The following is a 72,089-nucleotide window of genomic DNA, read 5'->3' on the forward strand; positions in this document are numbered from 1 at the left end:
GATACGCATTTTTTGCATGTCCTAAAAATAATGTCAGCTTTCCAAAATTTGAAGAATAGAGGACACACATTTGTTCGAGCCCTAAAATTAGTGTCCAACAAAAAAAAATTAGAAACACGGAGGGCGCTTATCTTAAATGCATGTCATGTAACGGTGTCGTTTTTTTTTTCAAGAATGCGGGTTATAGCTGAAGGGGGAAATGAAATCCAAAAAATTAAAAACACCGCCTTGTTCTATCTCCCTTTTTCCTGTATGGAAGCAATCCCTCTACCCTCTACCAATGCCTCCACCTTCTTCGCAAAATCGACAAGGCCTTTAATCTTCCCCCACTTCCAACCCTCACAAACCCTAGAAACATTAACATCAGACATTCAAACAAGTTTTCCAGCCTTAACAATGGCTACATCCCTTCTATTTCTACGGTCTCGAATCTCCCTTATACTTCCTTTATAGCGGATGCCCAATTTTATAGCATTAAACTCAACAATTTCACGTTTAACTTTCACCACTGCTTCTGCTTCACCACCTAAGCGAATCGGAACTCATAACGATACCTTCCACTGCGACGAAGCCCTAGGATGCTTTATGATTGGCCTCACGTCAAAGTTCCACGGAGCCCAAATAATTCGAACTAGAAAGTAGAAACCTTCAGGTACTATCACTACAAGATATGTCAACTCTCGAATGAAGATCTCACCTCGCCTCCCCTTGCTGGCAACATCAGGTCCGGCGACCTTAGGCTTAATTCTTCTATTGCTCAAATTTACAAGCCCTATGTCTTATTAAGGTGTGTTCGGTTGATTTTCTCTTCCCAATGTTTTCGTTCTTCTACCAGAATCCTATCTTGCTAAATCCTTTTTTCTTCCCAGCTTAATTTTGTTGGATTAAAGTGTCTAAGCCCATAACTATAATTTGTATGTACTTGATTTGATAGTAACATGGTCCTTTTGAGTTGCCTTCACTCATGCAACTTGACATGATGAATTTTGGAGAGAAAGGTTGAATTTATTATTTGGAATAATAAATTGGTACATAAAATGATTTATTAATATATTATAAGAATAATATCTTAATTAGGAATCATATTATTAATTAGTATTTAATCAGAAATTAAATCTTTTTGGTTTTGTAATCCTAATTATTCATATGTTGATTGTACTATCATTTAAAACAATTATATATGTATGGTTTCTTTAAAGTGAAATGTGAAATATATAATATGCTATGTTATTTTTAACATGGTTTGGGTGGTTTACTCTGCAAAATTTTATCCTTAAACTAGTGAACCGAACATTATATTTAAGTATCATTTTGTATCAAACACCACTAAATGTTTGGGCCACAATGACCAATTTTAAAGGTAAAATTATTTGGCATCTTGATGTTTGAGGGTAAAAAGTAGGGAAAATGACTTATATAGGTAACTATGTTTCAAAATCGTTCAAAAAATACCATTCAAGTTTGGTGTGTCCAAAAAACACCATCCAAGTAAAACATTTGTATAAAAAACACCAACGAAGTACATTTTTTGTTCAAATTTGACCTTTGGTAACCGGCAATTACCGGTAAAAAATAAGTAAAGGAAAAAAAACAATAGGAAATGACTCAAAGAGGTAACTATGTTTCAAAATCGTTCAAAAAACACCATCCAAGTTTGGTATGTTCAAAAAACACCATCCAAGTAAACTTTTTGTACAAAAAACACCAACAAACTATATGTTTTGTTCAAATATTACCCACCGGTAATTGGTTCTTACAGGTTAAATGATAACTTGGCTTAACTATTATGACATGGCATAATAATGATTGACAAAATAATAAATGATATATTCCTCCATTAAAAACTGATTTAGGGTTTCTTTATGAACGAATGACTTCTTTTTCTCCTATGATTGCTCTTCTTCTTCTAAAGTGATGATCTCGAACTCAAGTCTAAAACCCTAACTGTTAACTTAAGGCAAAAAGGGCTCCTTTACCCCTGCCTCAATGGGCCTCCCTCCCCCTAAGGCCCAAATCCATAAAAAACCCAAAAAGGCATCCAAGCCCAACTACGAGGCATCTAAGGCCTAATATGGTCCAAGAACCCCCAACATGGCCTTAAGCCCAAAAAATGACCTGCTACAATCAGGTGGGCCCGATGCCTAACTTAAACAAGTCCATTCATACGCCCAATATATGTTGAAGCCTCTGCGATCTGGATTTTATGCAAGTACGCCCGGTGTACTCCTACGTATGCCCATCGTACTCGGCTAGGCTCAAGAACCGCCAATCTTCCGAAGGCCATAACCCTCGGTATGGCTGTCTGATGCCTAAATTAGCTCCCGTAGATATAAAGAATGACGAAATCACACTTAGAATGAAGAATTTATGGCCTTCGGAAGATTGGCGGTTCTTGACCCTAGCCGAGTACGTTGGGCGTACGCTAGGAGTACGCCGGGCGTACTGGCTCGACATCCGGATATGATGGGACTATGCACAGACTTGTTTAAGTTAGGCCTCAGGCCCACCTGATTGTAGCAGGTCATTTTTTGGCTAAGGCCATGTTGGGGGTTCTTGGGCCATATTAGGCCTTAGATGTCTTGTAGTTGGGCTTGGATGCCTTTTTGGGCTTTTTATGGATTTGGGCCTTAGGGGGAGGGAGGTCCATTGAGGCAGGGGTAAAGGAGCCCTTTTTGCCTTAAGTTAAGAATTAGGGTTTTGGACTTGAGTTCGAGATCATCACTTTACAAGAAGACGAGCAATCATAGGAGAAGAATAAGTCATTCGTTCATGAAGAAACCCTAAATCGGTTTTTAAAGGAGGAATATATCATTTATTGTTTTGTCAATCATTATTATGCCATGTCATAATAGTTAAACCAAATTATCATTTAACCTATACGAACCAGTTACCGGTGGGTAATATTTGAACAAAACATATAGTTTGTTGGTGTTTTTTGTACAAAAAGTTTATTTGGATAGTGTTTTTTGAACATACTAAACTTAGATGATGTTTTTTGAACTATTTTGAAACATAGTTACCTCTTTGAGTCATTTTCCTATTGTTTTTTTTCCTTTACTTATTTTTTACCGGTAATTGCCGGTTACCAAATATCAAATTTGAACAAAAAATGTACTTCGTTGGTGTTTTTTGTACAAATGCTTTACTTGGATGATGTTTTTTGGACACACCAAACTTGAATGGTATTTTTTGAACGATTTTGAAACATAGTTACCCATATAAGTCATTTTCCCTAAAAAGTAACATACAGTGAGGTTTGTATCAAATAGGAAAATGACATATTTTCCTATTCTAATTAAAAGGAAAAAAAAATATACAAATATTCTATAAGGTTTTTTTTTTTTTGAACAACAAGAAGTTTTATAAATAAAAAAGGCCAATATGGAGCTGAAAAGGGAACTATAAAATTTCCCATTATGCTTAATCCAAGAGAAAGGACAGTTTGATGTCATCCACCATGTTATTGTGATTAAACTTGGCTTTCTTAAAAACAGTTTCATTTCTAGCATTTCATTTTATCCACCATATGGTACCAAACAGTGCATCAGTGAGTTTTTTTATTCGACCATCTTGTGTAAAGAATGCATTTCAAGCTTCCAACAAACTTTTAAAGGTGACTTTGGGCCAAAACCCAAGCCAAACCATTTGATAGCCCCTAATCAAATTGCATATAGTACATTGCAAATACTATAGCATATATTTTTCTTTGAACTTAAAGAAAATTATAACCTACTAGCACAAAATCACATAACCTAACAACAGGCTTCAAGGAGAACACACTACTAGAGCAGGGCCGGTCCAAAAAAATTTGAGGCTTGGGGCAAAATAAAAAAATGGGACCCTTCGAAAATTTTATGTATTCGTATATTACATTGTTTTACATATAATATCAATACATTTAAATTTGTATACCATAGAATTGGAAAAACTAAAAGTACAATGCTATTAGAAGTACAAAATTAATAAAGTCCCATCTCCTTTGTTTCTTCATTAACTTTTAGAGTCCAGTTCTGTTGTTCTGATTCTGTACACAAGTTGTTGCCCTCCAACTGAAGTAGATTTATCATCGACAAAAAGTTGTTAGGTGAATTGCTTAAATCGAGAATACCTGTTGTTGGTTGTTAATAACCTCGAAGTAGTTGAAAAATCTATACAGAAATTCTCCATGCACCTTTATGAGGAAAGATGAAACGACCCCCAACAAAATTCTGAATGAAGTCTACACATGCAGCGGAACTGGTTCCAACTTTTTGTACACTAAAACCCACATGGCCACACACGTTCTAACCCAGTTTAGGGCCCAATTTTAAAACTATCTTTATTTATATATTATTCAAAATATTAAATAGCAAAATGAAGATTGTTGTAGATTACATGGTAATAGCATTTTTCAAGGTTGCATTTACCCCACCTTCGCTTAACTCCTGTTGCATTTTTTTTTCCTAATTATATTCCCGTATCAAATCCTCCATTTGTTCGTATCACAAAATTCAAAATTCAAATCAATATTTACATCTTTTGTCCTTGAAGTTTCCACTTGTTTCCATATTCTACTCCATCTATTTTCTTTACTTATGTTACACTTCCCGAAAATGCACATTTACCCCCTTTGTTCTCACTTTTCATTTAATCCAATTTTGTTGAATTCCTTTTCAATTCACTTTTGTTTTTATGACATTTAACCCCTTTAATTTCCAATTTTGCATTTGTTTTTCAAAATTTAGTTTAAATTTGTCGAATTATTTTATATATAATTTTGTTTTCACATAACAATAATAAATGTTTAATACAGTTTGTTAAAAAACTTAGGTATTTGATTCATATTTGAACTATAAACTTTTTATCAAATTTAACTAAAATTTAGTTGTCATCCAAATATCTAGTAATTGTAGGGCCTCCGTTTTATTTTAGCCTCGACCCAAATATGTTTGGGACGACCCTGCTTGAGAATGATCTATACCGTTAGTCTCCATGTATTTTGTAATTTCGGGTCATCTTACATTACATGTGAACGTGACAAAATATTACTGATTACCATAAACTCTACAAATAGCTAAGGCTTCCAAATAGTGCTTATACATATACCTTGGACCCCCAACAAACGACACATAGAAAAAACATGTTTCTATATACAATTTCCATGAGTCACCTCTTGAGATTGCATCACAAAGAGTACTTCTGTTTAAATATCAAACAAATACTTAAGCTAAGCAGAACATATTAGAAAACAATTTAAAACAAGATATAAAGAGTACTTCCGTTTAGATTCGATTCACCTATCTACTATGGTTGATTTCGCTAATAATGCAATGGATTCAATTTTGATGTATACCAATTCCTAATATGACTAGTATCATGATCCGACTACTAACCCTTTGATTTTAACATATTATTTAAGTGATCAAGTGAACTAATATTCCTAAAATCATTGTTCAGTTTGAATTATGAAAGACTTGACTATTAAATTATCATCAATGATAATGATTACAATTTGTTTATACATGAATGATCATTACATATATTCTCACACAATAAAGCTATCTACTTTTCTATTTAACCCTAGGTTTTGGTCTAATTATAGTCAAACAATTCTAATGATCATAAAATCATATTTGATTATTATATTTTATAAATTATGTTACCGTATTTCAAGTCTTTAGTATATATATTTAATTTTTTTATATGAATTCGATAAATAAATATTAAACTCTATATTTACAATTAATTAATATAAATTAGTATATAACATGATATTACAAATATTAAATATTACATTTAAATTAGAATTAGTAGACAAAATTAAACTAAAAATGTTATAATAAAAATGAGAGGGACTAAAATTGGCAACCGAAACTTCAACTCCATTTTTGGAGATATGAATAGTATAACCCCAAATATGGGGGAATACTATTCATATCTTCAAAAATGGAGATGGAAATGGGGTAGGATTGGTGGAGAATGTGGGAAGAAATGGGGGAAAAAATGGAGTTTGGGGATGGGTTGGAGATGCCCTAATACTCATCAATAAACATAAGAGATTAATACTTTATCACATGAGGATCCTTATCATGCAAATATCATAAATAAACGACTAGATTAAATCCGAAATTATTGAAATCAACACATAAGTTCAAGGTTTATCTACTCTAAACGAAAGTAAAGGGTTTTTAGCCCTGAAGCAGAAAAACAATTAGAAACGAAGTAAACTCTTTTAAACATGATTAAAACAAAGCAAACCGAATGATAATCGTGTTTTATCTCTCGATCTCTTCAAATCTCGCTCCAAAATCGATCTTTGGCCTTCAAAGGGTTTCTGAAGGTTCTCTGGTCATCAACGTTCGAGGAAAACTCATCAAAGAATATGGTATTTATAATGTTTCCAAAATTACACCACGACATCGTAATGTATGTCTAACCTCGTCGTGGTGAAGCCTCCTATGAGTATCCCCAAGTAATATGGTTATACTATCAGTATATCTCTTTGACCAGGACATGTTACTGCAGCGTGGTGAAGGTGTTACTTTGCCGTGGTGACCTTATTTTTTCAGTTTTTCCACTTTGATGCTTGTTTCCATTTCTTCAGCTTTCAGCACATCATTTCAACTAGGGATGAAAGTGGGTCCAAACTCGGACCGGATGGACCCGAAATACCCGGAACCGGTTAACGGGATTTTCTAGAACCGAAAACCGGACCGGTATATAGAAACCGGTTCCGGTTCGGTTCCGGGTACGGTACCGGGTAAAGTGGGTCTAGAACCGGAAAACCCGGAAACATCAAAGTGGGTAGGTTGGAACCGGATAAAGTGGGTTTAGAACCTGAAAACCCGAAAAACCCGGAATTTTTTGGTAATTACTTACTACTTAGTGGGTTGAACTTTAAAAATTTTCAAATTAATATCTCGACTTCGAGGGACTATAAGTTATTGAATATGAAATCAAAATTGACAAACTTATAGTCTAAAATCATATACAAACTCTAAAATACACTATGGAAAAAACCATATGCCAATCTTACTTTAAACAAATGAGATATGCATGCGTTACCATTTTCAAAGAATTCAAAGTACAAAAATAAATAGCTGACAAGTTGAAAATTTTCAGCTTTGATACCCCGACTTTGGGGGGCTGTAAGTCATTGAATATTAAACCAAAAATGACAAAGTTATAGTCTAAAATCATGTACAAACTCTAAACTATAAGTTGAAAAAAACTTCATATCAATCCGACTTCAAACGAATTAGATATGCATGTTTTAAAACTTTCACAGAATACAAAAAAGCTGAAAAACTAAAAACTTCCAGCTTTGATATCTCAATTTTGGGGGGCTGTAAGTCATTGAGTATTAAACCAAAAATGACAAAATTATAGTCTGAAATCATGTACAAACTCCAAACTATAAGTTGGAAAAAACCTCATGTCAATCCAACTTTAAACGAATTAGATATGCATGTTTTAAAACTTTCACAGAATACAAAAGAGCTGAAAAACTAAAACTTCCAACTTTGATATCTCGACTTTGGGGGACTGTAAGTCAATAAATATAAAACTAAAAATGACAAAATCATAGTCTAAATTCATGTACAAACTCTAAACTACACGTTGGAAAAAACCGTATGTCAAACCGACTTAAAACAAATGAGATATGCATGTTTTAAATGTTTCACAAAAACCGATTCCGGCCCCTAAAAGTGGTTCCGGTTCTTAACATTGATTCCGGTTCTTAGACCCGGTTTGCCCGGACCCGATGGACCCAAACCCGGATTACCTGGAACCCGGATAAAGCCAATTTTTAAACCTGGAACCGGAACCGTTTCTATATATTCCGGTTCTAACGGTTCCGGTTCCGGTTCCGGTTTTCTGGTTTTAAATCTCATCCCTAATTTCAGCTCATTTTCTCCTGAGCATGTCTTCGCTGCTACAAAACAAAATTTAAACATTATAAGTATCAAATATATTTAATTAAGACTCAAATGTAGTTAAAAATACTAATAGTCATGCAAAATAAAGTCGGATGAAACATTGATTGTATTGTTAGAATCCATGAATGAGAGTAGAAAAGAATAACAGAGAATAGAGAATAGAAGGTTAACTAAATGACGATATCTTTGATTAGTCGATGGTGAATGCAATAATCACTATGTGAATTTGATGTCTAATATGAGCCAATGCACAGTCTAAAGTAAAATGGAGAACCCTTCATGGCCCAAGATCCTTTATAATCAGTATAATATCTTCAAGATGATAATGGCAAGATGATGCATCATAAGAAACATACATTGAAGAACTTTTCAATAAATAGTGATTATGCCAACCAACATGCTCTCTAATGCGAAATCAAGGATAGAGTTATTTACAAATCTATCAAGACTACTATTTTACCAGCATTACTTGTTACCAAAAAGTTTGCAATTATATGATTAAGAGGACTATATTAAAAAACATAAATTTTTTACAAACAAGAACCAGTTTAGGTTTGAGGTCATACTGTACAATGTTTTTGGAATGGAAAGAGCAGATGACAAGTGTTAGATATCAAACTGATGATGACTTCGTTCCTAAGGAAGAAATTAATGAACAAGAAAGATACAAGGGAGAACAGAAGAATAAAAGAAAAAATGAGAGAACTTTGAGGATTTTTTTTTTAAAATCCTATTAAAACTAACGGGTACAGCCCCTTATTTATACTAAAACTAATAGACTTTTACTCTAATACAAACTCTTGAAAGAAACTTAAAATACTAATAAAAAAGGAAACTTTTCTATTGCTTTTCAAACAACCGATTAACCCAACAATCACCCCCTTAATCGGTTTGGTCATACGAGCCACTCGTCCAAAACAATGCCGGTTCCTCTTCAATTAGACCCGCTTCTTCCTTTTCCCATTTAGGACACTCGTTTTTATAGTGACCAAGTTCATCACATTTGTAACATCTAACGTGACTTTTATCCCGGACACGTTCATTACCATCTCGACTCCTCCCGCACTCCCGACCTCTTCCCCGGCCACGTCCAAAGTCATCCCGATTTGAACGTCCATTACCACAATGCTTACAAACATGTGACTTTTCCTCACTAGCCAACAACAACCCACCTTGAGTGTCCTCCACTTTCTCGGTTCCTCTTATACGCTCCTCGTATGCCTTCAATCTACCAACCGCTTCATCAAATAACATTGAATCCAACTCGAAACATTGCTCTATTGAAGCCACGATTTGAAGAAACGACTTAGGCATCGAATCAAGTAACCTTTTTACCAAATCACCTTCTTCAAGCTCATATCCAAGTCTCCTTACTTTTGACGCTAAACCGGATAATTTCATCACAAAATCATGAACCGTTTCGCCCTCCTTCATACGTAAACTTTCAAGCTCCCTTTTTAAGGTTGCAAGTCGAGCCGTTCTCACCCGATCCACTCCCAAATACCGTGTTTTTAGCCCATCCCACACTTGCTTTGGGTCGGTGTAACTCGCCATTTGCAACACCATGTCTTCGGGTATCGCTTGAAACAAAAAAGTAAGAGCTTGTTTTGATTTCTTTTGATCTGGTGCTTTATCTAACGTCTTCAGTTCGACCGTCTCCCATATGCCATGTGCATCCATAATCGACTTGACTTTGACTGCCCACACCGGATAATTCGTTGGAGTTAAAACTGGAACTTGATATGCCAACGAACCTTCTTCTTTAACCAACGGCATCCTTTTCTCCTTAACCCCGACTTCTTTAATCAAGCTTGTTCCGAGAGCACTCTTCCACCGGACAACAAGACAAGGTCACGACCACCTTTACCGTCTTTCGTCACCCTCAAAACGAACCGAATCAAAGCCACCCGCTTTGACGTCTTCCCGTCCGTTTATTCCGCGCCTCCGGTTAGTCTCTCACAAGCCCGATTAAAAGAAACCGGGGTTGCTTGTAATCAACTTCGAATCACACCCCCTTCAACGAAACCTCTCTGATACCAAGTGTTAGATATCAAACTGATGATGACTTCGTTCCTAAGGAAGAAATTAATGAACAAGAAAGATACAAGGGAGCACAGAAGAATAAAAGAAAAAACGAGAGAACTTTGAGGATTTTTTTTTAAAATCCTATTAAAACTAACGGGTACAGCCCCTTATTTATACTAAAACTAATAGACTTTTACTCTAATACAAACTCTTGAAAGAAACTTAAAATACTAATAAAAAAGGAAACTTTTCTATTGCTTTTCAAACAACCGATTAACCCAACAACAAGAACATGAAATACTCAATGAACCTAGGGGCTGTTTGAAATGCCTATTATTGGGTCTTGTAAGAGGTTGTGTGTGATTTGGTCAGATTCACACCGTTTGATATCACACTTAGACGTCTCTGCCTCGGTATGCCTCTTACTCACTTAATTCAGGGTTGTGTCTGACTCCGTGACACCTTGACACCTTGACTCAATCAGAGCTGACTCAATTAACAACTAAACCATAAGGAATTACCAAGGCTTAGTCACAGGGCAAGAGTAATCTCACACTTTGTTTTTTCAAGATTAATTAAGCCTGTTCCATCATCTACTAGTTAATATATATCACCGATCAACCTAATTGGAAGGTAACAAAGTTAATAGATATCATCGATCAACCTAATTGGAAGGTAACAAAATTATCATTGCAGGTTTGCAGGAGACATTTTAAAATATTCGAAGAGGATAGCTTAGTGTCGGACGAGAAGGAAAGTGTTAAAAAGGCTGCAATTGGGAGTCGACTGTCAAAAGACATGTCGCCTGATGATAACGATAGTCGAGAGGCGAGCTTGATAGCAGATGCCCTATAGAGCCCAGAGGGAGTTGGCGCGACCGATTAATGTGAACCTTGTGTGTTTTATGCGGTTAGGGTTTATTAATTATACATTTTTGAAACAAATTATGTAATAATCTTTTAAATGGGGCTTATTTTTCCAATTTCCGCCAAACTAGGGACTATGTCCGTAAATTTGTTGAAGTGTAGATACTATTTCTTGTAATTTTGTCAAACACGATGACAATTTCTTTTATTTCGCATTTAGACAGGACTATTTCTGTGATTTTATTAAACATGTGCTAAAAATTGAATTTAAATCTAAAAGTTGACATAATACATTAGTTTACGTACAAGTTTTCGTTTCAATTTCACATCATATTTCTAAATCACTCTTCTTAGAAATAAACATTTCTTTAAATTTACAATAAAATCTACGTACTTGGTTTAAGAAATAATTGAAGATAATAAATATTGTGGTCCTAACTGTCAGGAGAAACACAACCTATAGGAGGGGTTAGAAAATATATAACAAAACCAGTATCTATTGACTTCAGGTCTCATCTTCTACACTGACTCTAAAATTCTAGGGTCTCCATATACATAAAATGAAAGTTATCAGTTGTCCTTACTCGTCACATCATCAAACAATGCAGAACACCTCCACCAAAATTAGCATTGCTGTGCACACGTTAACCATGCTGATCATGCTTTCTTTCATGTTAGCATCCCGGTGTCCTGATATTCAACAATGTCATAATGGTGAGAATTATATCACTTGCAACAACGGAAGTGTAGTTGAGATATACATCTATAGTTGTGATGAAAGTGACCAGATAAAGGTAATATTTTCCTCATTTCCAAGTGTTGACAGGCTTTATGTTTAGAATTTCTGGATCTTAGCAAAAATAGGTTAACCAGTCCAATCCCTTCATCTTTTGGTTCCATGATCAATCTCAAATTCCTAGACTTGAACACAAATCAACTAAGAGGACCAATTCCACAGGAACTTTATAATCTGCAAAAGCTAGAAACACTGGACCTGGGTGACAATCTTTTTCAAGGTCCAATTCCCTCAGCTTAATTTGGGTTCTTTAAGCCAACTGATACTTTTGAACCTTGGTATGAATAACATCCCCATTCCTCGACATATAGAATATCTGAACTTAGAACGTCTCGACCTTAATCATAACTGTAACACCCAAAAATTCAAGCCAAATTTAAACTTTCAAAACATGTCGAATTTATCAAAACATTACAACTTTGTTTTCAAAATACATTTATATCAGAGTTTTCCCAGAAACATAACATAATAGGAGGAGCTGTACGATCATGCCTTCGCCTTGCCGCGACCCCCTGATGTACCTGAAACAATAAACTGAAACTGTAAGCCCGAAAGCTTAGTGAGTTATCCCCACAATACCGATACACATACAGTCCACATAACTATGTCACACCATGACATATCATAATAAACTGAGCAGAACAGCACATAACGGGTCCACAGCTTTACAGACTGGAATACCCCTGGGCCCACAGTGTGAGTCTGGAATGCCTACCGGGCCCTCAGCTCACATCTAGATTGCCACCGAGCCCTCAGTACGAGTCTGGAATGCCTACCGGGCCCTCAGCTCGTATCTGGAATGCCACCGAGCCCTCAGTACGAGTCTGGAATGCCTACCGGGCCCTCAGCTCGTATCTGGAATGCTCCCAAGTCCTCAGTATGAGTCTGGAATACCTATCGGGCCCTCAGCTCATATCTGGAATACTCTAGGGTTTGTTGGCTACCGCACGGAGCAGTACAACCTCAACCCATCCCACATAACATATCAACATGTAACAGATAATGCACATACAGACAATCAATCAGTATCACAGGTAGTCCTACAGACCTACCCTCTAGCGTATCAAACTAGCATGCATAACTAACTCATACTCAACATAATACAACTACTAGGATATCATATCCAATGGGCCGGCCTTGGTGCCTTAGACCCCTTAGTATAGTGAGGATAACTCACCTCGCAACTGTCGTCGGAAATAAGAAGGCTCAACTCCTGGGTCCAACACGAACTCCGCCACCTATAGGTACCATACAAACCTTTTTCATAAATCTCCCAATTACCAGAAACCATCAGAAGTCAACTGGTCAACCCTTGGTCCAAGTCAAAGTCCACAGTCAAAGTCAACAGTCTATGTTGACTCGACTCGTCGAGTGCAGATCACCGACTCGTCGAGTCCTTCCTGAACTCGAGAAGTCGTGAAATCCTTGATTGGCTCGTCGAGTTCCCTTTTTAACTCGTCGAGTTCATACGTGGCCAAGATTTGGAAGAAACCCTAGCCAACTCGCTGAGTCTTCTAACAACTCGCCGAGTTCAAGGCAATCTTCAACTAACTCGCCGAGTTGCTCAACCAACTCGCCGAGTTCACGACTATGTTCATAGGACTCGCCGAGTCCAGTGTTCTACTCGCCGAGTTCATTCAGTCCTTTTTCCATACAGACCTGGTTTGAGCCATGCAGCGGCTCCAAACCACAGATCTAGGCTTCTAGGGCATGCTTATCACGTAAAGTTGCAAACTTTACATGCATGCATAGCTTTAAGGGCTCCAAATGTCAAAACTAAGCTCTTAATGGGGTTCTAAGCTCAAGAGGGACCTCAATCACAAACATAACCGAGACTTTACAACTCTAGAAGGTAATGAGGGTCCAGATCTGAAGTATAGCCCAACCATAAGGTTTCTCTACCAAGGATTTGGGGTTTTAGGGCTTAAAAGCAACAATTTAGGGACAAACAAGATCTAATAGATCAATAATCAAGATAGAAACTTTATTATCAGAATGGGTGACCACAAATGAATGTGATCTAAGTCCCCTTCCTTGAGCTCTTCAACCCCTTCCTTCTTCCACTTGCTCCAATGTGCACCAAAAGTCCCTTCACAAGGCAACAATCACTCAAACTCACCAATGGAGACTAGGGTTTCGATAAGGAATGCTCTGAGGGTGATGGAGGCTGAGATGGGGCTATAAGGACGTTTAAATAGGGTGCAAACCCTAAGGATTAGGGTTTCCTCCTGACTGGCCTACTCGCCGAGTCCAGGCGTGGACTCGCCGAGTAGATCACTTAAAGCCCGCGTCCAATTCGACATCTACTCGGCGAGTTAGGGCTACAACTCGCCGAGTAGCTCAAAAAGAAACATTTAATCAAATTAAATACGTACCAGGAACGGGGCGTTACAATAACCATCTTTCTGGTGTGATTCATCTTGAATTTAGAAACTTGCCGAGACTCTCTCACCTTGATTTTTCATCAAACGGTTTGTCCGGGAATGTATCCTTTCAATATCCGTGTAGATTACAGTATCTAGACCTCTCTGCTAATATCCTGACTGGTTACAACGGATTAACTAATTGCTACCATTTAAGGTATCTGGACCTTAGTGATAATATTTTTGTGGGAGAAGCAGTTAACTGTTTGAATTTCTTATTTTTGGAGTACTATAGTCTAAAAGTGTCTGGGCTTTATAGGGGATATTGTACAGAAACTGATTATGGAAGTGTTTATGAAGGCAAGCCCTCCAAAGAACACAAACATATCCTCCTTTTGAAGATTCTTCTTCCGCTGATTGTTGGATTTTGTTTCTTAGTGATTGGTTATGTGCTTTACCAACATAAAAAGGCTACCACAGAGAAAAGTCAACCAGAAATACAAAAACATGGAGATGTGTGCCATGGTAAAACAGAAGACTTCAACCTCAAATATTGCATTGGAACCGGTGGTTATGGAAGTGTTTATGAAGCGAAACTGCCAAACGGTAAAACATTTGCTTTGAAGAAACTCCATCGGTTTGAAGCCAAGCAACCAGCATTTAACAAGAGTTTCAAGAACGAGATCCAAGTCTTAACCAACCTAAGGCACAAACACATTGTGAAACTCTATGGTTTTTTTTTGCATAACAATTGCAACTTCCTAGTATATGAATACATGGAAAAAGGAAGCCTATTTTGTGCATTGAGTAACAATGAATTCGCTGTCATATTGGATTGGAAGACGAGGGTAAACATTATCAAACACGTAGCCCATGATTTTTCTTACATGCATCATGACTGCAGCCCACCCATCATTCATCGAGACATATCAAGCAACAACATTCTCTTGAACAAAGAAATGGAAGGATTTGTTGCCGACTTTGGAGCAGCCAGATTGCTCGACCCTGATTCCTCCGACCAAACCATTGTCGTAGGAACTTTGGAATACATTGCTCCAGGTATGTATGTGTACATTCTAATGATTCATTTAGCTTTATTAGTAGATGAAATTACACTAAACAATCCTTTGATTAGGGATGAGCAGTTTGTCCCAAATCCCGATCCCGTACCGATACCGTACCGGGAACCGGTACCGAACCGTACCGAATTTGAAAATATGGGACGGTACTCGGTACTCAAAATACATTAAAATTCGGGATTCGGTACCACCGGTACCGGTACTAGTACCGAAAACCGGTACCATTCCCGGTACCGGTACCGATGATGGTAATTCGGTTCGGTACTCGGGATTGACTTTCGATAAAATTCAGTTTTCGGGAATTCGGGAACGGTACGGGTCGGTACTGGTTCCGTCCCACGCTCATCCCTACCTTTGATATAAACATGTAGAACTTGCATACAACATCATTGTGAACGAGAAATGTGATGTGTATAGCTTTGGAGTGCTTGCGCTTGAAACAATCGGAGGGAAGCATCCTGGAGACCTCCTGACGTCCCTCAACTATTTAAACCAGGAAGGTGCAACTTTGGAAAGTATACTTGACAAGCGACTCCCTTATCCAACTGATGGCAGACGGATTGAAATGGAAATTCTCCGTGTTTATAATGTTGCATTAGCATGCATTCGCATGGACCCAAAGACTCGTCCGACAATGAGAAATGCCTCTCACGAATTATCCAAGTGACGAGTCACCAATTGTACTTGATGTCCATATCTTTGTTTCGGTATCTACCGACTAAAATTTCTTTCAAGATTGTTTTTATATGAAACCTGTTATGTGATCTTATTGTTTCTTATTCAAAACTAGTTCTTATATACATAATACATCAACATGATGTGCATTCTTGTGCAATTGACATAAGATAGAGCCAAAGAACACCGGACCTCCGGCCTCTGTAGCATCCTTAACGTATGAACCAAATGTTGAATCTTCAACATGCTTATACCCAGGCAATTACATACAGAATTATTGGCTATAATTATGTTATAACCTTCAACAAATTAATGTTGTAAAGTATGACATATTGGATATATATGAATGAGGGTCCCAAATCTATCACTCTTTGGTGTTGATCATCTGCTTTCTGAATCGTAGTTCAAAGTGTATCCTCTTTTTTTTTTATTAATAGCAATTGTGACATTGCAATGTATTGTGTTTACCTAAATGCCAATTGCCAAATGAGAAATATCATAATTTTACAATCTGATGATGAAACACAGGCCCATCCACTACTAGAATAGAAGGGGTTTTGCTACAGGAAAATAACTACAAAAAATTTTCTTAGGTAATTAGCTACATAATACCAACGGAATTCCTACGGAATGGAATGCCCTAAATTAGTAACGAAATATCTATGAAATAGCTACAGAATAACGACGGACACACATCCGTGTCCGTCGTTATTCTGTAGCTATTTCATAGATATTCCGTTACTAATTTAGGGCATTCCATTCCGTAGATATTCCGTTGGTAATTAGCTACAGAATAGCTAGGGAATAGCGATGGAAGTAAGCCCATAGGTATTCCGTAGGTAATTAACTACAGAATGACTACAAACTACCCACAGAAGAAAATAGATACAGAATAACTACGGAATACAAACGACTTTATTATTATTATTATTATTATTATTATTATTCCCATTATTATTATTTTTCAATATTCAAGTCTTAATTTTTTTTTGAATCGTTTTGTTTTAAATATTTAAAATACAAACCTTTATCTGTAGGTAATCCGTAGGTATTTACCTACGGATTACCTACGGTTTTTTTTTTCTGTAGGTAATCCGTAGGTATTTATCTGTAGCAATCAATGTATAATGATGTTGTGAAAAAAATGAAACGAAAAAAAACTACATTTGACCCTTGAAAAATAGAAAATAAAAAAAACCGTAGGTAATCTGTAGGTAAATACCTACAGATTACCTACGAATAACCTTTATCTGTTGGTAATCCGTAGGTATTTACCTACGGTTTTTTTTTTCTAATTTTTAAGTGCAAATATTGTTTTTTCAGTTTCATTTTTTTTTCACAACATCATTATACTTTAAATGCTTTGGTTTCACCAACTTATACATAACATAAACTTACATACAAAAGTATGCATCGCTAGAACCCAATACTCATTTACAACTTTATTATTTTTTTCTATAATATAAATGAAAGTTATTTTCTATACACAAATACAAATAAGTACACACATTTACATACAAACCATATGTATGTATTATGTTCAATATATCTCGTATTTGTTTAATCAGGTTAATTGTGGCTCAATAACAAACATAAATAGCTTTTTGTATCATATATAGTAATGGGTTCTAATGATGCACATTCTTGTACATACGTTTGTATGATGTTTAACTTTGTGAAAACAAAACAATCAATGTATAATGATGTTGTGAAAAAAAACGACATTTGACCCTTGAAAAATAGAAAAAAAAAAAAACGTACGTAGGTATTTACCTACGAATTACCCACGGGGTTTTTTTTTTCTAATTTTTAAGTGCAAATATTGTTTTTTCAGTTTCATTTTTTTTTCACAACATCATTATACTTTAAATACCTTGGTTTCACCAACTTATACATAACATAAACTTACATACAAAAGTATGCATCGCTACAACCCAATACTCATTTACAACTTTATTATTATTTTTTCTATAATATAAATGAAAGTTATTTTCTATACACAAATACAAATAAGTACACACATTTACATACAAACCATATGTATGTATTATGTTCAGTATATCACGTATTGTTTAATCAGGTTAATTGTGGCTCAAGAACAAACATAAATAGTTTTTTGTATCATATATAGTAATGGGTTCTAATGATGTACATTCTTGTACATACGTTTGTATCATGTTTAACTTTGTGAAAACAAAGCAATCAATGTATAATGATGTTGTGAAAAAAATGAAACGAAAAAAAACGACATTTGACCCTTGAAAAAAAGAAAAAAAAAACCGTAGGTAAATACCTACGGACTACCTGCGGATAACCTTTATATGTAGGTAATCCGTAAGTATTTACCAGCGCGAGTAATTTACCGTGTTATCAATCATAAGGATGGTTTCCCGTAAATTTTATAACGTTAATTCCTCTAAGTGAGTCGTTATAACCATACTAGATAATGACAGTTCGCCTGTCATGGCGTTTTTGGGCGCCGACGGAATAAGGTAAGGTTTTTGTCACTCTAGACTAGCCTAGTCTAACTGTATCGAACAGCTCAGGTGTGGGGTGTCACCCCCGTATAGATCTATACACAAACTCCCGCTCTCCCTCCAAGAGATTCTGGTTATAACTACAAGCTACGATTGTACACTCAATAGGTGTCAACCGACACGTCTCACTAGATCCTTAATCGAACTTACGCGAAAAGAAACATATAAGGTATATTCCAGGCCCAATGAACATGTAAGTGGACAACTAAGGCCCACTAAGCATGTAAATTATTTCCAGGCTCAAAAGGAATGAAAATATATATCCCTAGCCCAATATATATGTAAAGGGACAACTAATGCCCATTTAACATGTATATTATTTCCATGCCCAATAAGCATATAAGGAGTATCCCATGCCCAATAAACATGTAAGTGGACTACTAAGGCCCTCTAAGCATGTAAATTATTTCTAGGCCCAATAATGGTAAGAATGACACAATTTATCCGTTGTTTGTTACGTTGATTTTATAGCTTCGTTGGTTACCAAATTGACATGAAAAGCCCACTTTTTGTAAAAAGACATTTTATTTGGTCCTAAAACCGAAAATTTACAATTAGGACACATTTTTGGTAAAAATAACATTTTAGGCCTCTTTCAAGGACAAAACTTGCATTTAAGGCTAGTTTTAGTAAAAACAACATTTTTACCTCCTTTTTGTCAAAAATATCATTTTTGGCTTGATTTTTATGAAAATGTGCATTCTTGGCCCATTTATAAATAATTTTATCCTTTTGGCCCAAGTTTTAACAAATTCATATTTTTTAGTTTTTCTCAGTCAAAAATTTACATTTTTGGCACAACTATGTTGAAAATGTCACTTAAGCCCACAAAAGCCCAAAAAGTTACAATTTTGGCCCAAAGCCGTGAGAAGCCCAAATAAAGCCCAATTGTGAGAATTTTTACATTGTTAGTCCTTGTAGGGTCCCAAATGCCATAAATATCCATATTTAGCAAAAATAATCCTTTTTGAACCCCTAAAATCGTGAGTTACATAAAAATACCCCATTTTTGGTTATTTTGTCACTTTTGGCCTTCTTATGCAATTTTCTTAGTTTTAAGTAACTTTGATGTGTTTTAAAACCTTTTCTTTGCATATTAAGTTGAAATGAGTGTCATGTTCTACAAATAGCATCACATTTTAGTAGATCTTCAAGTCCATGGAGTTTATAACACATAATCACACATATATCATGAAAAACACACAAAATCATGCATACACACATAGATCTACACAAAACAACTTGTAGTCTCCCCTAAAACATAGTAAAAACCAAAAATAGGGGGTATGAACTCACATTGCTTTGGAGATTTCGGTTTTTTATGAAGATTGAAGAGGTTTTCGGCTTTAACAAGCTTCCTTGAAGAGATTTTCGAGATCTATGAAGTTATAAGAGCATGGATCATGAAATGAAGTGTTAAGAAGAGATTTCTAGAGTAACTTGAATCGAAAGTTATAGAGTTTCACAATAACTTACCAAGGATGTATGAGTTTTGATGGAGAGTCCTTGATGTACTCTTACAACTCACGAGAATTTGGAGGATGAAGGAGAGGATTTCTTGTGCTAGAGAGTGTTTGAAGTAACTAGAATTGAGAGTGGAGGTGGTGGTGGGAGACTCTTGGCCGAGAATAAGAAAAAGAGGTTAAAAGAGGAGTGAAATGAGATGTGATGATTGCATGGATAAATGAGATTACATAGATATTTGTGGGATAGTTTTCATGGAAATCCACAAGGTAAGTATGAGGTGGCACCTCAAATTTTCCCATTGTTTTCCCTTTTTTTTTATATATGTGGGCTGAGAATGAGGGGGAAAGGAAAAGAGAAGGAAAAGTTTGGGCCCTTATTGAACATTTTCAAGATCATAGGCCCAACATGAAGGTTCTCGGCCCATTGGGCCCTTCTTATGGGTTCACGGCCCAAAGGTGGTGAAGGGATGGGGTTTACGGCCCTTCATGGTTCAATAGAGTGGTTCACGGCCCATCATGGCCCATGATAACAAAGTGAGTTGTTTTAGGCCCAACATGGCCCAATTGCTATGGTTTGACGAATGTGGGTCCAATTAGAGCCCAAAATCATCAAATGAAAGGTTTACTGGCCCATTAGGCCCAATAAGGGGATCCTGGTCCATACTAAGTTTGAACCGGGTTATTAGGGTTTCAAACCCATAGCTGAGTATATGAGATGTATTAAGTTAGGTTTTGGACTTCACTCAGGAATTTTGATTTAAATGGATGTTTTTGATTGAGTATAGAATATGATATCCACTTAGATTACAAGTCTTACAAGAGTTGATGTTTACATGAAAACAGAATTTCCTAGCTAAAAATGCTAGTTGTGACATCTTAGTCTGCTGTCAGTCAAACAAATGATCGGGCTGTTGAACCTGAAAATCCCCGTGCTAATAAATCAAATAAAGATCCCAATTAATAATCGGGCCATAAACCATATCTAGGAATCTAGTTCACTTGTCCAACACCCAGGGTAAAAGAGCATTTTACCCTTTCCTCACTTGATCTAATAACCAATGCCCAACCCAATGGCTCTAAAAGCCCAATATGGCCCAAATTCCTAAATGACACCCAAAGCCCATTACGGGCCCAAATCCAAGAAGGCCTAAAGCCTAACAATGGCCCAAAGTCAGAAAGACTAGTGGCCCCACAAGGCCTAAAACCCTAATAGTCAAAATATGACCCAAGTTGCAAAAGTCAACAAAATTCAACGGCTGTTGAGTACGCCCAACGTACTCAGACTTATGCCTTGCGTATGCCATCTTTGGCCACTACGCGTTGCGTACGAGCTGGGTATGCCCAGGCTACACCACAACAGCCCAAACTTGCCATTAAGTGCTTAATCGATTAAGCCACTAAGCCAAATTCTCAGATCCGATCTTAAGTGATGTCTTCACACGTAAAGTTGGCAACTTTACTCCTTTGCATGCCTTACTGGGACCTAATACTCAATAAAAACCCATAATAAGAACCCTAACTCATCCAAGGTCCAATATAACACTCAAAGATTGCATTTTATGAACAAGGGACCCCAAAAAAGGTAAGATCTACCATCCCTAGCTTCTGAAGTAGCTCATACTCTCAATAATGGCTTAAAGGACCATAAAAAGCATAAAAACAAGCCCTAACTAGATCTATCAAAAGAACCATCAAGTTAAGAGCTTTATACCTCCAAAAGCTTTCCAAGTTGGTGATGATTCTAGATCCACAACTCTAGCCACACCAATGCAACTTCCAAGAGTTATTCTTTCTTCACAATCAGCAAAAACACCTTCAAAGTTCAATTCTAAGCTCAAAACACTCAAATGCAAATTAGGCTTTCGTTCTTAGGGTTTGGAGAGGTGAAGGTTGGTCATAGGAAGGTCCATGAGTGTCTTAAGGTGTTTAAATAGGGCACAAACCCTAAAAATTAGGGTTTTCCCCTGTTGACCGTATGCCCTCGTATATCCACGTACGCCCAACGTACGTGGGTGCCTCCACGACCAAGATATTCAGCCATCAATCCTAGCGTACTCCTAGCGTACGACCAACGTACTCGACTAGGGCCTAAAATGCAAGAATTTTCAAATGAAGGGCAAAGAGGGAAAATACCTGAATGCAAATGTTACAATATTCCTCCGAAAATCAATATATTAACACCCTAAATGGTCAATTATTCAGTTTTCCTTCAAAAACTAAGTCTTTCGGTGCCCGGTTCGGGTACAATTGTGATTAATATATACACATACATTGTAAGATAGGAATTGGATGGTCTATATTTCACATAAAATCAATATATTAACACCCTAAATGGTCAATTATCCAGCTTTTCTTCAAAAACTAAGTCTCTCCATGCCCGATTCAGGTACAATTGTCATCAATATATACACAAAATTTGTAAGATATGTATCGGATGATGTATACTTCTCTGGAAATCAATATATTAACACCCTAAATGGTCAATTGTTCAGTTTTCCTTCAAAAACTTAGTCTTTCGATGCCCAATTCGAGTACAATTGTCATCAATTTATACATAGACTTTGTAAGATACACATGGGATGATCTTTATTTCTAAGAAAATCAATATATTAACAACCTAAATGGTCAATTATTCACTTTTCCTTAAAAAAAACTAGTCTTTCGGTGGTTCAGGTACAATTGTCATCAAAATATACACGCACATTGTAAGATACACATTGGATGATCTATATTTCTCTGAAAATCAATATATTAACACCCTAAATGGTCAATTATTCAGTTTTCTTTAAAAAAACTAAGTCTTTCGGTGCCCGGTTCGAGTACAATTGTGATTAATATATACACAAACATTGTATGATACGAATTGGATGGTCTATATTTCTCTGAAAATCAATATATTAACACCCTAAATGTTCAATTATGGATAAATGGAACCACAGGAAATACGCACGCGGTCCGTTATTTTTAGAATATGTGTATATGTGGTAAGTGGCTGATGAAAAGATTCTCATATTCACATTCTCTAGCCGTAAGTCGGCTTAGAGTGGATAACTTCTTTTCATTGTGAATGTTGTTTATACAACTGCGATGTATAAACAACAATATACCTATGGCTTTTCCCCACTTCCTCAGTTGATTATTAGTTGGAGACTGATTGAGAGATTAAAGCAGATTATTCAAAATGTTCGGTTAGTCAAGGTTGACGACGTACAAATCGATTCCGTAACGAGATGAATGTTCGTCATCCTGATGAACCACGTAGATGTGGAGTATATCATCAACCTGGTCATAATAGGAGAAATTGTTCAAATTCTCAACTAAGATTCAATCCAAAGTGAGCTGTGTAATTTTTTTTTGTCTTGTAATTTGTGTTTAAGTTATTTAGTAATTTGGTTTTTAAGTCATCTTATAGTTTTATGTTTAATTAATCTGGTAATTCTGTGATATTGTAATATATTCGATTTGTGTTTAAATTCTTTTGAATGTGTTGCTACGATTTTTTGAATGGTATAATTTGCTAAGAAAAAAAAATCAATTATATATTTTTAATAAATAAATTTATATGTCATATACAATAAAGAACAAAAAGTAGGGTTTTTAATGTAAAATATGTAAATAAAATGACATAATACTTGAAATAGTTGATATATAAAATAAAAATTGAATAAGACAATATGTTGTTGATTTAATATAAAATATGTAAAATGAATATAATAGAATACTTGAAAGGGTTAATATATAAAATAAGCCATTAACGGAGAAGTGGTCGTTGCTTTTTTGTGTGGGGTCATCCAAAAAAGTAAGAACAACTGATTTTACAAATGAATTTAGAATCAACCCACTTTTGCAAATAATTTCTAAAAACAACCCATTTAAAAATAAAAATAATAATTATACAAAAATTGTATTGACTTCAGGTCTCCTCTTCTACATTGACTCTAAATACTCTAGAAGAAACACAACCCATACGAGGGTTAGAAAAAATATATCAAAACAAGTACCTATTGACTTCGGGTCTCCTCCTCTACATTGACTCTAAAATTCTATAGTCTCGATATGCATAAAATGAAGTTATTAGTTGTCCTTACAAGTCACACCATCAAACAATGCGGAAAACCTCCTCCATAATTAGCATTCCTGTGCACACGTTAGCCATGCTGATGATGCTTTCTTTCATGTTAGCATCCCAGTGTCCTACTGATATTCAAGGATTATATTATTGTTATTGTGGTTGGAATCATTTCACCTGCAACAATGCAAGTGTAGTTGAAATAGACATATTTCGTCGTGATGAAAGCGTACTGAAAAACTTACTCTTTTCATCATTTCCGAGCCTTGAGAGGTTAGAAATTTCAAAAAGTAATCTTGAAGGAAACAGCCTACACCAGATTGGCTTGCTGAAAAATCTGACCTATATTTCTGTCTCATGGAATTATAACACAGGAGATACCTTGCCTGTATCCTTTACCAATCTCACCCGATTAGAATACCTTGACCTTTCTGGTAACAATCTCAGCGGAAACCTCCCATCTCTGTTGTGAAGTCTCAAGAACTTGAGGTTTCTGGATCTTAGCCACAATCAGTTGACAGGTCCAATCCTTCAATCTTTTGATTACATGTTCAATCTCACCCGATCAGAACACCTTGACCTTTCCTGTAACAGTTTCATTGGTACCCTGCCATCTCATCTGGGGAGTCTCACAAATTTAGAATTTCTGGATCTTAGCCGAAATCGGTTAACCAGTCCAATCCCTCCGTCTTTTGGTTCCATGATCAAACTCAAATTCCTAGACTTGAGCATAAATCAACTAAGAGGGCCAATTCCACAGGAACTTTGTAATCTTCAGAAGCTAGAAACATTGAACCTGGGTGACAATCTTCTTCAAGGTCCAATTCCCTCAGCTTTGGGTTGTTTAAGCCAACTGATAATTTTGAACCTTAGTATGAATAATATCAGTGGCCCCATTCCTCCACATATAGAATATCTGAAGAACCTAGAACAACTTGACCTTAATCATAACCAGATTTCTGGGGTCATTCACCTTGAATTCAGAAACTTGTCGAGACTCTCTTACCTTGATTTTTCATCAAACCGTTTGTCCGGGAATGTATCCTTTCAGTATCCAAGTATCTTAGAGTATCTAGACCTCTCTGATAACTTTCTAACTGGTTACAACGGATTAAATAACTGCTACCATTTAACGTATCTAAACCTTAGTGATAATATTTTTGTTGGACAAGCAGTTAATTGTTCAAATTTCTTATGGTTACAAAAATATAGTCTAAACGTTTCTTGTTGGGGATATTGTACAGAAATTGGCTTTCTATGCAACACCTCCAAAGAACACAAATCCATCTTCCGTTTGGACATTCTTATTCCCATGATTGTTGGATTTTGTTTTTTAGTGATTGGTTATGTGCTTTACCGTCGTAAAAAGGCTACCACAGAGAAAGTCAACCAGAAATAGAAAAACATGGAGATGTGTGCTCCGTATTAAATTATGATGGGACACTTGCATTCGAAGACTTCATCAAGGCAACAGAGGACTTCGACCTCAAATATTGCATTGGAACCGGTGGCTATGGAAGTGTTTATGAAGCGAAACTGCCTAACGGTAAAACATTTGCTTTGAAGAAACTCCATCGGTTTGAAGCCAAGCAACCAGCATTTGACAAGAGTTTCAAGAACGAGATTGAAGTTCTAACCAACCTAAGGCACAAAAACATTGTGAAACTCTATGGTTTTTGTTTGCATAACCAATGCAACTTCCTTGTATACGAATACATGGAAAAAGGGAGCCTATTTTGCGCATTGAGTGACAATAAATTCGCTGTCATGTTGGATTGGAAGACGAGGGTAAACATTATCAAACACGTAGCCCATGATTTTTCTTACATGCATCATTGTTAGGATTCGGACCGGGTACACGCAGCGGAAACACTATCACACACACAAACATACGAATGAAATAAAGCAAGAAGGAACACAAGGATTTTACGTGGTTCGGATTCGGTGTAAATCCTACGTCCACGGGCTGCAACTAGATTTTCTTATTAACTCAATAAGATTACAATTTATGACTCTACAAGTTATATTTGATGCACACATACAAAAGGTTACATCGCACACATATATATATATATATATATATATATATATATATATATATATATATATATATATATATATATATATATATATATATATATATAGGAGAGAGAGCCGTACTTTCTTTTGTTTACACAAATTGTCGTCCAAAATTTTCCTTCAATTCACATATTGTGAATATAATATTGCGGCCGTCCATTACCGACCATGCAAAAAATGCGTCCAATAATAAACAATTGATTTGCCGTACCTCCATTCAATATTAAACAATTGAATTGTTTAATATTTTTCAAGTTACATTTATGGCCCTTGAACTCTTAGGAACTTGTCAATTTGTTCAAGACTCCATAAATCTTAACAATCTCCCACTTGGAGGCTTGAACAACTTTAGCTTTTCTCCGCCATTCAACTCTCAATTACTCCAGTAATCTTAAAAACAACCAAGTCCTTTTAGGCTTCCAGTTCCAATGAACAAGCTAAAACTTAGTCTGATTTCTCTAGTTGCAGCCGCCCCTCATCATCAATTACTAGAAGGGCCAGTTGAAGCTCCCACTAGCTCCAACTCAGCCCTGGCTAATCCCACCACCGACTCATCCTCTGTCTCAACCGGTTTGGACACTCCACCGGATCCAGAGATACACCGAGGACCACTAACACTCTCCAAACATAGCAAACATCCAACAGGAGATAAATTTTCAGTCTTAGTCTTCAAAACCCAACGGCTCTTTGTAACTGTACCCGGAACACACCCCGTGCTCCTACTGTCACAGAATCTCCTGACTGGTTTAGACTTTCCGACTCGTTCAACTAACATCCCCTTGGCTCCAGAATTCATGTTTGCAAAATGAACTCTCTTAGCCGTAGATTTAGCGAACCAGATTTTGTCTTGCTTAACAGGGACGGTCATACTTCCCTCAGCAGGTACCTCAACCATATACAATGACCCACACTTCATACCTTGAGCAATCACCGAATTACCATTGACCACCATCCATTTACCACCACCAAACCTTACTTCCAGTCCTTGTTTATCCAGCTGACCAACAGAAATCAATTTCTTCTTCAGCTCCGGAATCACCCTGACATCCTTCAGGCTCCATGTAGTTCCTAATGAAGTAACCAAATCAATATCTCCCATGCCCGTTACTTGAAGCATCTCGTCATTTGCCAAACGTACCTTTCCAAAATCTCCTTCTTTCAAATTCACCATCGTTTCCCCGTTGTCCATGGCGTGAAACGAAGCCCCTGAATCCATGACCCAAGAGTCCACAGAACTTTCCATACTGAGTAACAATGCATCATCCCCAGAAAAATTCTCAGCATCAGCAATGTTCAATTCTTTCTTTGGACATTGACTCTTAACATGTCCCACTTCTTGACAGTTCCAGCATTTCACATTCTTCAAAGATCTAGAAGAACTTTTTCCCCGACTCCCACTGCTTCCACTATTCCTGCTATTCCCTCTACCTCTTCCGACATTTAATAAATCAGAAGAGGAAGATCCACCTTGATTCTTGCGTCTGATATCCTCGCCTAGAACCAAATCTCTAACCCCTTCAAAAGTCATACCACTGGTCCCCACGGAACTCGTAACAGCAGTAACTGTTCCGGACCAGCTATCAGGTAGAGAAGCTAGTAGCAGTGATGCTTGAGTCTCGTTATCAAATTTAATTCCCACATATGATAATCTGGACATAATTGAATTTAGATTATTAATGTGAACCGTAACTGAGCCTTCCTCATTCATCCTTGTAGTGAACAGCTCCTTCATCAAGAGCACCTTGTTAGCCGCCGATGGTTTCTCATACATATTTGACAGAGCCTCCATCATACCACGTGCCGTGGTTTCATTCATGATGTTGAAAGCAACGCTCTTTGTCAATGACAATGTAATAACCGCCTTGGCTTTCTTGTCCTTTGAGTTCCACGCATCTTCAGCAGCTTTTTCCATTTTCTCCGGTTTGTCTCCGAGTACCACGTCCAAGTCTTTCTGACATAGTAATGCTTCTAATTGCATTTTCCACCAGCTAAAATCAGAACCGTTGAACTTTTCGATTACCACCTTGTCTTCAGCCATTATGACAAACAAGATACAAATCAGGTACACTCGTGCGTGATAAAAAAACGACCGTACCCTCCAAACCTCGCTAATCTAGCTCTGATACCAGTTGTTAGGACTCGGACCGGGTACACGCAGCGGAAACACTATCACACACACAAACACACGAAGGAAATAAAGCAAGAAGGAACACAAGGATTTTACGTGGTTCGGATTCGGTGTAAATCCTACGTCCACGGGCTGCAACTAGATTTTCTTATTAACTCAATAAGATTACAATTTATAACTCTACAAGTTATATTTGATGCACACATACAAAAGGTTACATCGCACATATATATATAGGAGAGAGAGCCGTACTTTCTTTTGTTTACACAAATTGCCGTCCAAAATTTTCCTTCAATTCACATATTGTGAATATAATATTGTGGCCGTCCATTACCGACCATGCAAAAAATGCGTCCAATAATAAACAATTGATTTGTCGTACCTCCATTCAATATTAAACAATTGAATTGTTTAATATTTTTCAAGTTACATTTATGGCCCTTGAACTCTTAGGAACTTGTCAATTTGTTCAAGACTCCATAAATCTTAACAATCATGACTGCAGCCCACCCATCATTCATCGAGACATATCAAGCAACAACATTCTCTTGAACAAAGAAATGGAAGGATTTGTTGCTGACTTTGGAGCAGCCAGATTGCTTGACCCTGATTCCTCGAACCAAACCGTTGTCGTAGGAACTTTGGGATACATTGCTCCAGGTATGTATGTGTAGATTCTAATGATACCTTTACCTCTGTTAGTAGGTGAAATTATACTAACAAACCTTTAGTATAAACATGTAGAACTTGCATATAACATCAATGTGAACGAAAAATGTGATGTGTATAGCTTTGGAGTGCTTGCACTTGAAACACTTGGAGGGAAGCATCCCGGAGACCTTCTGTCATTAATAAACTATTCTAATGGGAAAGGTGCAACGTTGGAAAGCATATTTGACAAGCGACTCCCTTATCCAACTGACGACGGACTGATTGAAATGGAAATTCTCCGTGTTTATGATGTTGCAGTAACATGCATTTGCATGGACCCAACGTCTCGTCCGACAATGAGAAACGTGTCTTAGGAATTATCCTAGTGTGGCCTCATCTGTGCTTGATGACCATATCTTTGTTTTTGTGCCTGCCGGTTGAAATTTCTTTAAGTGTGTTGAAAATTTCCCCTGTATGTGTTTGTGTGTTACCAAGAACGCGAAATAAAAAGAAATGGTTGTATCATATTTCTTACATTCTTATCAAATTTGTATATTTTATTTGAAAAAAAGACATGGATTCTTCTTCTTTTTTAATAAATGTTACCTAACTAAACTTTTTGTTACTTATTATCAAACCTTCTTTACCCCATAGAGATATTGGGTGTGAGCATGTACGGGCGTATGTCTATGCGCATGTGCATGTGCAAGATCTTCATACACAAATCATGGAACACATTAGGATTTGATTGCAAGATTACAAAGTTATTCAATGATTGGGGCTAAAAATGAGTAAAATCAAGCATTTGCTTTCGACAGGACAAAACTCTCCCAAGAACAAATGCTCACTAGAAATTGAATGATCATCAGGCCCGATACAATACCAGAGCGAGTTGGGCTAAGGTTCAGGGCAGCAAAAAAACAAAGGGCATATATATATATATATATATATATATATATATATATATATATATATATATATATATATACTAGTTTATAACCCGTGAGAACCACAGTTATAAAATTAATTAAACTTTCATAGTAAAAAAATTAAAATTATTAATAAATTATATCAAATAAATTATTTTAAATAAATTATTAATTAAGATGTTTTTTTAGTTATATAAAATTATAATCGTTGATTTAAATCAATACATGAAATTATCTCACCTTATAATATATATTAATTTTTTTTATTCTAATGTTAAATGTAATTAGAGTGTGAAATTTAAAATGAAAAATCAATTATCAATTATTAATTTAATGTAATTAAAGTTGAAAATTTAAAATTTAAAATTTAAAAAAAGGAGAATTAATATGTTGACATGTGGCATTTAATATTAATGAGGATTTCTAATATTGTGACACTTGTCAATATGAGAATAAACTTATTCATCATTATCATCATCATCATTATATCATAAAACTAGCATTTTTTCTTGAACCTCATGCATTTGAAACTCCCAATACCATTTTCCTTGAACCTCATGCATTTGAAACTCCCAAGACTATTCAACTTATACAAATTAATTTATGATTAATTGAAATATTATGATTTGTAACTTTTAAAACTCTTCAAATCATGCTAATTAAATTGATGATTGAAATGAAATATTTAGCATATATAAGAATTTGTAGATTACATATTGTATGTATGTCAACATACAATGATAAATTATATTTGTAGGGTTTGAAGAGTTATGTGAGTGGTTCCATGGATGTAAGAAAACAATTCCAACTTTTCCAAATATAAATTCATGTAAACTCAAATCGGGTGCATATAAGTTTTAGATATTAACCAATGTTCAAATTTAGGTATGTTTGTAAATGTTTACTTGAGATCATTTTTTAAGTTTATGTGTTATGCATTTTTCTATAATCACAGGTTCAAATTTAGGTATGTGTTATACTATGTTAGTTTCAATCGCTTTATTTTATTGTAAATAACATCGATGGGATTTTTTTATAATTGATTTTGATGAAAGGACTTTATAATTATTATTCCAAATTGTTGGTGATAGTGACGAATTAGAACAAACGATTTTTAATATGATATGACTTTATTGTTGAAAACCAATAATTATGCGTGTTATAAAAATGAATTATTTATGTTTTATCAAAACTTATATGGATGTACCCAATTTTAAATGTTTTTATAGTAATAAAAATAAATTATCTTATTACATTTTTCAATTTTCTTTTTTCGCTATTTTTTTTTATCGTAAATGAAAAGTAAATAAATAAAATATTAATATTTTCATAAGAAAATATAAGTGATAAAAATATACCTATAGCGTAACACTTCTCCTCCCCTAACCCACTCTTAACATATTTTTTAAGATTGGTCGCAGTACATAACAATTACTATAATTTTGAACTTCAAATCACCATTTTATTTGGACATTTCATTCTCTTCCAATATTTCATAGCTTTAAGGAAAAAACATGAAAGTACAAAAAGTATGATAGTATTTTTAAAATATAATAATGAAAATTTTCAAATAAGTAGTTTTTAATTAGTAAAAAGTAATAACTGTTTTAAATAACGTAAAACTAAATAATAGATTATATTATATTAAAATTTTATTATTATTTGAAATAATAATAATAATAATAATAATAATAATAATAATATAGGAAATAAATAATATTCAAATAAATTATTTATAAATTAGCTAAAAATACCTATAGTTTAAAATAATTTTAAATCAAAAACTTAATTCAGTTTGATTCAAACACGACTTTTTATATCTTTCTTATCGTATACTTAAAATTATTATAATATTAGTTACAATTTAGTATAAAAATTATTATTTCAATGATAAATACTTATAATATTGCTTTTATAACATATAATTGTTAATATTTTTATTACATTATAGGGCACAAATCAAGAGTTTAAAACCCCCACTACAACTCAATAGTTTTTTATTTAAATTTAATGTAATTTGCCTTTATATTATCCACTACATTCAAAAGTTTTTTAAACTTATAGTTATTAATGTTCAATGCTTTTTTATTTCCATTTATTTATTATAAGTAAATTTGATTAATAAAGTATATGTTTGAAAAGATTAGTGATTCAAAATGAAAGAGTCGAAAAATAATGTTTTATCACATCAATGGTTATTTCAACACAAATTTTTTATAACAAAGTTTCTACATATCAAATATATGTTGATTTCTAAATATTCATTTTGAAATATTTATAAGTGTTTAATAAGCTTTGTTTGATGTAAATGTTATAATGTTGTAGTGTTTTTAATTTATTAATATCTATAATGTTTTTTTATACTATTTGTTATTTGTTTTATATACAAATCGGCATACATTTTATATATAATTTTCACTACTTAAAACGTTTTATAAAATCATTAAAAGTTGTAGTATTTATTTTTTCATACAACTTTGTTTTTTCATAGATACAAATAAATATATGTTTTATATATAATTTACACAATATAAAACGGTCTATAAAATCATGAATTAATAATGGAAGTAACTAATGATATAAATTTATTACAATTAATAAAACTAATATGTAAACTATAGAGTTTGTTTTGCTATTGACATTGGTTTTACATGTATAAATATTAAATAACAAGTTGTTAAATGTTTTTATTTTAATTAAATAATTATATTCGCGCGCAATGCGCAGGGATTCGACTAGTTTATTATAATAGAGAGAAGAGATTTAACCAAAACATTTAGCCCAATATTTGTTCGATTGAGAACATCGGCATCTATGCGATGCGTGCGTGGGCGCCAAATAATTGAAGGCTTGAAGCACATTGAGAATTGTAATCGCCGAATCCAATCGACAATGCCCTTCAAAAACGTACATTGATCAAGGAGGCAACCCTTTAAATCAATGAATTGATACTGATTGCCTACATCCCTCTAAATCTTATTTCTTCTGATTTATATTTCTAATTCTCAAATTTCTTTTGATACCGATCACCTGTAATATTCTCCTTTTATGATTTGGAGATCGATTTAGAGAATTAGTGGGATCGTAAGGAAGACGTAGCACATTGCGTTTCTGTCGGCAATGGGTACTCAATCCTATAGCGTTTGGGATCGGGCCATTTGGAAGGTTGATCTTGACTACATTGGTGAATCGTGTGACTATGATTTGGAAACATATACATCATTATTGCAAAAGCAAACAGAAAACAGGGAACTCATTAATATATATTTATTATATATAAAAGAATACTCAAAATGTTAACAGATTTTGTCGCAGTTTAGTTGGATAGAGTTCCATACTCTCTCCATATAACCTTTTTATGTTTTGTGATTATTAAAATTAGAATTTAGTCCCAATTATATAACCATTATTTCAAACGATACGACTAGGAAGATAATGAGACTTTAGAGATAGCCACCAGCTAAAAAACAAAATCTTATTTTGTTTCCTTTCATTTATCGGCGATAACAATTCCTTTATAGCCCTTTTCTCAAACATCAACCCAATCGATTATGTTTCTTCACGATTCTCTAATCTCTCTCGAGTATCTGCTAGTGATTTAATCACATGAGCTTATTGGAAATCAGGGCTAATCTATGATGGTATTAATTACGGTTTATGTGATTTTTAGATTTTGATCGTGTTTGAAAGTTAAAACCAAATGGAGTATTCACTAACTGTTTTTTAGATGTAGATTTTCTTATTTTAGAGGTTAACGGCCTAGTAATGGTAGTAGGTTCATGTTCATTCCTTCTGTTGTTGAGTTATAACTTATAAGGCTTGTAACAAGATAGTGGTGCTCTTTTTTATTTGCTAGCGCTTGTAAACATGTGTTTGTGTCTACTTTAGACTTTGGGGCATCAAATATTTGGATAAATAAAATAGTTCATTATTTCTTTAGCAAATTAATAGCACACTTTATCTAATTTGGGGTTTAAAATACCTTTGGAAAACATTAAGAATATCTAATAAATCATAATGTGTTTTCATTTTTTATGTATCATTTGAATATCTGATAAATTTTTATCATTCATTTATATTAGACAGTTTGGTTATGTTGATATTGAGTTATACTATTATTAGCGATTTTGCATCTAAAAGAACTCATACAATTTTTTTTCATAACTTTGTGCAGTTTCATGTTTATACAAACATTAGTTGTGTTATTGAATCAAAATATTGAAGTTAGAATAAGTATCTTTTTTCAAAGCTTAATGAACGTCATTGTAAGTTTTTCATCCCTTTTCTTACTGTGTATATGAATTATGGTAATTTGACTTTAAATTATTGTAATTTGAAGGGCCTGTTTTTCTCTTTTGCCTCGGGCCTCTTATCGGTTCGGACCAGCCCTGGGAACTCAAGACAATTACACCAAAAACAAACAGAAAACAGGCACACTAGTGGACAATATCAGCCACGAGGAAACACAAAAAACAATCATAATAATGAATTATATGAACAACCTAAAGAAAAACCCCCCAACAAATAATAGAACTCTCCAATATAGCAACCAACTTGTGAACACAGCAGCAAAAGTCAATGTACATTGATACAACATAACCAATCAACTTTGTTGAAACACCAATCATGGCATCCTACTTTCTGAGCCAGGGACAAAACCAATTTGTGAACACCATACAAAAACCAGGAGCACCAAATAACTTGTGACTTCCCATTTTAGCGTCTAAAGTTGATGTACAGATAAGAATAGCACCAAACATGAAAACAAAGCACTGTGGCAACTCCAAACCCCAAATATTGAGAAAATCTTCCAGCCAACAATGAAATAGATATATCCCTATGTTTCCATCACCATTTAGAATAATCTCATAAGCTCAATAGGAAATTATATGGTATACCTCCTAAATCACAGAAATCACAAATAAAAGTTTTGAGGATTTATCTTAACTTTTTACTATTTATTTCTATTTTGTTAGTATTAAACACACTTAAATTTTAAAAATCGGGCTTTACTGTTCAAAAAGAACTTTCAATATTTTTTCTAGATTATGGACACTGTAAAATAGTTACACAAAAGTTTTAATAGTTTTTCATGATCATTTACTATTTTTCCATGATTTTATGATGTTTTTAAGTCATAAATGGTGGAAAAATAGTTAAGAACATTTAAAAATCATGAAAAATTACAAGCAGGTTCTTAATTGAAGTAAGAGCTGAAATATAAAGTTTGGAAATTTTTAGAACTAATTTCTTTTAGTTTTTGGATTTTTATCTTGTAAAACCCTTCCAAAAATGCTAAAATACATTTAAACCAATAAAACAAATGAGATTTGTCACTTGCAAATGTTAACAAGTTAATTGGTATATTGACATCTGAATTTTTATAGAAAAGTATTTGCAACTTATACAAAACGTAATTTTGACACAATATTTGCATAATTCTATTGAAGTAGAAACTATACTAGTATTAGATTTTGATTAGAGACTCATTTGTGTGTAACATCATTGTAGGAATCGATAGTGGTATGAGTGTCGAAAGAAACTAGAAGATTCGAAGAGGATAACTTATTGTTGGAAGCGAAGGAAGGAGTTAAGGTTGCGATTGGAGTTGACAGTCAAGGACGTTTCGTGTGATGATAACCATAGACGAGAGGCGAGCTTTGTTGCAGATGTTTTATGTTAACCAGTGAGAGACATAGAGACAAGAGCCTAGGGGTAGTTGGCACAACCGATTGATTTGAACCTTAGGGTTTAATAATTATATATTTTGAAACAATTTGTATAATAATCTCTTACTTGAGGTTTGTTTTTGTAATTTTTGTGAAATACATGGACCATGTCAGTAAACTCAATAGCATGTAGATACCATTTCTGTAGTTTTGTTAAACAAATGCATGTTTGGACCATTTTTATAATTTTGTGAAACAAAAAGACAGTTTCTATGAATTTTCTATTAGGAAATGACCTTTTTTAACTTTGAAAAATAGATGCCATTTTTGTAAATTTTGTATAGGCAAGGTCCATCTTTTGTAATTTTATGAAACATAAAGACCATTTCTGCAATATTTTAAGTAGGGACCATTTGCCTAAATTGCCATGTTTTAGGGACGATTTTCATAAATAGAATCTCGAGCCAAGTTCGGTTTAAGGGGGAGAATGTGAGTGTAAACCTGACTTGGGAGACTTAGGTGTGAACCTGACACCAGTAGCTGCACCTCCGTCTATGTTGACAATAAGAACTCAAATGACAGCTTCTTCATTTCACATGATGAACACATTAAATGGTAATAGTAGTTACGGTAGACTAGCTTAACTATAAATAAGAGCTCTAACTTCAGTTGTAGAGAACCACAAAAATAGAGAGTGACAAAGTGAGTATTTGTAATAGAGGGTTGTTTTTCTTTTCTTGTAATTGAGCTAGTAAGCTCCTCCTTTTGTAATAAAAGTGTGTTGGGGTTGAAACACACTTTTGAAATACACTTTTATTCAGAACTAGAACAAAAGGAGGAGCTTACTAGCTCAATTACAAGAAAAGAAAAACAAACTTCTATTACAAATACTCACTTTGTCACTCTCTGTTTTTGTGGTTCTCTACAACTGAAGTTAGAGCTCTTATTTATAGTTAAGCTAGTCTACCGTAACTACTATTACCATTTAATGTGTTCATCATGTGAAATGAAGAAGCTGTCATTTGAGTTCTTATTGTCAACATAGACGGAGGTGCAGCTACTGGTGTCAGGTTCACACCCAAGTCTCCCAAGTCAGGTTTATACTCACATTCTCACCCTTAAACCGAACTTGGCTCGAGATTCGTCACTCCGGTCATGTTTTGCATTCTCCCCCTTAAACCGAACTTGGCTCGATTACAAGAAAAGAAAAAAACCTTCTATTACAAATACTCACTTTGTCACTCTCTGTTTTTGTGGTTCTCTACAACTGAAGTTAGAGCTCTTATTTATAGTTAAGCTAGTCTACCATAACTACTATTACCATTTAATGTGTTCATCATGTGAAATGAAGAAGCTGTCATTTGAGTTCTTATTGTCAACATAGACGAAGGTGCAGCTACTGGTGTCAGGTTCACACCCAAGTCTCCCAAGTCAGGTTTACACTCACATTCTCCCCCTTAAACCGAACTTGGCTCGAGATTCGTCACTCCGATCATGTTTCGCATTTCACCATGTTTCACGTATGCTAAAGCCTTCATAAAGATGTCCGCCCGTTGATCCTTTGAGTTGACATATTCCACTATAATTTGCCCACATCTAACACATTCTCGTATGAAGTGATAACGAATGTCAATATGTTCCCATGAAACACAAGATTTTTCATCAATGCGATTGCTAACTTGTTATCAACATATAAGGTGATAGGCATGATATGATGTCCCGTGAGCTCCTTCACGAGATTAGCAAGCCAAATGGCTTGACATGCTGCTGTTGTAGCTGCCATGAACTCGGCTTCACACGTGGACAAAGCAACAGTCTTTTGCTTTTGGGATTGCCAAGTTATCACATTCCTTCCCAGATAGAAAATCATTCCACTTGTGCTCTTGCTATGAACAGGGTTACCTCCAAGATCACTATCGGTAAAACCAACCAAATCTTCAATTTCACGACCTCTTCCATAGTTGAGTCCATAGTCAACGGTTCCTTTCACATATTGTAAGATGTGTTTCACAATTTGGAAATGCAAAGTGGTCGGTTCCTCCATGAAATGACTTGCAATTCCAACCGAAAATGACAAGTCCGGTCGAGTGTGAGTCAAGTACCTTAAACAACCTACCACTCTCCTATATTCAGTTGGATCAACTTTTTCACCATCTTCATCCTTCTTGACCTTCAACTTAGGTTCCATTGGTGACGTTGTCGGATTGCAATCCAGCAACCCAAATTGCTCTAAAATCTTCTTTGCATAAGCCGTTTTTCGCAAAGATATTCCCCACTTCTTTTGCGAAACTTTGATTCCAAGGTAGTAAGAAAGTAATCCCAAGTCACCCATTTCGAATTCTTTCTTCATTTGTTCTTTGAATTCGACAACGTTGTTAGTGTTCGACCCGGTAATGATCAAGTCATCAACATAGACACCAACAATAAGAATTTTGTCTTTTGAGTTCCTTTTGTAAACAGCTGGGTCTTGTGAACTTTTTGTAAAACCAAGCCTTTTTAAGCTTTTATCCAAACGAATGTTCCAAGCTCGAGGAGCTTGTCGTAGACCATAAAGAGTTTTATAAAGCTTGAACACCTTGTGACTGTTTTCTTTATCAACATATCCTTCTGGTTGGGTGACATAAACCTCCTCTTTGAGATCTCCATTGAGAAAAACCGACTTGACATCGAGATGGTGGACAACCCACCCATGTTGAGCTGCTAGGGCAAGAATGAGCCTTACGGCGTCAAGTCGTGCTACCGGTGCAAAAACTTCATCAAAGTCGACTCCTTCCTTTTGTACAAATCCTTTAGCTACAAGTCGCACTTTATGCTTCACCACTTTTCCCAAGTTGTCTTTCTTCACTTTAAACACCCATTTCAAACCGATTGCTTTGTGTCCGGGTGGCAAATCGATAAGTTGCCATGTCTTGTTCTTCTCGATTGCATCCAACTCTGTTTGCATAGCCTCCTGCCATGCCTTAGAGGTTACCGCCTCTTTAAAATTCAAGGATTGATCCGCTGCAATCATCAACAATTCTCCGGGTTCAAGGAACACATTTTCGGTTTCAGAATAAATATCGGTTAACGGACGCAATCCTCTTGGCCCAATCTCACTAGAAGGGCTTTCCATATGGGGCGTGGTTGAAGAAAACGGGGTTGAGACAGGAGTTTGTGGAGCTGGTTCAGGCTCGTCAAATTCAGCATATGGTTGTCCAACTTGGATAGCATGGATTCCTGGACTGTTTGGTTGTTCCGGGTTGATTTCGGGGTTATTTTGAGGTGTTTCGAGGTGTATATGGGGTTGTGGTTCAATTATGGTAAAGGTCTTAGGAGTCGCAATCTCTTCTTCTTTGTTTTTGTACCAATTTCATTCTTCTTTTTCGTCAAAAACAACATCGCGACTAACTCACACCTTTCGGTCTTGCGGATCAAACAAACGGTTGCCTTTAGTTCCATCTTCCACACCTAAATACACCATCTTTTTACTTCGATCATCAAGCTTCTTCAAGTGACCACCTACAAGTTTAGCAAAAGCAACACAACCAAAAACTTTTAGATGTTCAAGGTTGGGCTTTTTGCCAAACCATGTTTCATAAGGCGTCTTGTCGGGAAGTGCTTTTGTTGGCAGGCGGTTGAGAAGATAAACTGCATGTCTAACCGCTTCTCCCCAAAACTCTCCCGGAACATTTCTACCTTTGAGCAGACTTCTTGCCATGTCCATAACGGTCCAATTTCGCCTTTCTACAACTCCGTTCTGTTGAGGCGAATATGGTGTCGTAAGATGCCTTTGAATACCATTTTCTTCACAAAATAATGAGAATTCTTTTGAAGTGAACTCTCCACCTCGGTCCATTCGAAGTGTCTTTATTTGATAACCCGAATTCTTTTCAACCATCAACTTGAATCGTTTGAAAGCACTCAAGGCTTGAGACTTCTCCGATAGCATGTAAACCCACATCCACCGGTTAAAATCGTCTACTAAAAGGAGAAAATATTTACTCCCTCCAATAGATGTAGGTGTGATCGGACCACATAAGTCCGCATGAACAAGTTGTAGAGGTTTTTGAGCCCGAAAAACTGCATGATACGGGAATGGAATTCGGGTTTGTTTGGAAAGAACGCACCTTTCATATACTTGGTTTGGGTGCTCAATCTTTGGGACTCCGATTGCCATATTCTTTTTGGACAACTTCTTTAAGGCGAGAAAGTTAACATGACCGAGTCTAGAATGCCATATCCAAGCTGGTTCGTCTTTTGTTGCTAAAAGACAAGTCGGTCTACCGGTCCTTAAAGGAGTTTTATATAACCGGTTTGGGGATCGTTTAACTCTCAAAAGTAGAGTTTTGTTTCTGTCAAACAATGTCAGATCCGACCCATCCATTATGACCCGACTCCCTTCCTCCGTCATTTGTCCAAGACTAATAATATTGTTTTTTAGACTTGGAATGAAATATACCTCATTAAGGAGTCTTTGGTCGCCATTTTTGCTATCAAATAAAATCGACCCTTTTCCAAAATAGCGACGGTCGAACCATCCCCAAATTTCACGTGACCCGTAACGTGCTCATCTAGTTCGCGAAACTTTGAGCGGTCTCCAGTCATGTGATTGCTAGCACCGTTGTCGAGATACCATACCTCGGACTCGACTCGACTTTCTCCTGATGCAAGAAGATTAACACAAATCTTCTCTCTTAGAGACACCTTTTTGTGTGCATATTCTTGTGAGGTTGCCATCATCAAAATAGGCTCTTCTTCGTTGGCTTGAGTGAGGTTCGCCTCCTCTCCTCGATTCTTTTTTGGACACTCCGAAGCATAATGACCAAATTGTTCACAAGTAAAACATTTGATTTTACTTTTATCCTTTCGAGAAGGATTATGGTCATTCCGATTTGTATTGTACTCGCGACCACCTCCTTGGCCACGTCCACGACCTCGGCCTCGTCCCCGGCCTCGGTTACCATGTCCTCCTCTTCCTCTTGAAGTGTTTGACGAGTTTCTCTAGCTAGTTTGCTTCGAACGAGATGCCCACTCGGCATGTGTAAGCAATAGAGAAGGTCCTCCTTCTTTTTCTCCATAGCTTCGAAGTCTCTCTTCATGGGTCTTAAGACGACCCACAACTTCTTCCACCGTCATATTCTTCAAATCTCCGAATTGCTCGATAGATGTTACGATTTGTATAAATCGTATCGGCACGGCTCGCAAAAACTTCTTCACAACCGTAATTTCTTCAATCTTTTCACCTAGAGATCGAATACCGGTTACGATAGTATTCAATCTCATGGAAAAATCATCTACCGATTCACTGTCTTTCATCCGGATCACCTCGAAGTCACTTCTCAAGGTTTGAGCTTTAGCCTCCTTGACCCGATCGGCTCCCATGTGCATCATCTTAAGCGTTTCCCATGCTTCTTTAGCTGTGTCCTTCTTAGCTAACATCAGACGTACGTCCTCTAGAATTGCTTGATAAATAGCCGCAAGAGCCATCCGATCTTTACGTTCGTCCGTTTCTGCATTTTTAATTACATCTCATACTCCTTGTGCTTGTAAATTCACTCGCATTTTTATGGCCCACGCCGCGTAGTTCATCTTCGTGAGCATTGGATAGTGTAACGTAACGCTACCATCTTTCCCGGTCCTTTGAAAACTTTCAACTTCGGCTTGAGAAGATGACGAGGTAGGTGTAGTCATTTTTGGCATATACTTGGGCATACACGAGTAAGATTTTTTTTTTTTGAAGTACGGGGATCAATATGAACTTTTCAAAAGTTCAGGGGCAAACAGAACTTTTACAGAAGTAAAACAGGGGCTAAAATGAAATGTTTCTGAAAAAAGGGACCAAGATTCCAATGTTTCTGAAAAACAGGGGCTAAATTGCACTTTCCGGAAGAACAGGGGCTAAACTGCAATTTCCAGAACTTTGGTCAGCTGCTGACGTCACTGCTACAGTGCCGCTACAGTACCTGCTGACGTCACTGATGACGTCACCCTTCTTCTCAGGCAGAACCTCCGGCTAACTAGTTTTTCCGGCGACTTTTCCGGCAGGTTTGACCAACTTTGACCGGTGATTTGGAGGCCTTCCGGTGGTCAAAAAATTCAAAAAAATATATTTTCGAAATCCTCGGAACGAGACCTTTCCAACTGTGTACTCTGAAATTGTTTTTGAGACAAAAAAATTTCGACCAAAAACCAGAGAATGCTCCCCCGGAGCTTAACCAAGCTCTGATACCACTTGTTGGGGTTGAAACACACTTTTATTCAGAACTAGAACAAAAGGAGGAGCTTACTAGCTCAATTACAAGAAAAGAAAAACAACCCTCTATTACAAATACTCACTTTGTCACTCTCTGTTTTTTGTGGTTCTCTACAACTGAAGTTAGAGCTCTTATTTATAGTTAAGCTAGTCTACCGTAACTACTATTACCATTTAATGTGTTCATCATGTGAAATGAAGAAGCTGTCATTTGAGTTCTTATTGTCAACATAGACGGAGGTGCAGCTACTGGTGTCAGGTTCACACTCACAGTTTCAGGGACGATTTACATAAATAGGCACGTTTTCTTAAATCTGTCCCGAAATTGTCGGAAATCAAAATTTGTAAGAAGATATAAAAGGGAGATGGAAATTTGATAGGAAATTCTTAAATACATTCGATGTGAATTGTGAAGAGACATGTAAAAAATTAATGTTTATATGTTATTATTTTTATGAGTTTATATACGAGTTTCACTTTCAATTTCACAGTCGTATTTCTAAATCACTCATTCTAAGAAACATTTCTTTAAAAAGATTTCCAGAGTATGCAATAAAAACTACATACATGATTTATGAAATTGAAGAGAATAATTATTGTGGTCCTAACTGTCAAAAGAAACACGAACCATACGAGGGGTTAGAAAAAATATAACAAAGCAAGTATTGACTTCGGGTCTCCTCTTCTAAATTGACTCTAAAATTATATAGTCTCGATATGCATAAAAAGAGATTATAAGATGTGCTTACTCATCACATCATCAAACAAATGAGGAGCACATCCTCCAAAATTTGCATTCTCGTGCACACGTTAACCATGCCGATGATGCTTTCTTTCATGTTAGCATCCCGGTGTCCTACTGATCATGTTCAACAATGTCATAATGGTTGGGATTATTTCGCTTGCAACAACGGACTTGTAGTTGAGATAGACATCGGTTACTGTGACGAAAGTGACCTGAAAAAGGTAATGTTTTCCTCATTTTCGAGTGTTGAGAGGCTGTATGTTTCAGATAGTAATCTTAAAGGAAACATCCTAGACCAGATTGGCTTGATGCAAAATCTAACCTATGTTTCTGTTAAGCGAAATTATCACATAGGTACCTTGCATGTATCCTTTACCAATCTCACCCGATTAGAATACCTTGACCTTTCAGATAACAATCTCAGGGGAAACCTCCCATCTCAGTTGTGGAGTCTCAAGAACTTGAAGTTCTTGGATCTTAGCTACAATCAGTTGACCGGTCCAATCCTTCAATCTTTTGATTACATGGTCAATCTAGCCCAATTAGAGCACCTTGACCTTTCTGGTAACAGTTTCATTGGTACCCTGCCATCTCAGTTGGGGAGTCTAAAAAATTTAGAATTTCTGGATCTTAGCAGAAATCGGTTAACCAGTCAAATCCCTCCATCTTTTGGTTCCATGATCAATCTCAAATTCCTAGACTTGAGCATAAATCAACTAAGAGGGCCAATTCCACAGGAACTTTGTAATCTGCAAATGCTAGAAACATTGAACCTTAGTATGAATAACATCAGTGGCCCAATTCCTCCACATATAGAGTATCTGAAGCACCTAGAACAACTCAACCTTAATCATAACCATCTTTCTGGAGCGATTCACCTTGAATTTAGAAACTTGTCAAGACTCACTTACCTTGATTTTTCATCAAACCGTTTGTCTGGGAATGTATCCTTTCGGTATGTCAATATATTACAGTATCTAGACCTCTCTGATAATTTCCTGACTGGTTACAACGGATTAACTAATTGCTACCATTTAAAGTATATGGACCTTAGTGATAATATTTTTGTTGGAGAAGCAGTTAATTGTTCGAATTTCTTAGGGTTGGAGTACTATAGCCTAAAAGTTTCTGGGCATTGTTGGGGATATTGTACCAAAAGTGGCTTTATATGCAACACCTCCAAAGAACACAAATCCATCCTCCTTTTGGAGATTCTTCTTCCAATGATTGTTGGATTTTGTTTCTTAGTGATTGGTTATGTGCTTTACCGTTATAAAAAGGCTACCACAGAGAAAAGTCAACAAGAACTACAAATACATGGAGATGTGTGCTCGATATTGAATTACAATGGGACACTTGCATTCGAAGACTTCGTCAAGGCAACAGAGGACTTTGACCTCAAATATTGCATTGGAACCGGTGGTTATGGAAGTGTTTATGAAGCGAAACTGCCAAACGGTAAAACGTTTGCTTTGAAGAAACTCCATCGGTTTGAAGCCAAGCAACCAGCATTTGACAAGAGTTTCAAGAACGAGATCCAAGTCTTAACCAACCTAAGGCACAAAAACATTGTGAAACTCTATGGTTTTTGTTTGCATAATAATTGCAACTTCCTTGTATATGAATACATGGAAAAAGGAAGCATATTTTGCGCATTGAGTGACAACGAATTCGCTGTCATGTTGGATTGGAAGACGAGGGTGAACATTATCAAACAGGTAGCCCATGCTTTGTCGTACATGCATCATGACTGCAGCCCATCCATCATTCATCGAGACATATCAAGCAACAACATTCTCTTGAACAAAGAAATGGAAGGATTTGTTGCCGACTTTGGAGCAGCCAAATTGCTCGACCCTGATTCCTCCGACCAAACCGTTGTCGTAGGAACTTTGGGATACATTGCTCCAGGTATGTATGTGTAGATTCTAATGATTCCTTTAGCTTTTTTAGTAGATGAAATTACACTAAACAATCCTTTGGTATAAACATGTAGAACTTGCATACAACAGCATTGTGAACGAAAAATGTGATGTGTATAGCTTTGGAGTCCTTGCACTTGAAACAATTGGAGGGAAGCATCCTGGAGACCTCCTAACGTCTCTCAACTATTCTAACCGGGAAGGTGCAACTTTGGAAAGTATACTTGACAAGCGACTCCCTTATCCAACTGATGACAGACGGATTGAAATGGAAATACTCCATGTTTATAATGTTGCACTAGCATGCATTCGCATGGACCCAAAGTCTCGTCCGACAATGAGAAACGTCTCTCAGGAATTATCCAAGTGATGAGTCACCATTTGTACTTGATGACCATATCTTTGTTTCGGTTTCTTTCAAGTTTGTTTTTATATGAGACCTGTTTATGTGGTCTTATTTTTTTTATTATTCAAAACTAGTTCTCATATACATAATAAATCAACATGATGTGCATTCTTGTGCAATTGATATGAGATACAAAACTTGGTGTAAAGCCAAAGAACACCGGACCTCTTCTGTGGCATCCTTAATGTATAAATCAAACGTTAAATCTTCAATATAACATTCTACAAATTAATGTTGCAATGTATGGCATATTAGATATCATATGAATGAGGGTCCCAAATCTATCACCCTTTCGTGTTCATTATCCGCTTTCCAAATCTTAGTTCAAAATGTATCCTTTTTTTTTATTAATGGCAACACCGAATATGGGGGGCTGTGCCCCCCCTCCCCCCCTCTCCATTTTTTTTATATATAATTAGCCAATAACTATTAAAAAATTTACATAGGCCTAAAACTATAAAATTTGACTATGGCCCTCCTGTTATCCAATTTTTATACATATTCTATTCCCCAGCCCCCCCCCCCCCCCCCAAAAAAAATCATAACTTCAAGCTCCGTCACTGAATATGATCCCTCATTATTTGATATTATTTTGAATTATGACCCAATGACAAGTTGTTTGCGATAACTGAACACACTTTTATCTTTTGGACTTGTTGGCTTGCATAGGCAAACAGATCCTCACATTAAAAAATATATAATAATTTTTAGTGAAATTACGATACCAGTACTAACATACTTACAATTGTGACATTGGTATGTATTGTTTTTGCCTAAATGCCAAATGAAAAATATCAGAATATTAAAATCTTGATGATGTAACACAGGCCCGTCATATCAGGTATTCATTACAAAGATAATACAGAAAATAGCAACCAGTAAAATGATAGATAGAGCATGACGATATCTTAGATTACTCAATGGTGAATGCAATAATCACTATCTGAACTTGATGTCTAAGATGAGCCAATTAATTCAAACTCTAAAGTAAAATGGAGAACCCTTGATTGCCAAAGATCCTTTCACTATAATACCTTTGAGATGATAATAGCAAAATGATACATTATTAGAAACATACATTGAAGAACTTTTCAAGAAAAAGGTGATTATGCCGACCAGAATACACTCTAATGCGAAATCATGGATAGAGTTATTTACACGTCTATCAAGACTACTATTTTACCAGCATTATTTGTTACAAAAGGTTTGCAACTATAAAGATTAAGAGGTTTATAATGAAAATCATACAATATTGACAAACAAGAACCAGTTTAGGTATGAGCTCGTACTGTAATACTCAATGAACTTTGGGATTGTTTGATATGCGTCTTACTATGTCTAGTAAAAGGTTTGATCAGACTCGCTGAGATTCAGACTATTTGATATCATGTTTAGAAGTCTATGACTCGTTATGACCCTTAAATGCCTCTTACTCGATTAGATTCATTGCACCTTAACTCAATCAGCAGCTATCAAATAGCCCATTGGCATGCAAATAACATAGGAAATAATCAATTTTAAGATAATAACATCAGAAATTTTAGATTGCATAGTCCTGATTTGAAGAGGGCGTCAAGACCTCATATTAATAAATACTAAAGAGCGAATGCAATTCAATTAAGTAAACCCTAAAACAACGAGTGAACTTCATATATGATCTGCCAATTAAATTCTAGAAATAAACAACTCCGGGCGAGGGTTGAAAGAAATTAGAAGAGGATAGCTTACTGCTGGCGAGAATGAAGGAGTTAAAAGGCTGCGATTGTAGTGGACAGTCAAGGACATTTCGCGTGATGGTAAAGACAGATTAGGGACGACAGGGAGTTGGGCTACCGATTAATGTGAACCTTGTCCTTTTGTGCGGTGGGGGTTTATTAATTATATAGTTTTGAAAAAAAATTTACAATAATATCTTATATGTGGTTTATTTTTCCAATTTCTGTCAAACTAGGGACTATGTTGGTAAATTAATATATAGATACTATTTCTGTTATTTCAGGGACTGTTTATATGATTTTGTTAAACAAGTGTGACCATTTTTTGTAATTTTGCAATTGGATATGCATAATTTTTGTCCTTTAATGAAACGTTTGATAGGTAAACACTAAACTTATGGTTTTGGTGTCGCCATGTTGAAACTGCTAAGTAGAACATTTCTTTTTATATTAAGATAATTGCACATTAAACATGTGTTGAACAATGAACTTGAATCTAAAAGTTGACATACTTGATAATACATTAGTTTACGTACAAGTTTCCCTTTCAATTTCACGTCATGTTTCTTAATCATTAATTCTTAGAAAGAAACATTTCATTAAAAAGAATGTTGAGTTTGCAATAAAAACTACATGCATGGTTTATGAAATAATTGAAGAGAGAATAAATATTGTGGTCCTAACCGTGAGAAGAAACACAACCTATACGAGTGGTTAGAAAAATATAACAAAACAAGGACCAATTGACTTCAGGTCTCCTCTTCTGCATTGACTCTAAAAGTCTACGGTCTCCATATGCATAACATGAAGTTAGCACTTATCCTTAATAGCCACATTATCAAACAATGCAGAACACCTCCTCCAAAATTAACATTCCTGTGCACACATTAACCATACTGATGATGCTTTCCTTCATGATAGCATCCCGGTGTCCTACAGCCCTAGATAGGGCTGAACGAACCGAACGAACACGAACAAAGGCTTGTTCATGTTTGTTCGTTTAAGTTAGCCGAACAAACGAACGAACACGAACGGATAAACGAACAGACTTTTCTTGTTCATGTCCGTTCGTTTAACAAATCGTCTTGTTCATGTTCGTTCGTTTATGTTCGTGAACATGTTAAACGAACATAAACGAACGAACATAAACGAACAAAGATAAACAAACACATTTAAACATATTTAAACATAAATGAACTATAATATTGTAATGTAATAAAAAAAATTGAGCATATATGAACATAAAAAAACTTAAACAAACGAACGTAAACGAACAACATAAACGAACGTAAATAAACGAACGAGACCATTGTTCATGTTCGTTCATTTAACTAAACGAACGAGAATTTGTGTTCATGTTCTTTCATTTATTAAATAAACGAACATAAACAAACTTCCCGCCGAACAGTTCACGAACGGTTCAGTTCGTTTACAGCCCTATCTACAGATATTCAAGGATTAAATTCTTGTTATTATGGTGATTTTGTTTGTGACCACGGAAGTGTGGTTAACATATACATAGACCGATATCATGAAAGTGTGCTGAAAAATTTCACCTTTTCCTAATTTCCTAGCCTTGAGATACTAGAAATTTCCCGAACCTATGATTCAAATCACAGAGCTCCAAGATATTAAATGATCAAGAAATTATGTTGATTCTTGAAATTATTTTCTCTAAATAAATAAATAATTTTCCAATCTAATATTGAATATTTTTCATAGAAATTAAGAGGTATACTTTCATGTTTACAACTTTGGATTATAACTTTTGTGAAAAGTAGTGAACAAAATTTAATTTTAAACTTTAAATTCAAAAGATTTCAACAACATTAGGTCATCGGAGAATTCGAGGTAGGGAAAATATACCTCGATGAACATACCGACGCCGCATTCAATCCCAACTTTAGTCAGAAAAATATCATCGGCAATCAAACACTCCTTACACCCTCCAAAGTCCAAATTGAAGCAGCCACCTTAAAAATGGCCACTTTTCAATTTCACGTCATATTTCTAAATTACTCATTCTTAGAAAGAAACACTTCTTTAAAAGAATGTCGAGTTTGCAATAAAAACACATACATGGTTTATGAAATAATTGAAGAGAATAAATATTGTGGTCCAAACTGTTGGAAGAAACACAACCAATGTGAGGGGTTACAAAGAAATAAAACAAAACAAGTACCTATTGACTTCAGGTCTCCCTTTCTACATTGACTCTAAAATTCTACGGTCTCAATATGCATAAAATGAGGTTATAAGTTGTCCTTACTCATCACATCATCAAACAATGTGGAACACCTCCTCCAAAATTAGCATTCCCGTGTACAAGTTAACCATGCCGATTACGCTTTCTTTCATTTTAGCATCCCGGTGTTCTGCTCATATTCAACAATGTTATAATGGCTGGAATCAATTCACTTGCGACAATGGAAGTATAGTTAAGATAGACATCAATTGTTATCGTACTTGGTATCTTTTCACTTGCAACGATGGAAATATTGATAACAGGGACATTTATGATGAAATTGGCCTGCTAAAGGTAATCTTTTCTTCATTTTCGAACATCGAGAGGCTGTATGTTTCAGATTGTAATCTTAAAGGAATCGTGCTTGTATCCTTTACCAATCTCACCCGGTTAAAACAACTTGGCCTTTCTGGTAACAATTTCAGTGGTACTCTCCCATCTCAGTTGTGGAGTTTTTGGAACTTGGAGTTTCTGGATCTTAGCCAAAATCAGTTGACCGGTCCAATCCTGACATCCTTTGGTTCCAAAGTCAATCTCACCAGATTAGTACGCCTCAACTTTTCTGGTAATAGTTTCAGTGGTACCCTGCCATCTCAGTTGGGGAGTCTCAAAAATTTAGAATTTCTGGCTCTCAGCAAAAATAGGTTAACCAGTCCAATCCCTCCATCTTTTGGTTCCATGATCAATCTCAAATTCCTAGACTTGAGCATAAATCAACTAAGAGGACCAATTCCACGGGAAATTTATAGTCTGCAAAAGCTAAAACATTAAACCTAGTATGAAAAACATCAGTGGCCCCTTTCATCTTGAATTTAGAAACTTGTTGAGTCTCACTCACCTTGATTTTTCATCGAACGGTTTGTCCAGAAATGTATCTGTTTGAGTGTGGAAATTATCCCCCTTAGGGTTTGCATTGAAAACATCAGTATAAATAATACAGGGTTTGAAATAATTACATAAGGACCCCTAGACTATACAACATATAAATATATACATAATTAACACTCCCCCTCAGTTTGAGCGGGAGGTTCCCGAATGCTTAAACTGTCCCGAAAGTCCAGAAATAGCTGAGTAGGAAGTCCTTTAGTAAAAATATCTGCAAACTGATGAGCTGAAGGAACATGCAACACACGAACTTGACCAATAGCAACACGTTCCCTGACAAAATGCAAATCTATTTCCACATGTTTGGTTCTTTGGTGCTGAACCGGGTTAGAAGCAAGGTACATGGCACTCACATTATCACAGAACCCAACCGTAGAGCGAGTCAAGGGGCAGGAAAGCTCAAGGAGAAGGTTCCGAAGCCAAGCAGTTTCAGCAACCACATTAGCTACCCCCTGATACTCAGCTTCAGCACTAGACCGAGAGACGACGTACTGGCGTTTGGAGGACCATGAGACAAGATTATCACCTAGATAAAAGCAGAACCCAGAGGTGGACCAACGAGTCGAAGGACAGCCGCCCTAGTCAGCATCAGAGTAGGAGACCAAACGATCAACATGAGACGGACGGATGAACAGACCATGATGAAGAGAACCCTTTAAATAACGAAGGATTCGCTTAAGGGCATGGAAGTGTGGTTCGCGAGGATCATGCATGAACAAACAGACTTGTTGAACCGCATACGCAATATCTGGACGAGTGAAAGTCAGATACTGTAACACTCTTGGAAGACTTCTGTAAAGGGTTGGATCAGAAACTGGCTTTCCAGAGGGAGGGAGCTTGGATTTAGTGTCCGTCGGAGTGCTACACGAGTTACAGGAGAGAATATTGGCACGAGAGAGAATCTCCTTGACAAAGGCACTCTGGGAAAGAAACAGGCTGTCTGAGGATCGAGTAGCAGTAATGTCGAGAAAGAAAAAGAGGGGACCTAAGTCTGTCATGGCAAACTCAGACGAGAGACGAGTGATTACGCGTGTGACAAGCGTTGGGCTGGAAGCAGTAAGGATGATATCATCCACATAAAGAAGAATATGGATGGTTTCGGTGCCACGGTGAAAAGTAAAAAGAGACGTGTCCGAACAACTGCTAGAGAAGCCAAGCGAGGAGATGAAGACGACGAATCGCTGATACCAGGCACGAGGAGCCTGTTTGAGGCCATATAAAGCCTTGCGAAGTCGACAAACGTGATCAGGGAAAGAAGGATGAACATAGCCAGGAGTTTGCTTCACATAAACCTCTTCTGTTAAATCGCCATGAAGGAAGGCGTTTTTAACATCTAGTTGATGAATCGGCCATCGACGAGAAACAGCAATGCTGAGAACGGTACGAATGGTGGCTGGTTTGACAACCAGACTAAAAGTGTCATCGAAGTCAAGTCCAGGTTGCTGGGAGAAGCCTTGAGCAGTGAGACGACCTTTATATCGGTCAAGGTTCCTGTGGGAGTCAAATTTGTGACGGTATAGCCACCGGCAGCCAACGATGTTGGCGGAAGGAGGTCGCGAAACAAGATCCTATGTGTGATTGTCAGCTAGAGCTGACATCTCGGCGTCCATAGCTAGTTTCCAATTTGGATCACTCATAGCCTGAGCTGTGGATCTGGGAATGGGAGAGATGTCGGAGGTAGCAGAGAAATTCAAAATGACTCGAGGTTTTAGGGACCCAGTACGAGAGCGAGTGGTCATGGGATGACCAGCGGTCGGGGAGAAGGGATGGTTGAACGGGTGTGGGCGAGGGTGGTGAATCGACCACCTGGTCAGTGGAGGAAGGGGCCACGAAAGGAGAGATGACGGGTGGGGGATCATCGTCCGGAGTGAACTGAGCATAATCAGACTCGGAAGGAGTAGGATGAAAATCAGAGTAGGGGAAGTGATCTTCATCGAATATGACATGCCGAGAGATGATGACACGTTGTGTGACTAGATCGAGGCACTTATGCCCCCTGTGATCGGGAGCAGGCCCAAGATAAACACACGCAGTGGATCAGGGAGAAAGTTTATGAGGAGAGGTGGACGATGTGTTGGGGTAGCACAGACAACCAAAGACCCGAAGATGGTCATACTTTGGAGAGAACCCAAAGAGAACTTCAAATGGTGTCTTAAAATATAGAGTGGTGGTGGGAAGAATATTGATAGTATGAACAGCAGAGAAGAGCCTCAGTCCAAAATGCAAGAGCTAAGGAAGCCTGAAAGAGAAGCGTACGAACAATGTTGTTAAGAGAGCGTATGGATCGTTCGGCTTTTCCATTTTGCTGAGACGTATAAGGGCAAGAAAAGCGAATAGCAATGCCATTCAATTGAAGATACGTGAGAAGGAGATGATTATTAAATTCACGACCGTTATCACACTGAAAAGATTGAATGTCAGCTTTAAATTGATTTTTGACATACATGCGAAAATTGCAAGAAACAGCATAAACATCAGATTTGGCACGTAACGGAAAAACCCACAAAAAATGTGAAAAATCATCAAGAAAAAGAATATAGTATTTAAAACCACCCAAACTAGTAATGAGAGATGTCCATAAATCAGAGTGAACAAGCTCAAACACACGAGTAGTTTTAGTCAAAGAAGAAGAAAACGGCAACCTATAATGTTTACCAAGTTGACAAGCATGACAAATGGAAAATTTATTGTTACTACTAGAAATAAAATGATATGTCGTCAAAAACTAGAGAACGAAAGAGCCAGGATGTCCTAAGCGGCGATGCCAAGTGGGAAGCGATACTACAGCGAGAGCGGAGTCCGTGACTGGAGTGGGAGGAGTGCACGGGTATAAATCACCAACACTGTCACATCGCTGAAGAAGGGCACCAGAGTCAAGATCCTTAACAGAAAAACCAAAAGGGTCAAAAGAGACAGAAACCCAATTATCAGTAGTGAATTTACGCACAGACACTAAGTTTTTGATTATTTGATTTGACACTAAAACATTTTTAAGAGAGAATTTATCACGAGAATAAGGAAGAAAAGCTTGACCAATATGAGAAACCGGAATAATAGCACCATTACCAACCATTATGAATTTAGAATTACACGGAGTGAGGGAACGCATATTACCTTGATTAAAATTCATGTGTGAACTATCCCCCGTGTCCATGTAGTGTTAATTGTCGGGTGGAGGTTGGATCGACATTGCTTGGAAAATTGAAGACAAATATGTGGGCTAATTTGGAGCTTGAAAAGTCGGACCAAGAGAAGAAATTGGGGCGTTGGGCTGCTGTTGAAATCCGGATGAAATGGGCCTGTAAGATGAGTTGATGGACTGCCCAAAAAAGACAGCATGTGGCTGCGGCGCTGAAGTAATCTGCTGGGGCAGAAATGTGGGTCCAATTGGCTGTTGGGCCAAAGACGCATGATGGACCGGTGGAGGATTATAGGCGCCGACAATGTGAGGCGTGAGTGGCAGTGGGCCACCTTGAGTTGGAACATTAAATTGCAATGGGGCATGAGGGTAAGCAGTAGCATTTTGCACACCAAAAAAATAAGGAGATTGATTTGTAGCTTGTGCATTTGGGCGTGCTCCCATAATTCCTGCAAACTGAGAGCTTGTATTTGTACCTGCAGATTGGTTAGTGTTGGAAAAAATACCCGAATTACCCCCCCCCCCCTTTGGAAGTATTCTGATTATTATTACGGTTTTTATTCCATTTGTTTTTCGATTTTCCGGTTTGGTGAGGGACAGAATAAAGAGCCGTTGTGGTGGTAGTCATCGGGTCTAGCTTCATGTCATTGTTATCTTCGCGGTTTTCATGTAAAAGTAGCATATTCTTGGCTTCCATGAATGACGGGAAGGGTTTGGTGTTGGTAACAATATCAACAATGCTATGATAGGAAGGCGGAAGACCACAGAGTATTTGCATGACAAGTTCGGATATTTCGGAGTCGACATCATGGGGAGCATCGGCGAGATGTTTGAGGTTATGAAAATAATCATGAATTGAGGAAGCACCTTTCTTTGAGTTACGAAACTGTTCTTGAAGTTGGAGCATTCTTGGCATTTTATTGTTGAGAAAAAAAATTCATGTAGGTTGTCCCACATGTCTTTAGCGGTGCATGAGTCCTTGGTAATAACTTGTAGTACGGAGGGATCACAAGTGGAATAGAACCAGGACTTGACATGAGCATCAATGGAGTGCCAATCTTCATCATCATCATCTTTAGGTACGGATTTTCCAGTAATATCACCCAAAACCTTAGCCCCTATTATGGCCCCTAAAACATCATAATTTGTGGATTTATGAATAGTTTAGAATTATATTAGGTTTGTCGTTCCAAAAACCTTAGCCCCGGTACAAATATCTTTAAAAATACCACACCAAAGTTTGTATTTAGATCCGTCAGACGTGAGTTTGAAACTGAAGGAATTGTATACGTTGGTTACAGCATAAACAAGTTGCTGTGCAGTAGGTGTGGTATTTGAGGTTCCGGCAACGGTGGTCATGGTGTGGAAAATCGAAAAACACAAGGTAATAAACTAACATAATAATAATTAGATAACTAACGTTCGAAAGAGGGATTAGAGTAAATTTACCGAACTAAACCGTGAATGTTGTAGAGATGGAGGCAGCGGATAACAGACGTGAATTGTTGGAGCTGACCAAAAAGTAAGATCGCAGACAATTGGTTGCAGTCGATGAGTGGCATAGCACCTGGGCAGGAGGCAGGCGTGAAATCGTACCCAGAGAAGGAAGAACGAACGAAAAAAAACACGACTAATTTTGTATGCTAGGTCATCGGCGGCTTGTCCAAGCTCGATACCATGTTTGAGTGTGGAAATTATCCCCCTTAGGGTTTGCATTGAAAACATCAGTATAAATAATACAGGGTTTGAAATAATTACATAAGGACCCCTAGACTATACAACATATAAATATATACATAATTAACAGTATCCTTTCAGTATCACAGTATATTACAGTATCTAGACCACTCTAATAATTTCCTGACAGGTTACAACGGATTAAATAATTGTGACCATCTAACGTATCTGGACCTTAGTGATAATATTTTTGTCGGAGAAGCAGTTAATTGTTCGAATTTCATATGGTTAAGGTACTATAGTCTAAAGGATTCTGGCATTGTTGGGGATATTGTACAGAAACTGGCTTTCTATGCAAGCCCTCCAAAGAACACAAATACATCATCTTCGAAATTCTTCTTCCCATGATTGTTGGAGTTTGTTTCTTAGTGATTGGTTATGTGCTTTACAATCATAAAAAGGCTACCACGGAGAAAAGTCAACCAGAAATACAAAAACATGGAGATGTGTGCTCGATATTGAATTATGATGGGACACTTGCGTTCGAAGATTTCATCAAGGCAACAGAGGACTTCCACCTCAAATACTGCATTGGAACCGGTGGCTATGGAAGTCTTTATGAAGCAAAACTGCCTAACGGTAAAACATTTGCTTTGAAGAAACTCCATCGGTTTCATGCCAAGCAACCAACATTTGACAAGAGTTTCAAGAACGAGATCCAAGTCTTAACCAACCTAAGGCACAAAAACATTGTGAAACTCTATGGTTTTTGTTTGCATAACCAATGCAATTTCCTTGTATATGAATACATGGAAAAAGGAAGCCTATTTTGCGCATTGAGTAACAACGAATTCGTTGTCATGTTGGAATGGAAGACGAGGGTAAAAATTATCAAACAGGTAGCTCATGCTTTGTCATACATGAATCATGACTGCTTCCCAACCATCATTCATCGAGACATATCAAGCAACAACATTCTCTTGAATAAAGAAATGGAAGGATTTTTTTCCAACTTTGGAGCAACTAGATTGCTCAACTCTGATTCCTCTAACCAAACCATTGTCGTAGGACCTTTGGGATACATTGCTCCAGGTATGTATGTGTAGATTCTAATGATACCTTTGCCTCTGTTAGTAGGTGAAGTTAAACTAACAAACTTTTGGTATAAACATGTAGAACTTGCATACAACATCATTGTGAACGAAAAAAGTGATGTGTACAGCTTTGGAGTGCTTGCACTTGAAACACTTGGAGGGAAGCATCCCAGAGAGCTTCTGTCAACCATCAACTATTCTAACGGGAAAGGTGCAACGTTGGAAAGCATATTTGACAAACGACTCCCTTATCCAACTGACGACAAACTGATTGAAATGTAAATTCTCCGTGTTTATGATGTTGCACTAACATGCATTCGCATGGACCCAAAGTCTCGTCTAACAATGAGAAATGTCTCTCAGGAATTATCCTAATGTGGCCTCATCTATACTTGATGATCATATCTTTGTTTTTGTGCCTGTTGAAATAATTCAGAGTCCAGGTGCTTTTTCTGTACATTTTAATTGGTGTTATTTAGCTTTCTCATTTAAAAAAAAATCAAAGACCACATGTGAAGATGATTCCCTGGTCTTTAGCATGTAGCTAGTTAGTTCCTTTTTTCTGCTAAGTTTCTAGTTTAAATAGATAGGCAAGTGTACGTTGGGTAATTGTATTTCCCTGTTTTGTTTTTGCTGTTCAATGAATAAAGTAGTACCACTTTGCCTCATTTATCTCTGTTATTCACCTATGCTCTGTTCACTGTGCAGCCTTCTTTAAAGCTGTTTATTCCAGTTTTACCCTTCTCTGTCATTTGTCAATTATTTTGTCTCCTGTGCAGTTTGCTTTCCTGTGCCCTGTTTCTTATTTTGGTAAAAAAGACTTTGTTACCCCTGAAAAATACCAACATCTGGTATCAGAACTTTCAGGTGCATGCCCAAGTACCAGTCTCGAGAAGAAATGACTGGAAACAATGGAAATGGTGACAAGGAAAGTGAGGTCACTCTTCATTACCCAATGCTCTCCAGAAGTAATTATGGTGCATGGGCTATAAAGATGAGAGTCTTCATGCAAGCTCAAGGAGTTTGGGAAGCAGTGGAGCCCAAGACTCAGATGACGGTTGTGGAAGTTAAGAAAGATAAAATGGCTTTGGCAGCCATCTATCAAGGTATTCCTGAAGATTTGTTACTCTCATTGGCAGAGAAGAGGACAGCCAAAGAGCCATGGGATGCCTTGAAGACCGTGTTTATGGGAGTAGATAGGGTGAAGACAGCAATAATACAGACACTGAAGACAGAGTTTGAAGCCATGACAATGAAGGAGACAGAAGGTGTAGATGACTTTGCTGTGAAAATATGCAACATTGTGAGTACTATGCGCACTCTTGGGGACACTATAGAGGAGTCCTATGTTGTGAAGAAACTGTTGAGGGCAGTACCACCCAAGTTTCTCTAGATTGCTTCAACAATTGAACAATTTGGAGACATAAAATCCATGTCCGTTAAAGAAGTTATATGAAGAATTAAAGCATATGAAGAATGGATGAAGTGCCATGTTGAGCCAGAAGATAGAAAGCTTCTCATGACCTATCAACAATGGTTAGAAAAGAACAAGAAGAAAGGTGATGGTGACTCAAAACTAAGACAAACCGAGGTGGTTTCAGTGGTTCACGTGGCAGAGGAATAGGTCGTGGTGGTTGTGGTAGAGGAGGTCACCATAATCAAGGAGGCCAAGGCACATCTTGCAGTCAAGATAAAAGTGGTGTGCAGTGCTACAATTGCCAGGAGTTCGGGCAATATGCAGCTGAGTGCAAGAACCCAAAGAAAGAGAGAAATCAAGAAAGCAATCTAGTCCAGGATGATAATGAACCAGCTTTGTTGTTGTCAGCCTTTGAGGCTAAAGAAGAGACAGGGGAAGTATTCTAAATGAAGAAAGAGTGAAGCCTGAAGTAAAACCAAATGGTGGAGTCTTGAATCAGTCAAAGGTGTGGTATCTTGACACTGGGGCCAGCAACCACATGACTGGGGACAAAAACAAATTTCAAAGCTTGGACAGAAAAGTACACGGGGTTGTGAAATTTGGAAATAAATCCAAAGTAAGAATCAAAGGGAAAGGATCGATTCTACTAAAGTGCAATAATGGAGAAGAAAGAAAATTGAAGGATGTGTATTACATACCTAACCTTTGCAGCAATATAATCAGCTTTGGGCAGCTTTTTGAAGGAGGTGATGAGATCAAAATTAAGGAGCCTTTCCTGTGGGTGCATGATGATACTGGAAGACTACTAATGAAGGTGAAGAAGTCCCCAAACCGACTCTACAAAATCCATCTAGAAGAGGTCATACCAAGGTGCTTAGTGGCTGATCTTAATGAAACTACATGGCTCTGGCACACAAGGCTAGGGCATGTGAACTTTACCTCTTTGAAGACTATGTCTGAAAAGGCTTTGATTGAAGGAATTCCCAAGGTGGTGGTGCCATCGGAACCATGTGAAGGGTGTTTAATAGGGAAGCAAACAAGAACACCATTCCCAGCAAGTACAAGCTTCATGGCCACGAAGAAACTGGAGCTGGTCCATGGCGATCTGTGTGGACCAGTCTCACCTCCAACACCTGTAGGTAACAGATACTTCATGTTGTTAGTTGACGATTACAGCAGGGTCATGTGGGTGTATTTAATGAGAACAAAAGATGAAGCTTTTCATACCTTCAAGAATTTCAAAAGCAAAGTGGAGAATGAAACTGGTGAAAAGCTAAAAGTATTCAGAACAGAACGTGAAGGTGAGTTCTTGTCGAAGCAATTTGATGAGTACTGCAATGAGACTGGACTGGAGCGCCACTACACTTCACCCTACTCGCCGCAGCAGAATGGGGTGGTGGAGAGATGGAACCGAACGGTGCTAGAAATGGCTAGGAGTTTCCTGAAGACGATGTCGGTACCCGATGTATTATGGGGAGAGGTTGTGAGTCATGCAACCTATATCCTAAATCGAGTAAGATCCAAAGCTCTCCAGGAGGCCACACCGTACGAACTGTGGACAGGTAGAAAACCACACGTTGGCTATTTGAGAGTCTTCGGTTGTGTTGCGCACATGAGAGTAGTAAAGGGTCATCTAAAGAAGTTGGATGATAGGAGTAAGAAAGTGGTGTAACTGGGTACTGAGAAAGGCTCGAAGGCTCATAGATTGCTTGATCCTGATACTGGTTTGGTACATGTGAGCAGGGATGTAATATTTGAAGAAAATCGGAGATGGGAATGGGAGAAATCGTCGAAGATCAAATCAACACTAGGGATATCTTTCTCCGTCGAAGGCTTCGACTTCGGTGACGAGTTTTACAGGGACGATGGTGAATGGGTCTCGGATACATCTGAACACGTAAGTGGGTTGGATACAGCTGAGAATGAAACCGGGGCACCAAATAGTAACGATGTCTGGGCCGAATCCTCTCAGCCCATTAACTCACCAGCCGATCCAAGCCCACACACTACACCCGATAACACACCATCGGGTACACCCGGTTCTCCATTTACACCAAATTCCCCAACCCATTTAGCGACTCCAAGTACCGCCTCAAGCTCCACCGGTGGCGGTGCTCCAAAACGATACTGCCTACTCACTGACCTGTACGAAAACACTTAAGAAATTGAATTACCACCGGAAGAACTCATGATGGTGAGCAGCGATGACGAACCTTCAACCTATACCGAGGCTAGTCGCAAGAAGGAATGGGTACAGGCGATGGAAGCTGAGATAGCCTCGATTGAAAGAATCCATACCTGGAGCCTAGTCGAACTCCTAATAAATCGGAAGCCAATTGGTTTGAAGTGGGACTTTAAAGTAAAACGAGACCCGACTAGAAGAATAGTGAAGCACAAAGCTAGGATCGTGGCAAAAGGCTATGTGCAGAAGTATGGAATCGACTATGACGAGGTATTTGTCCCTGTGGCTGGAATTGAAATTGTTCGTGTTATTCTTGCTCTTGTTGGTTCGAATGGCTGGGGTGTTCATCACCTTGATGTGAAGTCAGCATTCTTGAACGGGTTGTTAGAAGAGGAGGTGTATGTCACACAACCAGAAGGTTTTGAGAAGAAAGGTGAAGGAAACAAGGTCTAGAAACTGTCTGTGACAACCCGAAATTTCTATTATGTACAACAATTCACTTCAATAGGAGCCAGAACTATTTCTGCTAACTTTCAAGCTTTTTGGGAAAAGTTTGAGTGTTTTAAGATTTATACTTCAAGAGATAACAGGAGAGAGGATGCCCTAGGGTTTATTGTGCATCAATAGAGTTCCAAAAACTCCAAGAGTTTGGAGTTTACGGCCCAAATGGTATTAGGGCCGTAAACCCTAATGACTATATAAGTGACACTTAGTTTATTTTTAAACTTTTTCCACACTTCCAAGTCTAGAATCGATTCTCTCTCAAGTATCATCCAAGGTTCTTCAAAAATCTTCAAGAAAGTAAGTGTTTTCTTCCTTATTTAGTTGATATCTACCTTAATCTAGTGATCTAATATGATTTCATCCATGAAATCATTCCATATATGTAGATCTTCAAGTGTTCTTAGTTTCACCAAGAACACCAAGAACACACACTAGTGTTTTTGGACTTTTAGCACCTTTTCAAGCTTCTACTTGTAAGTACTCTTACCCTAGTGTGTTATAGGGCTTGTTATACTTCTTAATCAACTAGAAAACACCAAGAATCAAAGGATCAAAGGTGTTTACGGTCCAAGAGCACCTTGGACCGTAAACCCTATTAAGGGTGCCAAAGTGTGCCCTAATTCCTTCTAAGCCTTGGAAACTAGTCTAGACCCCTTCCTTGATGCGTTTAGTACTTGAAAACATCAAAAGACCATAAACCATATGGGTTTACGGCCGTATACACATGGAGAAGTGGTCCATGGACCGTAAACTCCATTTAGGAGTGAAATGATGCCACAAACACTTCTTAAGGCTTATACTTGAAGTAGGATGCCTCCTTATGACTTGAAAAGCTTCAAAACACAAAAGGGTAGAAGTGCCATGAGTTTACGGCCGTAAACTCATGGGTTTATAACCGTAAACTCAATGAGTTATGGTCACAAAACCATAAACTCCAATAGAGGGTCCTCTTGAACCCTAAACTCAATAGCCAAGCCCTACAACCCTTAGATGCAATCCTTAGGACTTATAGCACTTAAATCAAGTGTTTTACATGTCTTAGGATGTCTTAAACTTGGTTAATTAGTTGTTTAATGACTAATTGGATACATATATGTGTTATTATATGTTAATTAGGATCCTTGTGTGTGCTCAAGTCTTCACTTGACACTTAGCATCCTATATCCAATCTGTTCATCCAAACCACTCACTACAGGTGAGTTCATACCCTTTAATCAATCTTTTAAAAGTTTTTAAATGCTTTTATGGGGGGGATACAAGTTAAATTCTTATAGTTATTATATCAATCACATGTGATTAATAACTACCACACAAGTGGATTTCTTACTTTTCAAACTGTTTTACTTCAAACTGTTTTACAAACTCTTTTACATGTCAATTACTTTTACTAAACTCTTTTACACTTATATTAGGTTAAATGTGTATCTATGTAGATATATTTATATAAGTAGGATTGAAAGGACTTAGGACTGATAACTCACCTTACCTCTTGTTCCTTGTTTGGTTGTGGACTTAGGGTATCGGTTATTTGTCCGAAGGTCGTTTGAATCCTAGTTATATATTATGTATATGTATATAGATATAAAAGTTCCTTCTTTCTATTCAAAACCTTTGGGTAGCAAAGGCATACATACATGTTTATACATTCAAATCATATTACTAGTAAGCTACTATAGGTGTAGTTTAGGGAGTTACTAATACTATTACTAGAACAATGAATCATACAATGAGTCAGTTCATACATGAGTCAATACTTGCTAGATAGTGAGAGAACACACAATACAGCTAGTACACACAATACATTACAATACATGCTAGATAGAGAAAGAACACACAATACAGCTAGTACACACAATACATTACAATACATGCTAGATAGAGAAAGAACACACAATACAGCTAGTACACACAGTACATTACAATACATGCTAGATAGAGAGAGAACACACAATACAGCTAGTACACATAGTACATTACAATACAGGCTAGACAGAGGGAGAACATACAATACAGCTAGCACATATATTACATATACATTTCTTCAGTTATGTGAGCCACGTAACGGGGCATGGCATCACCTGTCATGACCGTTTTGTATCCAGAATCTCCTTAATTGGGGAGCGTATGAGTTTGTGTATAGATCTATACTGGATTGACTATCCTACACCTTGCTGCTCGCTACAGTGGGACTTGCAAGTCTACGGGTGCCAAATGTCATTTCTTACGACGTCTTACATCGTCGTTTTTCTATGAGTCGGTAGCAGGATACAGGCCAATCACATGGTACTTTAAATTACAATTGGTTTAAGGTAGTTAGTACAACAGTAGTTACTTATTACGATACTACAGTACTATTTCATTTTTCCATTACATTCACTTTGTGATATTCACACAATAAGCTATAATGTAAAAACTATATTTTTGGTAAATGATAGTCAGATTTGGGAAAATACACTCTTACAAGAGACACACACGATCACTAGATGCCTTGGTAGAAGGCTACTTTTAGTAGGAAACATAGGGTTTTCTAGGAGATTCAAACCTTTTCAAAACATTCACAAACTTTTACATACTTACACAGCACATACTTACAAACACTTTCTTACAAATACAGACACTAAAATACTTATGATCTCACCAGCTTTAAAGCTGATAAACTCTTTCAAAATAACTTGTATCTTCAGGTCACTAGTAAACAGGTACCGATGCAAGGTTTAGTGAAGATGGATCTCGTTCAAGACTCATCTTTCATTTTGGATTTATATTTTGGTGTCTATTAAACTTGTTAGAACACACTTGTATTAAAATTATATTATTAATGCAATGGATGATGTTGTTGCTTGTTTACTACTATTCATTGTTGTGATACTGTACATGACGTCCTCCGCCCCAGAACGTTTCCGCCGTTCCTGGTTTTGGGGTGTGACAGATTGGTATCAGAGCATTGTTTATAGTGAATTGAGTATATCAACCCATAAAGGATATACAGATTATAAATACAATAGGGATTAAAATTAAAGAGTATATACTTTTAAATAATAAAATATTTAATTTAAGTATACATGCCTGCATTCGTACTAAAATCAGTGTCACTAGGACAGAACAAAAGAATTACGATTGTTGGGCAGCACAAGTAGACTTAGAGACATATAGTCAAAACTGGGAAGATATAGCCTGATCAACTATATTATCCGAGGGTTGACTAGCATGTGCCTAAGTGTGGTTGTGAGGTTGCAACAAGTCTAAAGACTTACCTACAATACCACAATGAGAACAATAGAACATAAACCTAAAATACTATAGGGGTATTTTGTGTTACTATAAACTACTTATGTGCTAGATTCTTATATCCTTTTTCTCGCGTAGATAACATGGCTAGATTCCATCCCCACGACAACTTGTACTTCCCTAACCAAGCTAATGATGGAGGGTTTGAAGCAGAGCCAGAAAATGATCACCCAATCCCTATGAAGGATCACCAGGCTGAAGGCTTTGCTGATGGTTCTGACTCCGAGCCTGAAGTTGAGAACCTACCCCCGATGGCTCTTGTTCCAAATCCTAACCCTCGTCCGACTTTTCAAGGCCCGACGCCTCCATGGGTGGAAAGCTTGGAAACATGGAGCCAAGGGCAGGATCAGCCCATGCCATTTAATGGAGACCGAAACTTTTATGACCTGAGCGAAGGGGGCTCAGCAGACAGAGTCTTGCCAATCCTGGTCCGCAGAGTGGCCCGAAATGAAATTCAAGGCGGGACAGCCCTTCATCAAATCACGGAAGTTGTCACCAATGCGAGAATGTATACCATCCGCACCATTCGTCTGGAAGATGCTCGTGACAAATCTAGAGTAGACCACGAGACCCTGCAACAAGAGCTAGCTGAAACTCGGGCTGAGGTCATAGAGCTCCGAGTACGCCAAAGAGTGTACGAAAGGTACCTACTTGATATGGAGCGTCAGCTGGCTGAACTAAGGGTTCACCCAAGGGATAACCGTCCCCAGTAGGAGATATTCTACTTTTCTTTCCCTGGTTGAAAGAATAGTCTTCCTAGCTATGTTCTAAGTACTACCTTTCTAAGTAACTAACTTTGTACTGTAAGTACCTTTTTAGTTAGACCAGTATGCCGTCAAAACTTTTGTTACTTAGGATATGATGTAAGACCTACTCCAAGGTCATTTTTTTCCCAAGCGTATTACATCTTAAATATCAATGATATTGAAAGTCGGCAAATTTTAGGCCAATCATTGGTCAAATACTTCCGTTTTGCTATCATTAGAATTCTATCTGAAACGTACTCTAGTCAAGTTATTGAGCCGTGGTAATTTAGCTCAGAGATCACCTCCAATCCTTGTCAAAGGTTGGATAGCAATCGTCTTATAACCATTCTATGAACTCACTTCTACTCGTTTCTAGGACTGCATCATAGGGATGTAGGTCAAACCCTCGAGAACTTACTCCTACTCTTTACATGAATGGTCGAAATATTCCTAAGTTCAACCAAAATCACTCACGAACTCATTTTCTTTTCCATAACAGAATCATGTCGTCACCCAGGAATAACCAGCCGAGCAACGAAACCACTATCCTTCATATCGACGCCACTACTTTCCAAGCCGTAGTATCAGCTGTCGTGGCAGCTGCCGTGGCAGCTGTCCTTGCAGACCGCAGCGCCAACAACGTAAGAAAGGCTGACAAAGGGGTTGACGATTCCGATCGTAGTATCAATCCGGGAAACCAACAAATGATAACAGTCACAGACTCGCAAAGCCATAAAACAGAGAAAAGGAAACGAAAGCGTCAAGCCCAAAAGGAGCGCAAGAGATCCCAAAGACTTGCCATACAACAGCAACAAGTAGCTACCCCTGCCATCCCAGTACCGATCAGACCATACGAGGGAAAGCTACCGAAGTGTGATAAGTGTAGCTCTCATCATAATGGGGCTTGCCATGAAATGCAATGCTGCAATTGCTACCAAATAAGACACCATGTTTGTAGCTGTAGAGCACCGGCACGACCTATCACTCAAGTCCCTGACATCGGAGTCATTCAGACTTGCTATGGTTGCTGCGAAATTGGACACCTTAAAAGGAATTGTTCGAAAAGGAGGAGCAACGAAAGCAACCGTGTCCACAAAACTCCGACCCGACACTTCACTTCCACCACCAATGCTAGTGCTAGCCAGATATGTCACCTATGCGGTGAGATAGGACATCTCGAGAAGGATTGTCCAATAACGAAGAACTCTGGTGCAGACGGGAAGATTCTAAGGATCACTGCCGCAGGAGAGACTACGCCGGACCCACGTTGAAATACTTGGGCGTTTCGTAATAGTAGGCTTATAAACTGTTAAAAACTAGTTCAACTCGAGACTAGTCTTTTGCGAGATCCCGTCAGTCAAGGGACTCTCGTGCTGCGTGTACTCGCTTTTTGTAGTATACCCTGTTCGCAGCAGTAGTCTTTTAGATAAAAACTGAAATACTTGAACCCTGTGAGAATTGCACCATTATGTTTTGTAACGCTGTTATTATCCAGTCTAACGCCTTTTATTCCGAGTAGTCTGACATTATCGTTTAACTTGAGTAAATTCGATCCTCACAATGCCAGTTTCAGGCGTAAATTCTTTCCTCCGAAATAGCCTTTCTGGCGAAGCCGTCATTCCAGAACTCCGAGGTACTCATGCAGATAGTACCTTATGCCTCGTATCCGTCCCGAAGTCACTTCAGCAAAACTCCCCGGAGTACCACTCGTACAGTACGTCAAGTTCAACCCGAAAATCCATAAGGTTGATCTATCACTGGAGAAGGTATACGCAAGGGTGGTATATAATCAAGGTTCTAAAGGCTTAGAATTGATGATTCCGCTTTAACTTCTTTTCCTTGTTTGGATGTGAGCTTAAGGAAGAATCATTTATTCGACTGCCTTTTCAGTCTTAATTATATACGACTCGTATACACGAAGCTGTGATTGATGAACCAAATATGACTTCTGATATGAACTTTAGGACAGAGACTGTCCAGGACTACGAGTGATCGTACTGCCATGAGGATAAACTTAGAATCCAATCAGATACTTTTCCCACCAATCGAGACAATAGATTCAAATAGAACAGAAAACCCTAGGATTTCCTCTGCAACGTCAAGTCGAGTTCAAAATCGACTTAGTTCAAGGGGCTACCCCAGTAGCCAAATCGCCCTATCGCCAGTTGCGAGTCCAAGTGGAGGATGTTCCGAAGACAGCCTTCCGAACTCGTTACGGGCACAACGGGTTGTAGTAGTACCATTCCGATTGACTAATGCGCCCGAAGTATTCATGAAATTAATGAATAGGGTATGCCGTCCTTACTTAGATCAGTTCATCGTCGTCTTCATCGATGACATACTTATCTACTCTCGTAGTAAGGAAGAGCATAGTAAGCATATGCGTCAGGATCAGATAAGATATATCTAGGTCTTAAAAAGCTATACTGGTGGCCTATCATAAAAGCAGAGAGTGCTACCTTCGTGAGTAAAATGCCTTACTTGCGCCAAGGTCAAGGTCGAATACTAGAAACCCTCCGGTCTTCTACAACAGCCAAGAGATACCGGAATGGAAGTGGGAGCGGATCACTATGGATTTCTTAACCAAGTTGCCCAAGACAACGGGTGGACTTGCTACCATATGGGTCATCGTCGATAGATTGACCAAGTCCGCACACTTCCTGCCTATCAAGGAAACAGACAAGATGGAGAAACTTACAAGAACTTACATTCGGGAGATTGTACGACTGCACGGTGTTCCCATATCCATTATCTCGGACAGAGATAGTAGATTCACTTCGAGGTTCTGGCAGTCGCTACGATGTTCCCTAGAAACTAGGCTGGACATGAGTACAACCTACCATCCACAGACCGACGGGCAAGGTGAGAGGACTATCCAAACCTTGGAAGATATGTTGCGAGCCTGTGTGATCGACTTTGGGAAAGCATGGGATACTCATTTACCCCTTGTAGAATTTTCCTACAACAACAGTTATCACACGAGCTTAAAGGCTGCTCCATTCGAGGCCCTCTATGGCCGAAAGTACAGATCCCCTCTGTGCTGGGCTGAGGTGGGTGATACCCAGTTAGCTAAAGGACGAGTTCCAGAAAGCGCTCTCACGGGTCCGGAGATCATACGAGAAATGACAAAGAAGATCGTTCAGATTCGTGAACGATTGAAAGCCTCTAGAGACCGACAGAAAAGCTACGCTGAAAAACGAAGGAAACCGTTGGAATTCCAGGTGGGCGACCGTGTTCTATTGAAGGTCTCACCCTGGAAGGTCTTGATAAGCTTTGGAAGGTGTGGAAAGCTAAATCCAAGGTACATAGGGCCTTCCGAGATTCTTGCCAAAATCGGCCCTGTAGCTTACAAACTTAACTTACCGCGCGAACTCAGTAATGTACATTCTACTTTCCACGTCTCGAACTTGAAAAAGTGCCTGTCCGACGAGACTCTTGTAATCCCACTCGACGAGATCGAGATCAACGAGAGCCTCAACTTCGTGGAAGAACCTGTAGAGATCATGGACCGGGAGGTCAAGCAAACGAAACAAAGCCGCATCCCGATAGTGAAGGTTCGCTGGAACGCCAAGCGACGACCAGAATTCACTTGGGAGCGAGAGTATCAGATGAAACTGAAATATCCTCGTCTTTTACTTAGTTTCTTGTAACTACTTATTTGCTTAAATTCTAATTTCGGGACGAAATTCCTTCTAACGGAGGGATGATGTGACAACCCGAAATTTCTATTATGTACAACAATTCACTTCAATAAGAGCCAGAACTATTTCTGCTAACTTTCAAGCTTTTTGGGAAAAGTTTGAGTGTTTTAAGATTTATACTTCAAGAGATAAGATGAGAGAGGATGCCCTAGGGTTTATTGTGCATCAATAGAGTTCCAAAAACTCCAAGAGTTTGGAGTTTACGGCCCAAATGGTATTAGGTCCGTAAACCCTAATGACTATATAAGTGACACTTAGTTTATTTTTAAACTTTTTCCACACTTCCAAGTCTAGAATCGATTCTCTCTCAAGTATCATCCAAGGTTCTTCAAAAATCTTCAAGAAAGTAAGTGTTTTCTTCCTTATTTAGTTGATATCTACCTTAATCTAGTGATCTAACATGATTTCATCCATGAAATCATTCCATATATGTAGATCTTCAAGTGTTCTTAGTTTCACCAAGAACACCAAGAACACACACTAGTGTTTTTGGACTTTTAGCACCTTTTCAAGCTTCTACTTGTAAGTACTCTTACCCTAGTGTGTTATAGGGCTTGTTATACTTCTTAATAAACTAGAAAACACCAAGAATCAAAGGATCAAAGTGTTGGGTTTTATACAAACAATCCTATGTGTGCATGCAACCCTAATTGGATCTATGTTTTCACTATTAGACATACAACTTTATGAACACAAAAAGAAACCTGGCATGCTACTATTATTTTCGAAATCCATATAGAATAATAGAATACATACCTTTTGTTGTTATATAGTAATAACAACTAGTTCCTTGAATCACCTTAGCTCTTGGAAGCAAGTACCACAAGTGTAGTACCTCTAATGGCTCACAAACACACTAGGTGAAAGGATAAATATGGGAGAGAGGAGAGAAGGGTATATTGCCCTAAAATTCGTCCCTTTTAGGGTTTCCCAAGGCTTGTTCGAATTCTAGTGCCTTAGGGTGCTATTTATACTTGAGGCTAGCTAGGGTTTCAAGGTGGAAACCCTAATCCCTTAGCTTAGGGCCTAAGCAAGTCCATGGACTCCTTTCCTTAAGCCCTTGGACGAAAACTCCTAGATCCTTCTAGGATTTTCATTCAAGCCTTAATAAAGGTGATCCAATAGCCCAAAGTCTCAACTATCAAATAATTACAAAACAGCCCCTGTACTTTTAATTAATTCCTTTAATCCCAAAATTAATTCCTGATTAATTTCTGATTAAATACTAATTAATAATATGATTCCAAATTAATATATTATTCATATAATATAATAAATAAATCATATTTATGCCCTAATCAACCTCTCTCCTCAATTGTCATCCTGTCTAGTCACCCGTGTGAAGGCAACCCAAAAGGACCATGCTCACAATCGGGTCAAGTACATACCAAAATAGTTATGGACTTAGACACTAATCCAATAGTCTCCCACTTGGATAAGTCTAATAACTATTCTGCGTATGACTTCAGAACCTGATCAGCAATCGTAGCTTCCAAAAGCCGTTGTCAACTCTGATCTTATCAGATACGCGTGTCCTTTAGATAAGGGATCATATATTCCTCCATTCTACAAGATATCGTATAGACATGAGACATGGATTGAAATCATTCTCTCAGTCTATGTGTCGTTTCCCGATTTCCGATTTATGACGACTGACTAATTGAACAAATCAAATCAGTCCTGGCCCGGCCGAGCACTTTCTTTTGTCATCACTAAATCATCGAGGGGCCCACAGATATCGCTTTTATCCCACCTTGGGTAAAAGGAATGGATAAACTTTGACTCAAATGCTTGCTTGCACCTACTAATCGAATCACACACAACAATAAGTTTTATAACACCAAGTTACTGGTGTGTTTACTTATCATCAATGTGCAACCGACTAGCAAATAACAACTCACACGTCTCGGTTTGAAGAATATACAATGTTATCGTCTCACCAATCACTCGTGATAAAACCATGAAGTGATTCAAGTGAGCGTGGGTTTAATCCAATACTTTAATCTTATCAAAGCACTCATGAACTCTGCAGCAAACTTGTGCTATGTCTAAACACTTTAGACAATCTACAGACAGATTCATGACAGTCTTCCTTCATACCTACTTCCAACGTATGACCGACTGTGGAGCTTCGAATAACTTAGTTATTCTAGAAGTCAAAACATGAAAAATGAAACGCAATAATAATATTAATCCTATATGGTCCCAAAACTTTTTGAGCGTAAATAAAAACACTTTTAAACACCATATTGATTACTCATTATTCATTGCTTATTGTTTCAGAAAATCAACTTATTACTCGAATTATAACCACAATTGTCCCATGCTCCAAGCATGCACACTTTGGTTACCTATGGTCCATACTCTGTGAAATACAACAATTGAAAAACTTTTCCAATGAAACTCATTTCACAATCCCCAATTTTATTATTAGTATAAGAATACCAAATTCTTGCCACTTTTAGAATATGTCAGATTCTAACACTTTATGCAATGATTCTTTCGTAATGTCATAGCACAAAAGTCACCAAGACCCGGCTAATGAAATTACTAAGTTCTCTATCAGAAATTGTTACAAAACAATTTTATAGATGTGATGTCTCTCACTCAAAGTACATTCCTTTGAACATCCTTTTGCATAAAAGTTTCTAATCTACATAGAGTCTTAATATCCAACTCCCATTAATGGAAACATTTCCATATTTGCTATATGACAACTTATTCTTAATAGAATCTTATCTATTCATAATAATGTCAATATAGTCCATCCAGTACTATACTTCCAACTACTCACAAGCGACAAATCCTCAGTGAACCTCAGACCGTCCTTTGATAGTTGTTTAATTATTTTAGTCAAAACCGATTCTAGTCCTTTTTCCCTCTTAATGCCCTAGGCATTTGGAAAATTTAGAATGGTGAAATATTATAACATATGCAATCGGTCCCATACCCGAAGCGTATTAGACACAATGCATAATGTCTCACATAAGGATGTGATACTTTATCATCCTTCTGCCATAATATTTTATGTGCCCTGTTTCCACAATTCGAACTATGAAGAGGGATGCCGTAATCATAATCGAATTTTGAGAATGCACTATGTATCCTTGACTAAATTTATTAACATTTCTCAATCTAAGCTTTAGAATTTTGAAATGAAGTATAATATTCTCTCCCTTAATTATAGCAAAACAAATTTTTTTTTAACCCTTGCAACTTTGCAAAAATGAATCTTTGTTTTCTATAATTAATATTGCTAACTTGCAATACTTACTATAATAATCATGCTCCCACTAACATGACGATTATTTTCTTACCAGCATAACACTTATGCTCCCACTAGCTTTGACATGTATTCAGAAAACAATTGAACTTCTAGAAAACAATGCTTATTGAATTCCTTAAGTTCATATTTCTAATACCTAATGCTTTCATAAGAATTTATCTAAGATTTTTAAGCTCATACACCTTTGCCTTAGATAGCTCACATGTGTGTCTAAACAATTCAGAATTTATGTTACTAAGTCCCAAATGTTCAGATCAATTGCCAAATCTCACAATTCGAACTATGAAAAGGGATGCCGTAATCATAATCGAATTTGAGAATACAATTTTCACAATTGCTATCTTCTTAAAATCTCTCTTAGTGAAAGCATTTCCTCACAATCATTTTCATAAAGGAGGAAAACCTTATGACACTTAGATTTTATGATGTATGTGTTCCTATCCATGTGAATTTGTCAAAACGAAAGTTTGCGACAAATCCAAAAACATATGGACTGAACTTGTTCAATCTTGATTTCTTGCCTCATAGTAACATGAATGCCCACCATGTCTTCCAAGCAACTCACCCTTTCATATCAATGTACTTTCCATTGATCAAGGTGCTTTGTCTTTATGCATTCAAATGAGAACTCATAGAACTCACACGCATAATTAACTCAATTGGAATGGCACAGAAAAAGAGTATGTCATCCACGATAGGCTTTAAACCTCAAGTCGTGTGCTAGTGATGATCAACTAGGTTTACTCTTGATTTGTTCTTGAAACTTTTCAAGACCATTAAGACTCCCACTGACTCCTTGACATATAAGAGTCTCTTGTCAAGAAACATTTCTTGACAAACAAATATTCAAGAGTTAGTGTAGCCTTTTGTCAAGTTTAACACTTCACACAATTGGTCCTGGTTGGTCTTTGTCTTATCCAAGACATCACAACTTACCAATTTCAAATGTGCAAGAATAAGAAAACTTTTCCAAATTCCACATTTGTCGAGTGTTATAAACCTACTTAAGGCTTGTCACTCATGTCAGAATCTTGACTCTAAGACTTGATATTGGAACGAAGTATGATTGACTTCTTGATTTAACCATTTCTACAATTCTCGATTCCTCTTTTTAGACATGCAATTGCACTAAGACTCACTTAGAGGATCAATTGAGATATGGTTCTTAATCATTAAGACTTATCATAAAACACAATAAAAGGTACTCTCCCTTCTTCTTAGAATAGAGAAACTTTTATCTTTCTGCCTACTTGATTCTTCTTATTCGTTCTGCTATTGATTGAAACTCTTTCAATCAACTCAGAATTATACTTAATCTTATAAGTATAATCATATTTACTAACCTTTAGTAAATCATGACGAATATCTTTATCACTCTTGTGGTGGACTTGATCAACGCACAACCTAGTGTACTCGATCTCCTGGTCCTTCTCTTGACACTTTGCCAAAGAATTAGTCTAATTTCCAAAATATGAAGTTTCTCATTCATCACGCAACCAAGTTGTATGATTCCAAGTTTATGTCCAATTGAAACTTGGGTGATGAGAATCTTCCTTTATTTGGCAAATCCTCGACATTTCACAAATAACATAATCAAGAATCACATCCAATTCAACATTGCTAAAATTAGAAATACATAAACATCCATTTTCAC

At 37.2% G+C, this 72,089-nt stretch overlaps 2 protein-coding genes and 3 pseudogenes across 3 annotated transcripts; all 5 read left to right on the forward strand.

Moving 5' to 3' along the window:
• Positions 1–11,412: 11,412 nt before the first annotated feature.
• LOC145157296 (putative leucine-rich repeat receptor-like protein kinase At1g35710) lies at positions 11,413–15,715 on the forward strand (annotated as a pseudogene).
• An 8,117-nt stretch (positions 15,716–23,832) lies between these two features.
• Positions 23,833–29,027, forward strand: LOC145157297 (uncharacterized; annotated as a pseudogene). The gene is made up of 3 exons (XR_013737180.1): positions 23,833–25,632; positions 28,477–28,662; positions 28,747–29,027. The product of XR_013737180.1 is annotated as an uncharacterized LOC145157297 (transcript).
• Positions 29,028–42,250: 13,223 nt separating this feature from the next.
• On the forward strand, positions 42,251–44,675 carry LOC145158975 (leucine-rich repeat receptor-like serine/threonine-protein kinase At1g17230). Its single transcript, XM_079077844.1, has 2 exons — positions 42,251–44,139; positions 44,225–44,675. Exons 1-2 carry the CDS (start codon positions 42,252–42,254, stop codon positions 44,518–44,520), a joined length of 2,184 nt encoding a protein of 727 aa, XP_078933970.1. The 5' UTR covers position 42,251; the 3' UTR covers positions 44,521–44,675.
• A 9,222-nt stretch (positions 44,676–53,897) lies between these two features.
• On the forward strand, positions 53,898–55,593 carry LOC145157299 (MDIS1-interacting receptor like kinase 2 pseudogene; annotated as a pseudogene).
• A 616-nt stretch (positions 55,594–56,209) lies between these two features.
• Positions 56,210–56,704, forward strand: LOC145157300 (uncharacterized). The gene has a single exon (XM_079076359.1). It carries the CDS (start codon positions 56,210–56,212, stop codon positions 56,702–56,704), a length of 495 nt encoding a protein of 164 aa, XP_078932485.1.
• Positions 56,705–72,089: the final 15,385 nt, after the last annotated feature.

Source organism: Lactuca virosa, chromosome 2, assembly GCF_052849685.1.
Source record: "Lactuca virosa cultivar CGN04683 chromosome 2, Lactuca_virosa_CGN04683_v6, whole genome shotgun sequence".
In the NCBI taxonomy this organism is placed as follows: domain Eukaryota; kingdom Viridiplantae; phylum Streptophyta; class Magnoliopsida; order Asterales; family Asteraceae; genus Lactuca; species Lactuca virosa.

Coding starts and splice junctions, on each gene's coding strand:
- LOC145157300 (XM_079076359.1), top strand. CDS start 56,210: ATGACTGGAAACAATGGAAATGGTGACAAGGAAAGTGAGGTCACTCTT.
- LOC145158975 (XM_079077844.1), top strand. CDS start 42,252: ATGAGGAGCACATCCTCCAAAATTTGCATTCTCGTGCACACGTTAACC. Junction 44,140..44,224: donor TTTGGGATACATTGCTCCAG/GTATGTATGTGT, acceptor ATAAACATGTAG/AACTTGCATACAACAGCATT.